The 72,089-nt window shown below is 36.5% G+C and overlaps 1 pseudogene; it reads right to left on the bottom strand.

The window, feature by feature from the left end:
• Window positions 1–16,518: 16,518 nt before the first annotated feature.
• LOC101547686 (NADH dehydrogenase [ubiquinone] 1 alpha subcomplex assembly factor 4-like) lies at window positions 16,519–65,034 on the bottom strand (annotated as a pseudogene).
• Between the last annotated feature and the right edge of the window lie 7,055 nt (window positions 65,035–72,089).

The raw sequence follows: 72,089 nt of genomic DNA, 5'->3' as shown, positions 1-72,089 counted from the left end.
CATTAGTTTACCAAGTTTCCTATCAGTCTACAACCTAAGAAGACTGTCTCCTCTCTAGATATTTCACTTCAGTATATAAAATTGTCTTAACATGTAATTGTTATAACATAACAATTTTTTTACATTTAATGATGCCATAAATTTAGATTTTATGATGATAAAGGGCTCCAAATTTCTATCATTTGTCATGAACCAATGATAAGAATATTGTAGCTCAAAGAGAGGTCAGAGGCAAACTTCCTATATGATATTCATGTTTATTTATAAGGGTGAACACAAACAGGAAATATATAATGCAATGTTGTGTCAGTAAAAGAGAGACATAATGCTTCTAATTTTTTGTTTTATATCAAATGTTAGATAAATTAGATTGACAAGTATTAAATCTCAGTACACAAAAAATATAATTATAATCAACTAGACTGGTATTTGTCAATTTGGGTGATACTGGTAAAATTAGTTACCTTATATTACTGAAACTTTAAGATGCTTGGATATACTAGCATTTAAGTGTTATAGAATTTTTTTATGTTAAAAACTACATCTGAGGTATGCCTATACATACTACTATAATATATAAGAACACTATCATATCCTAGATTTCTTGTCCTTATTCTTTATCAACATGCTGAGAAGCTGACTGTAAAATAACACACAACCCGGAGATTCTTCTTGCAGCGATTTATTCAGAGACATTCTCACGCAAACGGAAAAGAGGAACGAAGAGCAAACGAGGAGGAACCAGGGGAGACCCACTAGCTAGGCAGCTTCCCTCCTTATATACCTCTCGCTGCTTGTTTACACCCAAGTGTCTGCAGCTGATAGGCTAGTTGCACCTTGTGGGCGTGACAGGACATCCTGTTTTCTTATTAGGAGTTATTTTCGAAGCTTGGTGAAATTAACAAGAACAGGTGTTGTTTACAAAGCACGGTCCTGCGGAGGCTCTCCACAGCTGACCTTCTAAATGATGGTTGTTTTTAATGGATGTTGAGAAGAACCATCCTGGAAACCTGCAACTTTAGATATCACACCCAACAGATCTGTCTAATGTTCCAAGATGGAAGAAGCAAAAGGAGCACTGTAGCACTGTTGCACTGTCGTCCCATTGTTCATCGATTTGCTCGAGTGGGCACCAGTAACATCTCCATTGTGATACTTGTTGTTACTGTTGTTGCATATCAAATATGCCACGGGGAGCTTGCCAGGCTCTGCTGTGGGGCGGGATACTCTTGGTTGCTTGCTGGGCTCTAACAGGACTAGACAACATAAAATAGGAGTTTTCAATCATTTTAGGCCTGAGTATCAGGACCACCTCTGGATCATAATCGCTGAAAAATCGCTGATCAAACAGTTTGTTCTTTTTTGTTTGCTTTCAAGTATTGCAACTGGTATCCCTTAAGGGGGGTGTCGATTCCTCTGTTCGTCTCAGAGAGCCCAGCAAGCTACCAAGAGTGTCCCACCCACACAGCAGAGCCTGGGCAAGCTACTGGTGGTGTATTCCATATGACAAAAACAGTAACAAGTCTCACAATGAAGTCATTACTGGTGCCCACTTGAGCAAATAGATGAACAATGGGATGACAGTACTACAGTGCAGTGTATTACTTAAGGGTCCCTGAATTGAAGCTAGGCCTCTGCTTCAAACAAGTGAATTATAGCCTTTATTTTTTCTACACTGCAGAGAATTCTATTCCTAATTAGGTCTTCCCTCAGGTGAAACAAACTAACCAGCTGTAAATCGGCTGAGGTAGCTTCAGAGCCTGACAGATTTGGAAAAAGAAGCAAACCCTGAATCTACTCCAGTCATCCTGGTCCACCAGAGGCGAGAAAATAGCTGACAAACATTTGTGAAAGTTCATAGTCCTGGGCCAAAGGCTCACTAAAAATCTAAGATGAAATCATACAACTAAAGAGCTTTTCCTTTCTTCCACGCAATCCTTCAATTACTGAGAATCTTTCACTCTGTATATCATATCCAGACATCATGAAAAAATAAAACAAAACTATAAGATACACCAAAAGACAAAAATTCTATGTTAAACAAATAGAAGTGGACAGCCGAGATGTTCAAACAATCAGACCAGAATTTAAAACAGCTGTGATTAACATTAATGCCTAATGTAGACAGCAAACAAGAGCCACTGGGCAAGTTAAGTGGAGAGATTAAGATCCTAGAATGGATCCAATTCCCTAAAAGACGCAATCTGCCAAAACTTAACAATGAAAAAAAAAAAATGATCTGATTAAGCCAATAACTATTAAAGAGATAGATTAAGATTCAATAAGCTTCCCAAACAAAAATCATAAGGTCCACTTGGGTTTAAGTGCTTCATCTTTCAGAAACATTTAAGAAGAAAAGTAAACCAATTCCTAAACGTTTTTCATATGATTAAAACAGAGGGAATGCATCCTAACAAATTCTATGTAATCAGTATTACCCTAAAATCAAACCCATACTGACACATTACCAAACAATACTTCTGATAACTAATTTTTATGACCATTGAGACAAAGGTCTTCAAAAAATGTACTAGTTTGATATGTAAAAAATTACATATAAAATATAAAAAATTACAGATCACAATGGAGTAGAGTGGGATCATAGGATCCCAAATAACAGGATCATATCAATAGACGCAGAAAATGTTGAAAAATCCAATGCCTATTCACAAGGGGAAAAAAAAAAAACTCTCTTATACCTACCTCCTAAACTAAAAATTGGAGAACTTTTAAAATGAATAAAAACTTCAACAAAAACCTAGAGTTGACTTTTATTTTCAGTGATGAAAAACAGGACTTGCCACCATAAAATTTTTTGTGACTTCGCCCTTTATCGTCACTCTGAAAATTGAGGATTTTCTGGATTTAGGAGAATCTAGGAAGAGTGGACTGAGGCTTATAGTTTTGAGGATGTGACGACCTATTTTGGGTAGAAGATGCCTATTATACTGGCTCTAGTTGGGGAAAGCAGAACCTTAAGAATACTTCTGCCCTGATAAGAACCCCAGACCCCTAATCAGACTATACTGGCAAGCAGGGACTGAGCTCTGAAATCCGTATCAATCTCTAGCCTCCCGAAACAACAACCCCAGTGAAATTTCTCTGCCCCTTTCAGTACATGTGATGTACATTCATTGTATGTTCTTCAGTTGTGTCTTTTCTGACTGTATATGACCTTTCTTAAAAATTAGTAGAATAAGTTTCACCTGTTACTTTACATCTATCACTTATATGGTGTGCTCTGGATCAAACTTAGGTAAACCGGGTAGTACATCACCATCACCGACATAACTATCACTATCATCTGATCAAAATCAACTGAAAGAAATGGTGCTGTAAAAGTATGCACTGTATCACTGTTGTCCTGTTCTTCATCGATTTGCTTGAGCGGGCATGAGTAACATTTCCATTGTAAGACTTGTTGTTACTATTTTTGGCATATCGAATACGCCATGGGTATCTTGCCAGGCTCTGCATGTGCATATGGGATACTCTCGGTAGCTTGTCGAGTTCTCCAAGGATGGAGGAATTGAACCCCAGTCAGCCGCATGCAAGGTAAATGCCCTACTCGCTGTGCTATCGCAGCTCTAAAGCTATACTTTTTAAAAATTACAGTAACGATAATAATGATATAACATTAATAGTTTAAAAGATCTCTACACTGCAACAAGTTGGCTTTTTCACATCTATCTGTTTTGGAGCACACATACACAGTGCACCAGCATTCTAGCTCTCTGCTCCTATCTGTGATCAGGGCATTATAGACTGTGCTGGGCATCGAGCTAGGTCCAGTCAAAGTGGCCTCATTGCCTTACCTCCCACACTGTCTGGCTTCTCTCTCTCTCTACATATATATATATATATAATGATCACGAAATCCCATTGATTGTCGAGTTGCTCGAGTGGTCTCAGTAACCTCTACATTCATCCTATCCCTGAGATTTTAGAGGCCTCTCTCTTCTCGGCCTTCCCAATGATGCTGCATTGAAGGCTCTTTCAGGGTCAGGGGAATGAGATTCAGCTGGTTACTGGCTTTAGCATATGAATACATCATGGGAAGCTTGTGAGGCTGTCTCATGTGGGCAGGAAGCTCTCAGTAGCTTGCTAGTTTCTTCCAGAGGGAAAAGTAGGTTATAAGATATTGCTTCTGGGAGCTTGCTTTTAAGTCTCTGGATGTTGGCCGTTGATGGGATTACACACACCTGAGTTCCTCTGCTGGTACCTTCACTCGTGAGGCTTGTCGAACGTGTGAAGAGGGGCCTTGAGCATGGCTGTGGTAGGTTCTGGTGGTATTCAGCAGCTGGGATCTCTGCTTGGGGTGGGGAGGGAATCTGGAGCCCATCCCCTCCAAGGGGACCCGAGGAAGACAGCCAGGCCTGCAGGCAAGAGACTCGCTGTATTGCTCTCTTCTCAGAGCTTGCTTTCAAGTCTCTGGATTTTGGCCGTTGATGGGATTACATACACCTGGGTTCCTCCGGTAACTTCAGAGTGAAAGCATTTGCCAAGAATGTTTTCATTAATTAAGAACAAAAGTCGGAGGTTCGAAGATGATCCTGTATATATATGAATATATACATATACATATATATGTACATGTATATATTTGGCTTTTTGGATCCCACCCAATGACGATTATCAGGGGTTAATCCTGGCTCTACACTCAGTAATTACTCCTTGTGGTGCTTCTAGGACGATATGGGATGCCGGGGATCCAACCCAGGTGAGCTGAGTGCAGAGCAAACACCCTCCAGGCTGTGCCCTCACTCTGTCCCTCCTCTATGACTTCTTGATTTCAAATTAAACTTAATATTTCATATATAAATACATAAGCTTACATTTATTTTATATGTATCATTTCTATAGTGTTATTATATAAAACCTGACTGAGTAACACAAAGTCAACCCAAATGTCATTCAGTTTTTAGAATTATTTTATGCATGTATCTATGAGTAGAACTATGTGTGTATATGAAAGCATATGTATGAGTTTTACATACATATACAATTATACATGACAGAAGAATGCAAAGATTATGTAAAATATGATTCTTAGAGTCATATTTGTCTAAAGGTATAAAGATTTTTATTTTATTTCTTGACAGTTGTACTGGAAGTCTTGCAATAAATTCATGAAATGATGGCCTAAATTTAGCCTGCCAGAATAACATAAGTCTAGGGTATATACATTTTGCTTTTGTTTTTTATATATTACCATATATGTTCATATTAAATTGATTTGTTTTAAATGACATTGCTCTGTCAATTAAAGCAATTGCATTACCCTAGTGTTATTAAAAATAATTTCTTCATGCCAGATGAAGAAGTTTCCCAAATCCTTGTTAACTTTCTTTACGAGTTTGCATAATTTTGTTGGGTTCACGAAGGTCATGACAGGATGGCTAATTGGATCCTACCAAACAGCTAAACACAATGACAATTCTTAAATTGCAGAAATTAGAATTGGAATGATTCAGTGAGGTCATCTGGCTTAACCTTCCAAACACAATGAGAAATCCTTACTTCACATTCCTAACATTTAAGCAAAGGTTTTTGTTTAACTTGAGCTATTCTTCAATTTAGAAAGTGTATTTAATTCATCAGTCTTTTCACTGCATATGTAAAAGTTAAAAAAAAATAATGGGAGACATTTACTAAAGAAGTAAATGATAGCTTCTTTAGCATAGAATGGCAGTGTAGTAGGAATAATTTTTTCATAAATGCATTTACCCTTCAAATAGTAAAGCATGTTGAAATGTCTGCTCCCTTTGGAATTGTGATTTTGTGGAGTTTTCTTAATTAGGTAAAAAATAAATAATTTTATTTAAAAATTAAAAATTCAGTGGTGGATTAACTTTATTTCCCCTACTGATGGTTGATTTTGTTCTTGCTTTATAGCAGAACAAAGACATAGAGAAAATATATCTCCAGAGGATCATTGTCTACTTATTTTGCAACACGATGTTCAAGTTTATAAAAATAAAGATATACATATTACATATATAAAAGGTATATAGTAAAAAAATACTCAAAGGATAGCAGTGACATGGTACAACTATCAAACCAACTGATCTTGTACATCTGACTCTATTAAACTATTTATTGCTTCTATTATTAAGGGTTCTTTCAATAAATCAGAATTCAGAATTTTTTATTATTTTATATCTATCCCAAAACAAAGATTTTCTATTTGTGTGTGGGTGATATGCATTGTTTCTAAAATTCATTCTTTATCTGAACCTGATGTATAAATACAGTTTTCTAATAAATGCCAACTGGAAAAGATACTTTACGTACTATCAAATTAGATCTCAGATGTAGTCAGATGCAGATTGTCTATTTGATATTCTGGATTTTTTGTTTCCTTCCTTAATAAGTGAAGACAAATCTCAATAAAATTCTTAATCTGAAACTATGACTAAAACTTCATCTTAAGCATTTTAGGCATCATAAAGTCTTTTTGAGTTAGCTATATTTGATGTCTGAAAGGGGTAAATTGCAGTTTTTGTTTTGCTCTTCCTATACTCTCAGAATTAAGAAATCTATAATTTTGATGTATTGTTATAGTGATGGGAAAGTTAGAAATATGAGGAGGTAGCTAAGCAGGCAACCGGGGAAGCAGCCAGAGGCAAGAGCTCTGATTGGCCCATTTTGGGAACTGAGCAGAAATAAATATGTCAGAAACCATAAAGCTGACCAGAATAGAAGGATCCAAACCCACCTGTTACTTAGGAGGGAAGGAAAATGGAGCCACACAATTAGTAAATTAATGTCTCTAGGGAACCTAAAACAGAATATATATCTACCACTGATATTCCCAGCAGCAAGTGCCTCCATATAAGTCTTTTGTTGTGCTCCTCTTGCTTCAATGTAACTCAGTGTATTGTCACTAGGCAACCAGTTGAAAAACTCCGTTTAGGCCCTTATTCTTTGTATCATCATCACCATGATTGCTAGAACAAACTCCTATAAAAAGTGCTTTATACCGCTGCTCTGTACAGTAACTTCGGCTGATTGCCTAGTTGCAGACCAACTTAACATTAAATAATTAAATTTCCTTTCTTTCTTGACTAAGATGTTTCTAGGTGTGGTTGATTAAGCAAATTCCATTATAATGTACTTTTTTGTATTGTTTTATCTGTCAAGTTTCAGGGGACTAAATGTGGTGCAGGGGACCAAACCCAGTTTGGCCAGGTGCCAGGAAAGAGCCTTGCTACTGGTCCTATTTGAAGTCACTTTTTAAAATTGTTATATCCACAAAACTAATGTCATATACAATGTTAAAATGCCATAATTTCAGGAATAAGACAAGGATGTGGTATTGAGATTATATCCAGTATTATTTGTTTACCTATGTTCAGTATAATTTTGAAGTTCTGGGCAGAGAAATTAGAAATGGAAAAGTGCACCAAAAATCAGGTTTGAAAGAAAAAAGTAAAACCATTTCTATTTTTACATGACATGGTCTTCTATTTAGAAAATTTCACAAAATATTGTTACAGTTAATAATCGGCAGTGTTACAGCACATAAAATTAATACAAAATAGATTCTTTTATAACATACATTATAATGCATCACTCAAAAATAAAGCTAAGGAAACAACTCTACTTATAATAGCTCCCAAGAGAATATGATGCTAGAATAAATTTAACAAAGAATCCAAGAACTTGTATATTGAAAAGTGCTATAGCACTGTAGCACTGTGACCTGTTGTTCATTGATTTGCTCGAGTGGGCACTGGTAACATCTCCACTACAAGACTTGAAAAGTACAAATACTTTTATTTATTAAAACACTATAAATTAAGGAAGCCATAAATAAGGGGACATGAATCCTTATTCATGCATTGGAATACTTAATATTATTAAGGTGACCATATAGTTCAGAGACACTTAGAAATTCTGTGGAAGACCTATAAATATCCCAAAGGAAGTTTTGGCAAAAGTAAGAAAAGATCCACTCTAAGTTTTCTATGGAATCACAAATGAAGCACAAATAGACAGAACAAAAAAAAAAGAGGAACATTCATAGTTCTTAATTTCAAAACTTATTACAAAGTTATAAAAGTTTGTAAAGATAATTAAAATATTTTGGCATTAACCTACAGAAAACAAGATGAACAAGATTAAATTCATTGACTTTTAACAAGGGAATCAATGTCATTCAACAGGAAATTAAAGTCTTTCAAGAATAGTTCTTTCTTTAATGCTGAATAAAAATGCATTTAATAATTTACTAATGTATTTTATATATCATGCATTATACTTAAATGTCTATAAATATGTATAACTACTAAAATCTATTATATGTAACCTAATATTGTTTCATGTGGTCAATTTCATTGTGGAACTGTCCACTGGGAGACTCCCATGTCCAGTGTTTAGATTTGGCCTTCTGGAACTGTGAGTTACCATGGATGATCGTGGTCAACATGATGAATTAAGACAGTCTCTCACCCTGATGGTTCCCATGTGTCCTAATGTGGAGTTCTTTGGGCAACCTTCTCGGACCTATCTTGGCATTAAAATCACCAACAATGATCTTGTAAAAGGTGTGGTCTTCTTTATAGAACTTCTCCAGTTCCATGTAGAACCTCTCAATTTCTTCTTCATTGTTGTTGGAAGTTGGTGCGTAGACAATGAAGATAGAAACTGCAGGTAGTGAGCCACATCTATTCAAGTGTAATTGTCCGATTCGGGTTGTTAGGCATTTGAATGAATTGATGCTCATGGACAAGTTCGTGTTGACAAGGACACCAATGCCACCAACGCCTCTGTTGTCATATGTTCTGAGGAACAATTCTTCTCCAGTGTCAAAAATGGTGTGATGTGATTGATGTCTTCTCGTTTTGGTCAGACCAATGATGTACTTGATCTTCTGCACTTGCACCATCAGGTCCTAGATGAATGCTTCTAATGCCAGCATACATGCATTGAAAGTACAGACAATCATTTTAGTCTTTCTTTGTTTTGGCAGTCTAATTTGTCCCCGAGATTTTTTCAGCCTCTTCTTGCTCATCTTTCTTAATGCTGCCATATTGGGGGCTCTTTCGGTGACAGGTGAAAGAGGCCAATTGTTGTTACTGTTGTTGGTATATTGAATATGCCACAGGTAGCTTGCTAGGCTCTGCCGTGCGGGCGGGATACTCTCAGTAGCTTGCCGGGCTCTCGAGAGGGATGGAGACTTTTAGGGCGGCCTCCAATTGCTATTAGAGTTGTTACCATGGTTCACACAAAATTTAAACCTATCAAATATAGTGAGGGAATAATGGGTATAAAGTGTCTTATTGTGTGTCTGTGGCCGTGCGGTCAGGAGAGCAGCCTGGAGTGTGGTGGTGGCTGGGTAGTGGATATAGTGGGAGTCAGCCAGAGAGGTATTTATCTGGCTTGGGTAGAGTGGGGCATCTAGGTTTGACCCCTCCCTCAGATGCCAGAGATTGACCACATCATATTCAATCAATGGTTTTGCCTGATCAATGTCCCTGTTGTCCCAAAATTCCAAACGGGATCAGACCACCATCTTCTTCATGCAAAATTTTACTTCACAGAGCGGGGAAAAAAGTCTGCAAAATTTAAGTCTAAGAAGGCAACTGCCAGAATGACCACCAACTGGAAACTCTTCGGCACTATTGCAGCAATGTGGGAAGATGCCGTCCTTGACAACATCAACGAGGAATACGATCGACTGGTTCAGGACCTCCATGACTGTGTAAGGAATGCCTAAAGTGAGAAAGACACAAATAGACGCTTGTCTTCGGAAACTCTCAAGCTCATTCGTCAATGTGGTTTGGCGCGAGCCTCAGGCAACCACAAGCTAACGTCTGAGCTCACAAAGCTGTGCAGAGATGAGATAAAGGAAGACGTCAAAGAGAGAAGAGCAGCAGTGTTGGCCAATGTGGCAGAAGCCAGGAAAAGTATTTGCAATGCTCACCTGTCCTTCACCAACTACAAGACCAAGATGACTGCCCTCCGACGTCCGGATGGATCTATCACATCTCCCAGAAAGGCAATGGAGAGGATTATTCACAACTTCTACTCAGATCTCTTTGACAGCCATGTCCACCTGCCCACATACCAAATTCCACAGGATGGATATGTCGTTCCCAAAGTTCTCCCTTCTGAAATCCAACACACTATTTTGTTGGTAAAGACATGAATAGCACCTGGTCTGGACAAGGTCAGACCCAAACACCTGAAGAATCTGCCACCAGTACTCATCAATACACTGTCTCGACTCTTCACACGCTACCTGTCTGAATGCAAGGTTCCGTCTCAGTGGAAAACCAGTAGGACCGTTCTGTTGTACGAGAAGGGAGACATCCACGACATTGGCAACGTTCGCCCAATCTGCCTGCTGTCTATCGTCTACAAGTTGTTCACTCCTGTTATCCTGAATAGAATAGGCAGAACACTAGACGAAGGACAACCATGCGAGCAAGCCAGGTTCCAAAGGGGATTCAGCATGATAGACCATATCCACACAGTGACCAAACTCATTGAAGTTTCAAGAGATTTCAAGATGCCTCTCTGTCTAACGTTCATTGACTTAAAGAAGGCCTTCAATTCTGTTGAGACTGAGGTGGTCATCGAAGCCCTGGCCAAACAGGGCGTTCAAACTCAGTATATCAAAACCCTCCTTGAGCTGTATTATGGATTCACCATCAGGATCACACCATTCTACATGGAAGTGATCATTGATGTAAAGAGAGGGGTGCAGCAGGGTGATACCATTTCACCAAAACTCTTCAGTGCCATGCTTGAGAACATCATGGAATGACTGGAATGGGAAGGAATGGGAGTGAAGATAGATGGTCGGCAATTACACCACCTCTGATTCACTGATGACATCATTCTCATAACAACAAACATTAGCCAAGTGGCACAAATGCTGGCCAACTTCGACCATGAGTGTGGAAAGGTCGGATTGCAGCTGAATCTCAACAAGATGATGTTCATGAAAAACGAACTGGTCCCTGAGGCTCCATTTGCTCTCAATGGAATGAACATCTCCGAATGCCGCAGCTATGTGTACCTGGGTCGAGAAATCAACATGAGGAACAACTTGGTGCCAGAATTGCGCAGAAGGAAGAGAGCAGTGTGGAACACCTTCAAGAGCGTCGAAGAAGTGGTTAAGACAATGAAGAACCCCTGACTCTGGGCATGTCTCTTAGATTCTACCGTTTTTCCTGCACTAACATACCTCAGAGACCTGGGCCCTATGCAAACAGGATAGAATGCTATTCGGGTATCCCAAAAAAGAATAGAAAAAGCTATGCTAGGAGTATCACGTCTCACTCAAGTGAGAGAAGGAATCTGGAGTTCTGACCTCCATTGACAGTCAAGATTCAGGGACGCTGTCTCGTTTGTTAAGGCATCAAAAATCAGATGGGTCGGTCATGTAATGCGATTCAAAGATGACCACTGGACTAGAGCTGTTACTGACTAGATTCCAGGGGATGTCAGAAGACCTCTTGGCCGCCACCAACTGGAGGGTCAGATTTCTTCGTCAAATCCCTGAATGTACGATTGGAGACTCTTCCTGTTCCTGAAGCAAGCACATATCATTGGGCTGCACTAGCTCGCGACAGCGAAAAATGGAAACGTTACTGGTGTCTGCTCAAGCAAATCAAAGATCAACGGGATGACAAGTGATCCAAGTGATACAATATTTTTTCTGCATATAAAATATTAATTGAGTTGCAATGTTATATACAAAATATATACATTTACTAAACATTCCATTATCTATTTTCTTATTTGTTTAATATGTCTTCTTCTATTTTGTTTAGTTTGATTTTTTTCAACCATACCCAGTAGTTTCCAGATCTAGTTCTGAGTTGGGAGATCTCCCAAATGTGCTAAGAAAGTTCAGAAAATTTCAGAAATGTTTCAGAAAGTTCATGAATATTACAGGAAGTTCAAATGATCTGCAGGGGACTAAGTTAGGTGACAGAGATTGAAATCAGCCTCCTTCAAGGCTTATTTCAAAACAGAGGCTTAACCTATTATATAACACATTTTCTTTTACATTCATCTATAGACAAGTTATTTCCACATCTTATCCATTGGGAATACAGCTGCAATGAATACACAGTACAAATATCACTGAGATCCTGATTTTATTTTCTTTGAACACATTTAAAGGAGTGACACTGCTAAATCACATGTAGTTGTTTTTTTTTTTCATTAAGTCATCATGATATACATAACTACAAAGCTGTTCATATTCAGGTCTCTCTTGCTCTCTCTGTCTGTCTCTCTCTCTCTCCTTCTTAGCATCATGGTTTGCAAAACAAATACTTAGAGTTCATTTTGTTTGTTCCTTTACCAACTTTCATCATGCAGTTCTTATCCAGAGTGATCATTTCCAACTATGTTTGTCATAGTGGTTCCTTCTCTCTCCAAACTGCTTTCTCTCCCAGCACTTGAGGCAGGCTTCCAACTGTGGACCAAACCTCCTTGCCTTTGTGTATACTGTTCTTGGGTATTGGTCTCGTTTTATGTTTTGTTTTAATTCCAATTTTTTTTCAATTTTTGAAGGAATCTCATACTGGCTTTCATAATAGTTCTGCAAATTTACAGCCCTATCAAAGGTGTCCCATGCTTCCCTAGTCTTCTTTTATTTTTTTTCCTTTTTTCTTTGGGTGGAGGGGAGTGAAAGGAAGCACTTTATTTTATCCAATAGAACATGTCATAAGTACAGCTGCCTAACCACAGTATAAACATTTTTAAGAAAAATCACTCAGAAACAGCAGTTTTAATCACCTTTATATAATAAAGGCCAATACTTTTGATAATTTATTGTTTTAAAGTTTAGCTTTACAGTAAGGTTTTTTTTTTCCATTTTGGGTCATGGCCAGCAATGCACAGAGGTTACTCCTGGCTTATACACTCAGGAATTACTCCTGGGAGTGCTCGGAGGACCATATGGAATGCTGGGAATCAAACCTGGGTCAGCTACATGCAAGGTAAAACACCCTACTGGCTGTGCTATTGTTCCAGCCCCACAGTAAGTTTTCTTAAAAAAATATTGTTTTGGGGCTGGAGTGATAGCACAGCGGGTAGGGCGTTTGCCTTGCACGCAACCGACCCAGGTTTGATTCCCAGCATCCCATATGGTCCCCTGAGCACAGCCAGGAGTAATTCCTGAGTGCAAAGCCAGGAGTAACCCCTGAGCATTGCCAGGTGTGACCCAAAAAGCAAAACAAACAAACAAACAAACAAAAAAAACCTATTGTTTTGAACTCAATATAAACTTGCCCTATTTGTACAGATATAAGATTCTATTTGGCAAGCTAAAATTTTTTCCACCTAAATTTTTCTTTTCTCAACTTTACAAACTTTCCATCTTGATAACTTCCTTAGCATCTCCTTATGGAAGACTTTGATGCTGTCTTTCCTCAGAAAGACACTAATAACCTATTATTTTCTTTCTATGTCACACAAAATTTCTACAACACATACCTTCTTGCACTTTTGCAACACACTTCTTTTAGGTATTGCAGAAAAACACCTAACAGCTTTTGAAAATCTGTATTTTTAGACCTTGCTATTGTAAATACAAAATAATCTTAAAGTAGGTCAAGAATCCTCCTCTGACCTATTGTCTCAGCTGCAAATATATATATATATATATACATATATATGTGTGTGTGTATACACACATACATACTTACTTCTCTGTAGGCTTTGAACATCTTCAGTTATCCTTGGATCTAAGGCATCACTACACTCATTTTATAGTGGAAATTTCTATAAAGTTATGCAATGTACCTATGATTCCACAAATGGTAATATGACAGAACTAGATTTACAGTCTCACTTAAATCCTAGTACTGGTATATACTGTACTCAGTTTTGGGGGTGAGGAGATGCATTTTGTTTGTTTGGGGTTTCATTTGCTCAGCTCAGGATATTTTCCTATATCTTAGCTGATGGACTTCTCCTTTTTGTGCTCAGGGATCAAACTCACACCTCCATGAACTCGAGCTCTTTGAGCTGAGGCCCATCTTTCCAGTCCTATTAACTTTGTTAATGGATGAGCCATCAATTACCTAGGTTCTTTCTACATAGAATATAAACATTTCTGTATTTGTTTGCTATTTTTTTTCTCTCAACCAGCATTTAAAGTATATACTTAATCATATTATTTCACATGGGTCTTTCATTTAAATTCTTTAAACTTTCCTTTATTTTTGCACTGTCAAGAAAGGTTTATTTTTCCCCACAGAAAGATCTCACTACTTGCTTCTGAAAGCTTATTTTACTACTTTTCTAGAACTGCCTTAAGTTCATAAACTCTACTATCATTTTTTAAATAATTTTTAAGGTTGACAACCATACATAAGGCTAATTCAGAACAAATATCCTAATTGCTATATACTGGAATAACAAAAAAATATTTCCATTAATTTGGCAGAGAGTCTCTTGCCTGAGCGCCTGGTTGGCTGAAATAGAGCTGGTAAAAATATTTCTTGACTATGATTATGAACAGAATATCCATTGAAAGAAAGAAAAAATTTTTTTTGTTTTTGTTTGTGGGCTATACCCAGCGGTAGTCAGGGCTTACTCCTGGCTTTATGCTCAGGGATCACTCCAGGTGGGGCTCAGGGGACATTATTCAATCCAGAGATTGAACCTGGGTTGGCCATGTGAAAGGCAAGTGCCCTACACACTGTGCTATCTCTCTGACCACAAGAAAGACATTTCATTTATTTTTTTAGTAAAAAAATAGGTTTTACATAAGAAATTTACTTATAGAAGTGTGAGAGGAGAGAAAGAGAGGAATACATGTTCAAGAAAGGAAACAGGCTTCTTGTGAGTAGAAAAAGCACAAGAAGGATATTTTAACCTGATTTGAAAGTCATCCTTTCAACCTGCTTCTTATTCATTATATGGATTATTTCATACACAATCAACTGAAAAGTATTTTAAATTTGAAATTAACATTTTTTTAAAAATTGTCTATTACTGCACAGGAAATGCTAAATAAATTTCAAAAATTGGCTGCCTGAAAAAAGTACAATCGAAACAACATCTGCACATGTATGTTCATCGCAGCACTGTTTACAATAGCCAGAATCTGGAAAAAACCCAAATGCCCCAGAACGGATGACTGGTTGAGGAAACTTTGGTACATCTATACAATGGAATACTATGCAGCTGTTAGAAAAAAGGAGGTCAAGAATTTTGTAGTTAAGTGGATGGGCATGAAAAGTTTCATGCTGAGTGAAATGAGTCAGAAAGAGAGAGACAGACATAGAAAGATTGCACTCATCTATGGTATATAGAATAACAGAGTGGGAGACTAACACCCAAGAACTGTAGAAATAAGTACCAGGAGGTTGACTCCATGGCTTCGAGGCTGGCCTCACGTTCCGGGGAAAGGTCAACTCAGAGAAGCGATCACCAACTACATTGTAGTCGAAGGCCATGTGGGGGAAGGGAGTTGCGGGCTGAATGAGGGCTAGAGACTGAGCACAGCGGCCACTCAACACCTTTATTGCAAACCACAACAGCTAATTAGAGAGAGAAAACAGAAGGGAATGCCTTGCCACAGTGGCAGGGTGGGGTGGGGGGGAGATGGGATTGGGGAGGGTGGGAGGGACACTGGGTTTACGGGTGGTGGAGAATGGGCACTGGTGAAGGGATGGGTTCCCAAACTTTGTATGAGGGAAGTATAAGCACAAAAGTGTATAAATCTGTAACTGTACCCTCACGGTGATTCTCTAATTAAAAATAAATAAATTTAAAAAAAATATATAATATATCACTGTATGACTATAAAAAAAATAATAAAAAATAAAAGCATGCTCCTGGAAGCGCACAGCCACAAAGCGGCCTCTTGATATCTTATCGCCTACTTCTCCCTCTGGAAGAACCTGGCAAACTACTGGGAGTTTCCTGCCCACATTGGAGAGCCTCACAAGGTCTCCATGTTGTATTAATATGCCAAAACCAGTAAACAAGCTGGGTCTCATTCCCCTGACCCTGAAAGAGCTTCCATTGCGGCATCGTTGGGAAGGACGAGTAGAGAGGCTTCTAAAATCTCAGGGCTAGGACTAATGGAGATGTTACTGAGACCACTGGAGAATTTCAACGATTAATGGAATGATGATGATAATGATGATGGTGATGATTAATTTGATATCCACTCTTAATTTGAAAAACAAAACAAAACACCTAGCTTTCCTCACTGTCTAAACTCCCCTTGCCTTAACCAATAAATAAATAAGTAAATAAATAAATCAGACTTTAATAAGAAAAGTTCTTACTTTCATAGTTCTAAAAAATAAGAAACTAATGAGCTAAGTTGGAAGACAAAACTTTGACATATGTTCCCTAAAATAATACATTAACTCCTTTATTTATAATAAATCTATAATTAAACATGCTGATATCTTTTGGATAAATTTCTAATTGGGCACTTAAAACAAAAATTTTTAGGAGCTCTGAAAACTCCAACAAGCTCAATAAATAATATGCTTTTATAAGAAGGGAGCATTAAACATTCTGTCATTATTATAATATTCCAAAACCAAGAAAATAGGGTAAAGCATGAAAATTACACAGGAAAATTTTAAAAATTTCTTCACTTTGTAATGCCTTCTTGTCTTTAGCAGAGAAAACCTTGACTTCATAAGTAATAAAGTATTTGAGCAGTGAATTTACCTCCTTCTGTTCTAGATGGTATTCTGCTACTTTCTTAGCTGTCCAAGTTTCTGGATAAAGTTTATAATTATTAAGAAGTGTCAGTGTTTCTACAGCGGAAATTTTGCCTTGGGGAATGCTCTTAATATTCGTCATTTCAAAGTGATGGCATTTTGGCAATTTGAACTCCTTTGACTCGAATTCCTCCAGCATCTTTCACTTGCAAAGACACTGGATCTTTGGAATCCACATTAACTTCTCTTAGCAGTGACAACAGCTTGAAACCTTCCCAGGGATTTATCCCTCCATCTCTGGATGGCAGTTTATCTGCTCCTGTGGGAGGAGCTGTGGAGGGGAGCTTTTCGATAATCAATAAGGGCTTCATTTTTCAGATTTCGAGTTCGGTCAGGTTGTCCAGGTTGAAATTCCTCAGGCCGTGCATGACTAGGCCCCATCTCCTCACAACATGATGTCCCTGAGTTCACGCCATGCATGGTTTAGGGGCGTGGCACTTAGTTTGTCTTCTTAAATTTTTCCACGGAAAGCATTCCTTTGTCTTATCCTCCATTTGCACACTATCCTGGCTTTCCTTGGAAAACTGATTATTCTGATGCTTGTACTTTTCTTTACTCTTTATTGGATCATACCTTCCATGTATGACTTTTTTCTTCGTTTACTATAGAGTTGTTGTAATTGCTTAAATAATTTTGGATGTAATCCTTTATCAGATACAAAGTTTGCAAATATCAACTCCCAAGAAATGATTAGGTTTAAATGATTTGAATGAATTTACCATGATTTATGCCAAACACCTCATTTACTGTGAAAATAGACCTTCATTTGTAGTTTGTCATTCATGTTATTCAAATACCACAAAAAAATATGAAAACACACACATATACATACATATATATATGTCATTGTGCAATTTACAATTTAAACTCTACACACTACTATGAATAAAATAAAGTACTAGGAATATTATTTCAAGAAAATTTCCCCAGGCAAATCAAAATATTAGTTAACCAGTCATACATGACATCTGGAATATGGCCTCTTATTTCAGAAAAGCAACATATCTTCAGATCAGGTAGCCAAGATTTTTAGTTTGACTTGTCGTTCTGGACAAAAAAAATATGAGAACCATAAAAATTTTAACACAGTAATTGTCTTCTTCTATCAGGTACAATATTTACTTAAATGTAAATACTTTACTGCGTGGCATAATAAATGCATATGCTCATGCAGTACTCCACTAAGAAAAAATATTTTATTTTTTTTTATTAATGAATCACCATGAGGGTATAGATACAGATTTACATATTTTCGTGCTTGTGTTTCAGTCATACACTACTTGAGAACCCATAACTCCACCAGTGCCTGTTCTCCTCCACTGATGACCCCAGTATCCCTCCCACCCACCCCATCCCATCCCCCCATCTGCCTCTGTGGCAGGGCATTCCCTTTTGTTCTCTCTCTCCTTTTGGGTGTTGTGGTTTGCAATGGAGGTATTGGGTGCCCATCGTGTTCAATCTATAGTCAGCTTTCAGCACGCCTCTCCCAACCTGAGCAGGTCCTACCACCACACTTGATTTGGTGTTCCCTTCTCTATCTGAACTGTCTTTTCTCCCAGAATGTGAGACAGGCTTCCAAGCCATGAAGCAAACCTGGTACTTATTTCTACTAATCTTGGGTGTTAGTCTCCCATTCTGTTGTTTTATATTCTGCAGATGAGTGCAATTATTCTGTGACTGTCTCTCACTTACTGACTCATTTCAATTAGCATGATACTTTACATGTTGATCCACTTGTATGCAAAGTTCATGACCTTATCTTTTCTCACAAGCTGCATAGTATTCCATTGTGTAGATGTACCAAGCTTTCTTTAGCCAATTATCTGTTCTCAGGCACTCGGCTTTTTTCCAGATTCTCGCTATTGTAAGCAGTGATCAATGAAAAAAAGAGCTGGTTCTTTGAGAAAATAAACAAGATTGTATACCACTAGCAAGACTCACAGAGAAAGAGAGAGAATCCTAATAAACCGAATCAGAAATGAAAAGGGGGACATCACAACAGAAACCAATGAAATTTAAAACATCAGAGACTACTTTGAAAGTCCTTATGTTACAAAACAAGAGAACATGAAAGAAATGGGTACATTTCTTGATTTCTACAATCTCCCAAGACTGAACCACGAAGACTTGGAATAACTGACAGACCCATTAAATATCAAGGAAATTGAATCTGTAATTAAAAGTCTTCCCAAAACCAAAAGCCCAGGCCCAGATGGTTTTACTAGGGAATACTTCCAAACATTTAAAGAGGACTTGTTGCCAGTTGTCCTCAATATTTTCCAGGAAATTGAAGAAACAAGAACTCTCCCAAACAGTTTCTATGAAACACATATCTCCCTAATACCAAATGCAAATAAAGACACTAGTAACAAGGAGACCTACAGGCCAACATTCCTGATGAAGACAAATGAAAAGATTCTCAGCAAAATATTAGCAAATAGAATCCAACAATTCATCAAAAAGATCATACATCATGACCAAGTGGGGTTCATCCCGGGAATGCAAGGATGGTTAGACATTCAGAAATCAATTAATATAATCCATCATACTAACAAAAGTAAAAATAAAACCATATGATCATTTCAATAGATGCAAAGAAAGCATTTGACGAGATAAAACACCAATTTATGATGAAAACTCTTACCAAAATGTGTTTAGAAGGAACTTTCCTCAAGATAGTCAAAGACGTCTACCACAAACCCGTGACAAGCATTATCCTCAGTGGAGAAAAAATAAAGGCCTTCCCTCTAACTTCAGGGAAAAGGCAAGGATGCCCACTCTCACCCTTTCTGTTCAACATAGTACTGGAAGTGTTTGCAATAACAATTAGGCAAGAAAACTACATTATGGGCATCTAGATAGGAAAGGAAGAAATCAAGTTTTCACTATTCACAGATTACATGATTCTATACCTAGAGAGTCCTAAAACTTCTACTATAAAACTCCTAGAAATAATAGACTTGTACAGTAAAGTTGCAGGTTATAAAAATCAATACCAAAAAATCCATGGCCTTCCTATACGCAAATAGCGAAACACAGGAAAGTGATATAGAGAAAAACAATGCCATTCACAATTGTGCCCCAGAAAATAAAGTACCTAGAAATCAGCCTAACTAAAGAGGTTAAGGATATCTACAAAGAAAACTACAAAACCCTACTCCACGAAATAAAAGAAGACACAAGGAAATGGAAACATATTCCCTGCTGATGGATAGGAAGATGTAACATTTTCAAAATGGCAATAATCCCTAAAGCACTATACAGATTCAATGCGATCCCGATAAGGATATCCATGAAATTCTTCAAAGAAATGTAGCAAACATTCCTGAAATTCATATGGACCAATAAATGCCCACTAATAGCCAAAGAAATTCTTGGGGAAAAGAATATGGGAGGCATCACCCTCCCCAACCTCAAACTCTACTACAAAGCGGTAACAAACAGCATGGTACTGAAACAAAGTCAGAGCCACAGACCAATGGAATAGGATGGAATATCCCTACACACCACCCCAAATGTATGATCATCTATTCTTTGATAAGGGAGCAAGACGTGAAGTGGAGCAAGGAAAGCCTCTTTAACAAATGGTGCTGGCACAACTGGACAACCACATGCAAAAGAATGGGCTTATACCTCGACCTAACACCATGCACAAAAATCAGATCAAAATGGATTAAAGACTTCAACATCAGACCACAATCCGTAAGGTACATTGAAGACAAGGTTGGCTAAACCCTTCACGATATCGAAGCTAAAGGTATCCTCAAAGATGCCACAGAACTAAGCAACCAAGTACAAACAGAGATAAACAAATGGAACTATATTAAACTAAGAAGCTTCTGCACTGCAAAAGATTCAGTAACCAGAATAAAAAGGCAATCTACAGAATGGGAAAGTATATTCACCTAATACTCATCTGATAAGGGGTTGATATCAAGGGTATATAAAGCACTGATTGAACTCTACAAGAAAAAGCCATCCAACCCCATCAGAAAATGGGCAAAGAAATAAACAGAAATTTTCTCAAGGAAGAAATATGAATGGCCAAAAGGCACATGAAAAAATGCTCTTCATCACTAATCAACAGGGAGATGCAGATCAAAACAACTATGAGATACCACCTAACACCACAGAGACTGGCACATATCCAGAAGAACAAAAGCAACCGCTGTTGGCGTGGATGTGGGGAGAGAGGGACCCTCCTATACTGCTGGTGGGAATGCCGACTGGTTCAGCTTTTTTGGAAAACAATATGGACGCTTCTCAAAAAATTAGATGTTGAGCTCCCATTTGACCCAGTAAGACCACTTCTGGGAATATATCCCGGAGAAGCAAAAAGGTATAGTCCAAATGACATCTGTACTTATACTAAAAAAATATTTATAGAGGAGTTTTAATGTCACAGTTTGCAATTAAATCACAGAGCAAATACATTATTATTTACTAGAAAACTTTCAAATGAGTGGGAATTTACTGTATGTCATTAAGACTTTAGTGTGTAAGAACAAATCTTGCAAACTAAACAAATACTAAGGCTATCAAAATAGACATGAGGACATTTAAGCAAAACACAATTTTGAGGACAAAGTTGCTTTTTGAAAGTAATTGTTTTCAATGAAGGTAGTTTTAAAATAGTACCCTAGAAGGTCCATTTTCTGGGTAACCTTTCTACGGAAAATAAGAATTTTAAATACATATTTAATCAGTCCATAAGTGTTATGAAATTTAGAGTTTATGGAATGATATAAAGAAAAATAGAGTGAAAAAAATCATAAATACTATGTGTCATATAATACTCTGTCATTATGGAATCAGCATCTTGGAGCAGAACTGAAGTTGGTGCATTTCTCCCTACTCTTGGATACATTATTCCTAGTTAAAGAGAAAGCTGTGAGTCTAGTTCCTGGCTTCTGCCTGTCTCTTCACAGCCTCAGCTCCAAAGATAGTACTCAGCTCAATTTAGCTAGGGGGTTCTTTCCAATATAGAGCACTCTATCAGATGAGTCACACCTAGAATTAGTGGGATAATTATGTAACCCTCAGTTTCAGAGTATGGAAGTGTTAGTTTCAGCAACTGTGGGCGTATTCTATGCTTAGGGATCATTCCTGGAGGGGTAGGAGAACCAAATGTGATGCTGGAGATTGATTCTGGGTGAGCGGAGCACAAGACAAGTGTTCTACCCACTACTGCTCTGGCCCCATATGGGAGCTTCCTAATACCCCTCCTTCCACACTTTGGTTTTATTTCTCATGTAATTCAAAACAAATGTGATAAAGACATTAAATGTACTATTAAATGTCAGATACAATAGACAGATAAGTGTGATTTGCCATCCTGCAGCTAAAATTTATGATTCTTGACAAGCCTTGCAAGAAGGGAGGTATGGATAGAAAGGGGTTCCTCTTCTCCCAAGTGTACATAAGTTCTCCATCTAATTCAATTTCTTCTTTGAACATTTAGTAATTGGGATTTAAATAAAGAGAGGAAAGATAAAGAAAAGGAAAAAAAGGATGAAAAATAGAAAACTGGAAGGGAATAAGCATCTACATCAGTCTACTACTTCATGTATAAAATATTAAAATTTTGTTATAATACTAGAAACTTGTTACAATTATGTCGGGTTCTTATATAAGGAACATTTCCTCCATCTCTTACTGGATAATTGCTACTTAACAACTGTGTTGCTTAAAAGAATAATGATGTATTAGTTCTCATAATTATTTGTGTTCTTTGGGAATGGTTCAGTAATTTTTTGCTCCATTTGGTAATAGCTAAGTTCACTCCAATGACTGCATCTCAGATGGTTTCATTCATTCATTCGATATTTCAAATAATTTAACTGAAAATCATGGAAACAGTATTCACCTCCATCACCCAAGGTAATTGGCCATCTTCAGAGGCAGTTCAAGAACCTGAGACAATAAAGATGAAAAGTGCCTTAAAGTTTCACTGTTGTTGTGTTTATATTGTTTTGTTTTGGAACCATACCCAGTGGTGCTCAGGATTTACTCTGGGATCTACATTCAAGATTCACTCCTGCAAGGCTCAGGAGATGATAGAACATTGGATAGTGCATTGGATAAACCCAGGTTGGGAGCTTGCTATGCAAGCAACCTACTCACTGTGCTATCTCTCCAGCCCTGTGAATATGCTGAAACACTTAAGACCAACTTCCACAGCTGGTGTGGCAGTATAAATTTTAATAGTAGTCTGCTAACAGCAAGTCAAAAATCTGCATAAAATCTAAAAAGAGAAGACTCAGATGTCGTCACCTCTTCACTAGGTGAACAACTTGTATGGAAAGAGATAGTAGATGTTGTTGGCAGTCATTTTTAGAATACTATCTCCTAATAAGTAGTTAAAGGTCAGAATTTGTCCAGTCTCATTGAAGAAAAAATAAACCTGATATTACATGACTATATTTGTTTGGTTATAAATGAAGATTTTCATTATAACATTGATTTTCTGTACTTCATTGTATAATTGCTAAGATTCAATTTGTGTACTTCAGGAGTCCAGCTGGACTCATTTGATCCTTAGCTATAAGATAACCTATTTCTTCTGTAATTATTTGAAGGGGAGTTTTAGAAGTAAAACAAAAATTTAAGATAGCAATCGACATAATGTTTTCTTGTTTCAAGAGATAGTCAGTAATGTTATGATGTCACTTATAGTAACTCTAAAAATTTTTACAGTAATTTAAAAAATATTTTGTCATAATTTAAAAATAACTAGAAGATTAATTAATCCCTTAGTCTTTTGAAATTCTGTTGCTACAAATAAAGGCATAACTACAACTTTTTAAATGTTTTCAATATAAGGTCCTTAACAGTGCTTCAGAAAAAATTAAATTAGTTTTGCCATTGAAAAATATTTATGTAAAATAATTTCCTATAAAACTAAAAAATGCACTAGGAGAACTTCTTTTCTCAACTTACAAGCTTCTGTATAATTTTTATATTTGAGTATTAAAAAAATTAGTCTGTGAAAATTACATGGTCCATAAATATAAGGAAATAATTTAATTAAAAAGCTAGCACAACAATGAGATACCATCTCACACCACAGAGACTGGCACACATTCAAAAGAACAAAAGCAAAAAAAAATAAATAAAAAAAAAAAGGCAAGTAACTTATCTTGTGTGTCTTTCTTATGAACATAAGCATAATAATGTGAGTCTTCATACTTGCCAAGAAAGGAAAGATTCCAATATATTTAGAAATTTAAGCACTCTTTATATACATAATTAAAGTCTTTCACTGAAAAACATGGAAAATAAAGACATGATACTTGACAAAAAAAAAAAAGAACAAAAGCAACCAGTGCTGGCATGGATGGGGGAAAAAGGGATGCTCCTTCACTGTTGGTGGGAATGCTGACTGGTCCAGCCTTTCTGAAAAACAATATGGACAGTCCTTCAAAAACTAGAAATTGACCTTCTATATGACCCCGCAATACCATTTCTGGGAATATATCCCGAGAATGCAAAAAAGCACAATAGAAATGACATTGTGCTTTTTTGCATTCTATATATTCATTGCAGCACTGTTCACAATAGCCAAAATATGGAAACAACCCGGGTGCTCTAAAACAGATGACTGGTTAAAGAAACTTTGGTACCTCTACACAATGGAATATTATTTAGCTGTTAGGAGAGATAAAGTCATGAAATTTGCTTATAAATGGATAAACATGGTGAGTATCATACTAAGTGAAATGAGTTAGAAAGAGAGAAACAGATAGAGAGGGAGTGCACTCATTTGTGGAAATAAAATAACATCACATGAGGCTGACACCCAAGGACTAGATACAAGGGCAATGGGGATTGCCCCATTGCTGGAAGACTGCTTCATGAGTAGAGTGGAGAAGGCAGATGGAATAGAGAAGGGATCACTAAGAAAATGATGGCTGGAAGAACCAGTTGGGATGGGAGATGCATGCCAAAAGTAGATAATGGATCAAACATGATGACCTCTCAGTGTGTGTGTTACAAGCTATAATGCCCCAAAGTAGAGAGAGAGTATGGGGAATATTGTCTGCCATAGAGGCAGAAGGGTGAGAAAGGGGGTATACCCTGGATATTGGTGGTGGGGAATGTGCACTGGTGGAGGGATGAGTGTTTAACCATTGTGAGATTGTAACCCAAACATGAAAACTTGTAACTATCTCATGGTGATTCAATAAAATTGAGGGAAAAAAAAAGCTAGCACAGCGGGTAGAGCATTTGCCTTGCACACAACCGACCCAGGTTCGATTCCCAGTATCCCATATGGTCCCCTGAACACCACCAGGAGTAACTCCTGAGTGCATGAGCCAGGAAAAACTCCTGTGCATTGCCAGGTATGACCCAAAAAGCAAAAAAAAAAAAAAATAGTATGTACATTTGAATCAAGTAATTGTTTAATATATTTCTATTATTTTTGTCTATCCTTGGTCCTGTTTGTGTTCTATTTTCCATATTGTGATGTTCAAGAAGTGAGTATAATGATCTCAACTATATAAGAATGTTTCTAGAGTGATCTGATGCTTCACTAATAACAGGTTAAATTAATATGAGGAACTGGAGAGATATTACAGTGGGTAGGAAACTTCCTTTGTATATAATTGACTTGGATTTTGATACTGACACTCTCTAGTTCCCCAAGCATCATAAAATGACCCCTGTTCACAAAGTCAAAAGTTAGTCCTCAGCACCACTGAGTGTGGCCTCCCCAAAACGATAAAAAAATAATTTGAATAATAATCTTGGATACTAATATCATTTGGTTTTTTGTTCTTTACATAAAAGAATAAAAATAGCCAAAAAGGTCAACAAATAAGGTATTTTACCTTTTATAAAAATTGGGTAGATGGCATTTATACTTGGGAAAGGATTTTATTACAGACAATAGTTGAATATTAGAATGACAAAAATTCCAAAGACATTATAATTGGGGAAGGACTTGTTTTGTTTTGTTTTGTTTTGTTTTGCGGTGGGATACTAATATCCAAAGATTTCTTCTTTAGTTCAACAGAGACATCTAAATTAGAGATACTAAGGCAGAAGTTTTAGTACAGTGGTTAGGATGCTTGCTCTTCAAGTGGCCAATCCAGATTGTATCACTCACAACCCATATGGTCTCTCACAAGTCCCACCAGAGTCACAAAGAATTATTCCATAACCAAAAACTAAATAAATGAGAGATAGTCATGAAACCTAAGTCATCTTCCTTTCACTCATGCATCAGATACTTTTGTTTTTTGGGGGACTGCATCCAGTGGTGCTCAGGCCTTACTCCTGACTTTGAGCTCCGAGATCACTCCTGCTGGGGCTTGGGGAAACATATATGATGCTGTGGGTTTAACAAAGCCAGGCAAGCACCCAATGTATTATTTCTCTGGCCCTACACTGGCTTTTCCTCACGGAAATTCTCTTGTAATTTAATACATTTTAAATTCCATATCAAAGAAGAAAGCTGAAATACAGCATCAGATAATTCAGGTATGTGGGGAGGCATGCTTAACATTAATCAGGTTTTAATAACAGAATTAACATACCTAAGTCTAAGCTTAAATAGGGTACTATGTCATTTAACTTAAATGCTGTCATGTTTTAGAGTTTTTTTCCTGCTCACTGAAAAAATGACAGAACACCATAATTTTATCCTTAAACTTGTCAATTTATCAAAATTCTGATCTGAAGACTTTAAAATAAAAAATGAATTGAATTCTTAGAGTTTTGAAGTAATGTTCTTTTATTTGATACTCTGAGAGCACACCTAGCAATTTATATGTAGGACATTAGAAAAAGTAAATTCTATTCACATTTAATGCCTTAGGTGTATTTTTCATGTATTTTCACATTCATTATTCTCATTAGCTTCAAAAATGTTAGGTATTCCTATTTATTACTGAAGTGTCTCATTTGAGAACTTGGATATAAAATTTTCCCATTGTCATAACGTTTTACTTATAATATTTGTTTTTAATGGGTAGAACTTTAAGGATAATTGAGAAAACTTCTTCACCTATGCTCTAGAACTCTTAAATTACTATTTGAGAATCTGTAGGATGACTTATTGATAGCTTACCTGCCTTGGAGACATAAGGTTATTATTATTTTGATCCTGGTTCCACATATCAAATGTGATCCCAGAGCACTGCTGTTGGAGTCCTAGAGCTATGATCAAATGTACAATGTACAAATCCTGGCAAGCACTGCAAGCAAGTATACAAGAACCATAATCAAATGTGTGATTCCATAACACATTTTGTTATTGCATAGCAAGGAAAATGGAATGGAAAAAATAAAATGCTCTTTCAATATTTTTCACACAGTATAGCATTAGCTTCATTTCTATTTCATTTGCTATGTCAACAACTTTTTATTTTATGCCTAAATGTATATATATAGAAGCATTAAAATAAAAGCTTTGTTCTAGATAAACCTACTATTGATCTAGCTAGACAAAAAAATGTTCTTGTAATAAACTAATTCTTTATATTACTGTGAATATATTACTGTGAACTTGGCATAATTTAATCAACAGGGTTGGGGGCTATATATTTCTTCCTTCTTCTTACATAGACATAGATATGATCAAGAAAATCCTGAAATATTAACACCTTAATGCTGCTAAGGAGTGATGATGTGACTGTTTAACATGTATAGAGAATGGGGTCTGAAGTGACAGAACAGGAGCTAAGTTTCTTGTCGTGCATGAGCTGATTCTGGTTTAATTTGCTGGGTGTGGTCCCAAACCTTGGGAGACCAAAAAAATGAAAGGAAAAAAAAAACCTAGCTAATTTCGGTAATATAATCATGTACGAGGTAGGGGCTAGAGGCAAAACGAACACATGGAGAGGAGTTTCATTTCAAGCCTTCAGTCAAGGTGACTTGATCAACTTTTTATTGAGAAAAATTAGAAATCCAAAACAATATATTTGAACACCTTCGGCAGTAAAGAAGGATGAGTGGAAACCCTAAGAATTTAACTCGGCCTTGGGGGCTGCTTTTCTTCTGTGCATTTCGAGTGAAGAATCTTAAGCAGATGCCGAGACTGAGAAGCTTACTGTTGGTCTCAAAAGACTCATGAAGCTACATGGAGGAAATATTAGACTTTTAAATTTGTACTTTTAAAATAATAGGCTTTTATTTTACAATATGGTCAGTGCAACACACTCATGTCCTGTGAACGTGCCACTCCCCTTCCAGTGTCAGCATCTCTTCACCACTGTCTCTGGGTGACAGAAATCAGCCTGATAATGCTCAAGTCTACCCCGCAATTTACAAACTCCAACCCATTAGAATCATTGTCTGTTGGCATTGGCTTTTGCTTCAAGAAACCAAGAAGGAGAGAGAGGATATATTTAAAGAAAGAATGATATGGAAATTCAATATAAAACTGAAGTCAATTTAAATCACTCAAGTTATTGATACATAATAAACAAATACCTTCTCTTCATGGAAATAAATCTTCCATAACTGGAAGTTTTGTTTTTTAATAGCATACAATATACTTAATAAAAAATATCTTTCAAATAAGGAAATAAGACCATGTTACTTGGGGGTATAGTGCCACCCAGCAGGTCAATCTGTACCTGCGGGGTGAGTGCATCAGCAGGCTGATGGTGCCTTCAAGCTTCCAGGTACAACAAAATCGCTGTGCCTCTGGCCAGACCCCAGTAACTTGGGATCAAGTTTTCTGAAATATTAAATAGCCAAAAGTTATGTATGTGGACGTTATATCCACAAATCACCTCTGGCTCTGCTATACAAGCTCATTTATCTGCCTTATTTCAGAGACCTAAAAAGAAATCTCAAAAGAGATCAAAATAAGGCTATTTAAGCACACTAACAGCCCTGATTTAGAGACTCACGAATGAATCCCGGAAGAGGAGCAGCATGCTGCAGAGATGTCTCTGGACCCCAATATTTTAAAATTTTAGAATTCCAGGAGCACAAGGCTACTTTTGCGGTCACACAACCTCTCATAGTAATCATAATAAGTAATAGAAAATAAATTATTTAGCACTTTCTATTGTGTACACTTGGGTTATGGTGAGAAAATTAGAAATAATGGTGGTAGGAAGGTGTAATGTTGGTAGGATTGGTATTGAAATGTTGAATGTAAACAATTACTATGAACAACTTTATGAAAATAATTTTTAATTAAAAAAAGTAATGTGCAGTTCATGCCTGTTTCAGTCAGCTTAATCAGTGTATAAATAAATAGCAGTAGCCCTACATTAAAACAAAAAAGACCATGTCATTGAAGATAAAAGGAAATAATAGGGGGTGGAGAGATAGCACAGCGGTAGGGTGTTTGCCTTGCACACAGCCAACCAGGGTTCGATTTCCAGCATCCCATATGGTCGCCTGAGCACCACTGGGAGTAATTCCTGAGTGCATGAGCCAGGAGTAACCCCTGTGCATTGCCGGGTGTGACCCAAAAAGCAAAAGAAATAAAAAAGGAAATAATATAACAAGTAAGCACAACCAATGATGTATCAGATAAAGGAGGTAGGATATGGATTTTGAAAGTTTTAGGTAATATTTAATATTTTCATATAAAATTAATGTATATAATATTTAATCGTATTATAGCGGGTAGGGCGTTTGCCTTCTACACAGCTGACCCGGCTTTGATTCCTCCATCCCTCTCAGAATATCCTTCCTATATGGCAGAGCCTGGCAAGCTACCCCTGATGTATTTGATATGCCAAAAACAGTAACAACAAATCTCACAATGGAGATGTTGCTGGTCCCCGCTTGAGCAAATTTATAAACAAAGGGACAACAGTGCTACAGTGCTACATACCAAAACTGTCACTGTTACTGTCATCCAGTTGCTCATAGATTTGCTCGAGAAGGCACCAGTAACATCTCCATTGTGAGACTTGTTACTGGTTTTGGCATATCGAATAAGTCACAGGTAGCTTGCCAGGCTCTGCCATGCGGGCGAGATACTCTCAGTAGCTTGCCGGGGTCTGTGAGAGGAGTGGAGGAATTGAACCAGGGTCAGCCACGTGCAAGGCAAATGCCCTACCTACTGAGCTATCGCTCCAACCCATACCTAAACTATATTAAGAATTTTTGCAGAGCTCCAAAACCTAATTTTAAAACTGTGTAAACTCAAAAGTCAAAAATATAAATATAAAAGACTAAAGTTAAAGACACACTAATGGGTTTAATTGAAATCTAGCCAACTAAAGAGAGAATTGGTTAAACAGAAGATTGATAAGAATAAAGCAGTTAGAGTGGACAGAAATTAAAAAATATACAAAATATCAGAAATGTATTTAAAGTCCTATGTGAACATGGGAAAATATGAACATGTGCCATTATGAAGTCCCAGATGGTGAAAAAAGATAAAGGATTAGAAATAATCTAAGAAGATGAGAATGTCTCAATTCCAGCAAGTTATTAAACTACAGTTTTAAGAATATTATATACCCCAAATAAAATGCACACATACAATACATAATTTTGTTAGAATTATAAGATAAATATACATGTAAATACAGTTAAGTATTGCATTAATTTTCTAGAACTGTAATAAAATAATACCACACATGTAATGACTTAATACAAATTTATTATTTCTGTTTTGGAGCCAGAAATATAAAATCACAGTACCAATAGGGTTGCGCCTCTTTTGAAGACACAAGGGAGTTTTTAACTTCTCATGTCTCCCAGAAATTCATGACATCTCATAGCTACAATCATTTTAACTGTCTGTCTCTGTCTTCACAAGGCATTCTTCTTTCTTCTCTGCATGACCCTCTTTGTCATTTTGGGGTCAGACACATTGCATATTGAAGTCTACCCTAGTCCAATTTGATATTATCTTGATCTTTACATAAATAATATTTTTCAAAGATCATTTTACCAAATATAGTCATAATTAGTGGATATGAATTTATCTCAAGTTGTAACTGTGGAGTTCCCAAAGAATTGTTTAATGTGGCCTCAGAGGCCCCCAAGAACACACGGGTCTCAGTATTCAATTATGCCATCCAGTGAGAATCTGGAAGTGGCCTTCTGTCTATTAAGAATTGTTTTGGCGATCCTTTCCCCTCCTCAAAATAAGAGAAACAGATAGGAATGCTAATTCCTTAAGACAAAAAAAGATAAAATAACATTAATTATACCTTGATAGCACTTAAATAAAATAATCTCCAGTTCAACATTCTTTGCTATCATTTAGAATGAGGTTGAGGAGGCGGAGCCATAGTACAGCAGGTAGGGTGTTTGCCTTGCACGCTACTGACATGGGTTACATCCATAGCAATCCATATGTTTCCCCCAAGCCACCAGGAGTGATCCCATGAGTTCAGAGCCCAAAATTAAGCTCTCAGCACTGCCGGATGTGACCCCAAATCCAAACAAACCGAAAGGATAAAAACTTAATAAGATGAGATTGAAATAAAAACAAAAGACTTGCAGATAAATAAGATCTAACAAAATTCATCCAATATGTTAGTATTAAATGAATCTGAAACAAATATTCTTAGGTGTGAAAACTAAATGGTAAGTTGTCACCATTAATCCTATTTCTGAAATCATCATTATCAAGAGGTAAATTTTAAGTTTAAATATTTTGTTAGGGATTTTGTGTTCTTTGACTTAATGTGAATTTTATTAGATTGATTCTACTCAGACACGTTATCACTGTCACTGTCATCCTGTTGCTCATCGATTTGCTCAAGCGGGCACCAGTAGCATCTCAGTTGTGAGACTTATTGTTACTGTTTTTGGCATATTGAACATGCCACAGGTAGCTTGCCAGGTTCTGCCATGCGGACAAGATACTCTCAGTAGCTTGCCAGGCTCTCCAAGAGGGGAGACACATTTCATATATTTATATACATAATACATGTATATACATTGTATGTGAGAGAGTGTGTATATATGTAAGTATACATTATATGTATATATCCATATATGTATATATATATTGCTGACACCACTTATTCTTTTTAAATGGTTAAACTGAGTTTATATAAACTATGTGTCAATCTATTACAAACTAATTGACAATGTAAAAATATGTATACATAAATTTTTAAATGTTAATTTAATTTTAAATTGCATATCTTTATATCTAGGTTACTGTTTCTTTTGAGTTGCAGAAGCTTCTTAGTATAACACAGAATGGGAAAAATTATTTACCCAATACTTATCCCATTAGGGATTAACATCAAAAATATAGATGGCATTGGGTAGAATGTTACAAGGAAAAAATTCAACGCCATAAAAACATGGGGAGAATAAATGAACGGAAGATTCCTCATAGAAAAAATTCAAATGACCAAAGGAATGTGAACACATGCTCTACATCACTAATAATCAGAAATATACAAATAAAAATAATAAGATTTCACCTCACACCAAAGAGACTGTCACACATCCAAAAGAACAAGAATAACCAGTGCTGGCGAGGATGCAGGGAGAAAGGGAATCTCATTCACTGCTGGTGGGAATACTGATTGGTCCAGCTTTTTTTGTAAGACGATATGGACGTTTCTCCAAAAACTAGAAACTGATATCCCATTTGGTCCAGCAATACCACATCTGAGAATATACTCTGAGGGTTCAAAACACATAGCATAAATGCCACCTGCATGTCTATGTTCATTGTTCTATTCACAATAGCCAAAAACCTGTTAACAACCCAAGTGCCTGAGAACATACAAATGGATAAACCGAAAGTATGGTACCTCTACATGACAGAATAGTATGCAACTGTTAAGGAGAATTAAGTTATGAAGTTTGCCTATAAAAGGAAGGACATGGAGAGTATCATGCTGAGTGAAATGACCAGAAGGAAAGGGACAAACATGACTGAATTCATTGTGGGATATTAAAAATAAAGTTTGACTCTCGCCAAAATGGGTATAGAAGGGCCCTTCCTCAATATAGTCAAAGCTGTTTATCACAAGCCTACGGCAAGCATCATCCTCAATGGGGAAAAACTAAGAGCCTTCCCTCTGAGAACAGGGACGAGACAAGGATGCCCACTCTCTCCACTTCTGTTCAATATAGTACTGGAAGTTCTTGCAATAGCGATTAGGCAATAAAAAGATATTAAGGGCATTCAGGTAGGAAAGGAAGAAATCAAGCTCTCACTATTCTCAGATGACATGATTCTACACTTAGAGAACCCTAAAACCTCTACCAAGAAACTCCTAGAAACAATAGACTTGTATAGTAAAGTTGCAGGCTATAAAATCAATACCCAAAAGTCCATGCCTTTCCTATATGCAAATAATGAGAGAGAAGAAAGCAACATGATAAAAGCAATCCCGTTCACAACTGTGCCTCAAAAAATCAAGTACCTCGGAATCAGCTTAACTAAGAGGGTAAAAGACTTATATAATGAAAACTACAAAACGCTACTTCAGGAAATAAAAGAGGACACGAGGAAATGGAAAGATATCCCCTGCTCATAGATTGGAATAATTAATATTGTCAAAATGGCAATTCTCCCCAAAGCATTGTACAAATTCAATGCGATCCCTATAGGGATACCCTTGACATTCTTCAAAGAAATGGAGCAAGCGCTCCTGAAATTCATATGGAACAATAAGCCCCCACGAATAGCTAAAGCAATCCTTGGGAAAAAGAAAATGGGAGGAATCAACCTCCCCAACTTCCAACTCTACTACAAAGCGGTAGTCATTAAAACAGCATGGTACTGGAACAAAGGCAGAGCGGCAGACCAATGGAACAGGGATGAATACTCTGACACATCCTCCAAAATGTATGATCATCTAATCTTTGATAAGGGAGCAAGAAATGTGAAGTGGAGCAAGGAAAGCATGTTTAACAAATTGTGCTGGCAAAACTGGATGGCTACATGCAAAAAAAAAATGGGCTTAGACCTCCACCTATCACCATGTACAAAAGTCAGATCAAAATGGATTAAAGACCTCAATATCAGACCAGAATCCCTAAGTGCATTGAACACAAGGTCGGCAAAACCCTCCACGACATTGAAGCCAAAGGTATCTTCAAAGCTGACACGCCACTGACCAAGCAAGTGAAAACAGAGATAAATAAATGGGACGATCTCAAACTAAGAAGCTTCTGCACCTCAAGAGAAACAGTGACCAAAGTACAAAGACAATCTACAGAATGGGAAAGGATATTTATGCAGTACCCATCCGATAAAGGGTTGATATCAAGGATATACAATGCACTGGATGAACTCCACAAGAAGAAAACTTCCAACCCGATCAAAAAATGGGGTGATGAAATGAACAGAAACTTTCCCAAAGAAGAATTCCGAATGGCTAAGAGGCACATGAGAAAATGTTCCACATCACTCATAATCAGGGAGATGCAGATTAAAACAACAATGAGATATCATCTCACACCTGAGACTGGCCCACATCCCAAAAAACAAAAGCAACCGCTGTTGGCATGGATGTGGGGAGTAAGGGAATCTCCTTCACTGCTGGTGGGAATGCTGACTGGTTCAGCCCTTTTCGAAAACAATATGGACGATTCTCAAAAAAATTAGAAATTGAGCTTCCATTTGACCGAGCAATACCACTCCTGGGAATATATCCCGGAGAGGCAAAAAGGTATAGTAGAGATGACATTTGCATTTCCATGTTCATTGCAGCACTGTTTACTATAGCCACAATCTGGAACAAAACAGAGTGCCCAAAAACAGATGACTGGTTAAAGAAACTCTGGACATCTACACAATGGAATATTATGTAGCTGTCAGAAAACATGAAGTCATGAAATTTCCATATAAGTGGATCAACATGGAAAGTATCATGTTGAGTGAAATGAGTCAGAAAGAAAGAGACAGACATAGAAAGATTGCACTCATATGTGGAATATAAAATAGCTGAGAAGTACAAGTTTGCAATGATGCAATTTCTGGCAGATATTTCTCTGGACTTAGTTACTAAAATACTAAAATTCAGAAATCCAAAATCATGCGGCCACTAGTGCAGCCACTCAACCTCATATCTCTTCATTCTCAGCAATGGAAAAATAATATCAAATGCTTCCTTTTTAGCAGGTCCGACTTTAGGTAGGATAAACTCCAAACAATAATAGTGAGTTTTGTGTTGAAATATTGAATGTAATCAAATAAAATGAAATGGATCAGTTACACAGGCGGCGTGGGGGGCTGGGGATGTGGGGGGCCGGGTGAAGCTATACTGTGATTCTTGGTGGTGGAATATGTGTACTGGTGAAGGGATGGGTGTTTGAGCGTTGTATAACTGAGACTTAAACTGAAAACTTTGTAACTTTCCACATGGTGATTCAATAAAAGAAAAAAAATTTAAAGAATCTAATAGCTAATTCACCACTTAAATACTGTACATTGGATACCTAAAATAATATTTTTATAATAAAATGGTATGTACTAAATGCTCAATAAATTTTAGATTCTCTTCCACCAGAAAAAAAATTTTGAGGCTAATATTCAGGGTCAGGAAAAATAAGGATCAAGAGGACTGGTCAATGGTTGAAAATTTGCCATAAGTGTGTGTGTCAGTGGGGGTTAGAGAGGTGCAGATGGGGGGCATCAAAGGGCAGTTCGGATAGAGAAGGGACAGTATGACAATAATAGTTGCAATGATTACTCCGGAAAAGAACTGAGTGTTGAATATAGTGAAAGGATATATATGATAACCTTTTGGTATCTGTCAGTATCTGTATTGCAAACCACAATGTCCAATCGACGGGAGACAGAGACAGAGACAAAGACAGAGACAGAGAGAAGAAAAGTGCCTGCCATAGAGGCAGGTGGGGGTGGGAATGGGGGTTTGGGGGAGGAAACTGGGGACATGGTAGTCGAAAATGTACACCAATGACAGAACCGTTATTGGGACATTGCGTGATTAAAACTAGTCATGAACAACTTTGTAACAGTGTACATCACTATGATTCAATTAAAAATAAAAGGGAAAAATTAAGTGTGTTATCATTTATAAAGAAACTGGTAGAATTGAAATAAATGTTTTTCTCAAACATCATACTGTGTTGCAGTACTTGGTTCCCAAATACCAGTTAACTAATGCTATGTTAATAACTTTTCAGTCTGAGGAAAAAATAAAAGCAGTCTAATTATACCCTAGATACTAAGCTAAATTTTAGCATAGAGGTGTGATTTGGAAAATATTTGAAGAATCAAAGATATACTTAATATTTTAAGAACATGTTTATTATTTCTAAGGTAATAAAATGTTTTGAATTTCTTTGTGTAAGAGAAATTAAGTTATGAGTTACTGACATTTTTATTTAGAAGATAACAAGAGACCTAAATTTACTTAATTCAGAGGGAATCTTAATAAAGTTCATTGACAAATTAACTAAAGTAAAATCACAGTGATTAACCATTGTATTTCCCTAAACTAGACATTTGTAAATAATTATGGATTTTAATTATATATAAAATTTTTAAAAATAATTCAGTACAATCAGTATAATTTTGAAGCTGTTCTCGAGATATTATGGAAATACTTAGTGGAAACACTTAGCAATAAAACAGTATTTGTAAACTGTTAAATTTTAAATCATAAAGATTTTTATGAAGAGGATGACTTCCTGGGGAACATTGAGCTATCTAAGTACACTTATACAGAAATAAAAGATTTGCACACAGAGAATATCAGTGGAAAACACAATGTAGCGATAAACACTAAGCTCTCAACATTTTTATTATTTTTAATCATATAGTGTAATATGGCAGCTGTAGAGAGTGTCAGGTGCCATGTGTGGAGATCTTTTTGTGCCATGTGTGGAGACCCCTTGGCGACTTTGACTTGATCCTGCAAGCTCATATCAGAAATTGTAATTTCATGATTTCTATTTTAAAAGAAAGTGCTCTATAGATATATTTGCTGGTTCTTTTTAGAAGACAAGAGATCTCAACTACATAGGAAGCTATTATATTATACCAAATAAAAATATAAATTTTAAGGGCTGAAGAGATGGTACATCTGGTAAGTTCCAAATCTTGCAAGCGAATGACTCAGATTTGAACCCGGGCACTATGTTTGGTCCCCTGAGCCCACCAAGAGTAATTTCCTTCATGCAGGAACAGAAGTAAACCCTGAGAAAAGTCAGGTGTGGGCCCCAAAATAAAAACAAATAACAAAATACAGTTAAAAGAAACAGCTAGAAGAATAAAGGTAATAAGGAAAATAGGGTTTAAAATATATTGAGATACAAATATGTAGAATTTACTGCATGTTGGTAAAAATGGAGAACTTTGGAATGGCTTCAGTTTTCTAGATTGGCAGGAGAGGACTGATTAGCCTCTGGTCTGTAAGATTGATCTGTAAGATTGTATAATAATGTGGACATGTGTAAAGATTTAATGACATGTTATATGCAACTTCCTTGAGAGTTCTTTGGAATCTACTAGGTACAGATGAACACAGCTTTTTCTTTTCATAGAAATGTATTTTTCAAAATTTGGAAAAGGGGTCAAAGAGATAGCACAGCAGAGTACCTTTGCCTTGAAAATAGTCAACACAGGTGGTTCTCTGAGCATCACTGGGTATGGCCCTCAAACAAACTAAGTACAGGAAAATTGGGGTAAAATGTCTTTCTGTAATTTTATGAGTTGTCCTTTCAGTCTCCATCTGAGTAAAGAATGTCAAGCATCTAACTAACCGCTTAGATAAAATTCACCAATTTTATTGTATTTAATGAAAGCTCTTCATTAATAAATTGATACATATAGTCATTGTTACCATCTAACTTGTTGTGTGTAAAAAATGTACTTAACTTGCTGAGTATTCTTATTAAATGCTAAAATATGCAGTTTTATGCTTGTTGAGAGAAAAAAGAATTGAGCCAAATTACTTTCCAATAAGCCTACACAAGAATTCCCAAATGTATAATCCCAAGTATAATGTCTTTTTGTTATATCTTTGCAATTTGTTACCACTATGGTAAATATGTTAAGATTTAATTGCCAATTAGTTCAAAGAATTTTATACGGCTTTGTTCTGAAGCTATTGTTACTTTATAGGAAAATAATTTTTAAGCATGCAACTCAAAGTGCAAATATATCTTTGAGAAATAAAATAATAAGTTTATTGAAAGCTTTGCAAGAAACTGAATCTTCAAAATGAGAACATTATTTTAGCAGTGAAACAGTAATAGCATCTCTAATTGTCACTACTAAAGAAAAATAAACATATAAGTTACAATTTCTATTCAATTATACATTGATGGCATCTTGGATGCTTTTATTCTGAAATCATATGCCATACTGTTAATATGGCTGCAGCAGAGTGTGAAAAAAACTTCTTGTGCTCTAATACATACATGTCCTTTAGATATTTTCATAGCAAATTTATTATTATATAATAAAAACAGTGATGCTGCAAAACAAATCAAAGACTAAATTTCATGTTATAAAAATAATACTATTCCAAAATTTCAATTGATTTACCCCATGTACAGTAGTCTGAATTTTACTTTCATTATTTAATATCTGAGTTCCCAGCAACCTAACTTTGCTCTCCAGTGCTATTATCGCCTTGCATGTTGCTGACCCTCAGTGACCTGAGTAATCCCCAACACCATAGAACATGAGCAGGAATGAGTCTGCAGACCTCACATTGAAGTGTTTTGTGCTGCATGTTGGCTGAGAATAACCTGAGGACATCCCCTCAAAAAAAAGCAGCATTTGTCATATATTCATAAGAATTAAATAAGAATAACTCTAGAGATAAAAGTTGAAGGAGAAAGGAGATCATTGTACAGAGATCCTTCTATTAGTACCTATCCACATTCATCAAAATTCAGACAAAAACTCTATTTGAGGTCTGTCAACAGATCTGAGAAGTAGGAAATCTGGAGAGTAGCATTGCTTCTTTGTCCTGGCTGAGATAAGACCTGGGGAATGAACTGTACTAGGAAAGAGTCCCAGAAAGCTGCACCACCAACTTTGGTGCAGATCAGGCTCTTGGGAGACTAGTCTTCATGAGGCTCTCACCTTCCTGCTGTAAAGGCCTTTAAACAAAACTCCTATTAACTAACAAATAGCCTTATAGAATGCAGTGAGATTTTAAGATATTCTTTGCTGAGATGTTCCAGTGTTCTTTCTCTCCTCCGAGATGCTTGCTTATTTTCCAGGATTATAAATTTAGAAATGCCTCCTTAATATCACCCCCCCACTTTCTTAGAGAAGGATTAATATCTCTCCTAAATCTCAAAGTAGAAATCAATGTTTAAAAACTTACACATGATTACTTAAGCATTACTTACACATAATGTTTAAACATTACTTATACAAAATGAGTCAACTTTTTTTTTAAATAACTTACAAATTTTCTAGGAGTCAGGAATCCAGACCCTGCTTAACTCCGTGGTTCAAGTTCATGATCTCTCATAAGGTTGCAGCAAAACTTGTACAGTAAGTCAGTTTCAGGATCCCTTGTCAATGAATTTCATGAAGTCACAAAACCGATATATAAACAGAAAATTAATTCTTGCTGCCAATCTCCAACCCCAGCTCCAGACTGAAGATGCCAACTAACCACCAAGACCCAAAACAGAGATGTTCTATGCTTCAAAGTTCCTGAAAAGACCAAATAGCCCTTCCTTGACAATGTTTTGTCAAAGTATTCTTTTTTTTCCTTTTGGATCACACCTGGCAATGCACAGGGATAACTCCTGGCTCTGCATTCAGGAATTACTCCTGGCGGTGCTCAGGGGACCATAAGGGATACGGGGAATCGAACCCGGGTCGGCCGCGTGCAAGGCAAACGCCTACCCACTGTGCTATCGCTCCAGCCCCTGTCAAGGTATTCTTATCTGCCCTCAAATCCACACACTCAGATATCTTAGAAAAAAAACTATACAATTAGTTTTGTAAAAGCAACTTTTGCACATCCTCATTGTGGGTTGTGTTGCTTGCATATCATCTTGGATTAATTCCTCTTATTTTGCACATTCCACCTTGAAGTTGCCCATCTTCCCTTTCTCTGTCCATGCATGTAACACATCTTTATTTTATGGGTTGCAGTGATATTCTCAGGAGAATCCTATGTTCTCTATTGAATGCATTCTTTTTTCCTCTCTTTCCATAATTTTACTTTCTTTTTATTGAATCACTGTGAGAACAGTTACAAAGCTTTCAGGTTTAAGTCTCAGTTATACAATAATCAACCACCCATCCCTTCATTAGTGCACATATACCACCACCAAGAACCCCAGTATACCCTCCACCCCCACCCTGCCTGTGTGGCAGATGATTTTCACTTTACTCTCTCTTTACTTTGCTTACATTCAATTTTCAACAGAAAATCCATTATAATTATTTGTAATATTTCCCCAACAACCTCCTGCTGAAAAGGCATCATTTGTTTTCTATTGCTGTTCAATTGCTATTCTATTGCTATTCTAATTCTATTGCTATTATGAAGAACATATGATGTTGCACGGCCACAACAGCGGCCGCGTGGTTTTGGAATTCTGGTATTTTAGTAATTAAGTCCATAGGTATTTCTGACAGCAGCTGCTCCATTCCGAGATTGGTTTATGTGCCTCTGGAATTATGGTCATTCGGGAGCGAAGAAGCCACTCCTGAACTTTTTTTTGTATATCAGGAAAGGTTTGGAGAAATAGACCTGGTCCCCACATACCAGAGCCATGTTAGTAGAAGCTCAGTGTCACTGGGATTCCATCTGGAGAAAGCAGGGAGACTGCACCTTCTCCATCTGGGGCACTCTAGTGTTATTGGCCCAGTCTGGGGTCTGGAGCATTCTCTGGTGTGTGGTGCCCGCCAGCCTGGATTCTTTACTGCTGAGTGCAGCAAGATAGAGCCCGGGGTGGGTTGAGGACATGACTTCCGGGGTCAGAGTCAGGCTGGAAGCTGGGATGGAACTTCCCAGTTGAAGTGCCCTATGCAGTTTGGAGAAATAGTCCTAATCCCCACATATCAGAGCCATGTTAGTAGAAGCTCAGTGTTGCTGGGATTCTATATGGAGAAAGCAGGGAGACTGCACCTTCTCCATCTGGGGTACCCCAGTATTTCCATAAATTTTAAAATAAATATCTTTGGCTTTACACTTTGTCTTCTCTGGAAATTTTTTTCTGGAAGATTAGTCAATGTACCTAGGATCTGCATAGGTGGAGATCAGGATTGACTTTTCCTAATCATGCAAAGAACATAATTTCTCCTCATTCTGAAAACTACAGATCCCCCAAGTCTGTGGCAATCTTGGAGAGAATTAGGGAGAAGTTTCCATATGATACAGATCAAGTGGATTTCAGGAGAGTGTTGCCTTCAGGATTTTAATTTCTATGCAACTCATGCAACTGTCTCACCAGTCCTAATCTTCCCTGGGATTTCACTGGCAAGGCTGTGTTGAGTCAAACAGGAGGAATTAGAGTCTTCAGTCACTGAAATTATCAGACTGCAACCCAGTCTCACAGATTTGTTGATGATGATGACAGTGGAAAGGCACACAGTGGGGATAGTAGGCATAATATAGCTCCCTCTATTATATTAATCCAGGGCTTAATCTGGCTTCGGATATAAAATTTACAATAAAATTATATATAAGAATTCTATTGTTTATATAGAAAACAAATATTTATATAGAAAAATAATATGCATAATATTTTCTATGTATCATATTATATATGTTTCTATTTCACATGTACTCTTCTGCTATCAGAGCTACATTAAATTTAAAGTTTAATCCACTGATTAAATCCAGTAACAAAAGTTGAAATTGATAGTTAATTGCTAGCTTTTGGTAGACAGGAAAAAGATTGTGACACCTATAAGTAGATATGCATCTCCAGAAAATAGAAACAAATTAAAATCCTAGGAATGGCAAGCACTCAAAAGTTTGTGTAGATTAAATGAATATTTAATTTCCCTGCCCCCCATTCTGAGAAAAAGAAAACAGTCCCATTGCTCTAACAATTAAAACATTGACAAATATCTTGAATGAGAGTATCCTCTTATTTTGCCCACCCTGTGTCTCTCCACTCACCTCATCAGCAACAAATTTGTGGGACTGGGTTGCAGTCTGATAACTTGATTTACTGAAGAAGCTGATTCTAGGCTCTTTCATATGATTCTTAGGATGCTTCATTTTATTTCCATTGGACCTCTTAGCATGCTCATCACATTGCTTTCCGAGAGCAAAGAACGAGAAACAAAGAGACAGGGATCAAAATAGAATTCAAACTTTTTGAGATTTAAAAAAAATTAATACAAAATCGGAGGATCAAGAGATAGTACAGTGGGTAGGGACTATCTCTGCATGTGACCAACCCAGGCTTGATTCCTGGCACTCCATATGATCCCGAGCACTGTTAGAAGTGATGCCTTAGCACAGAGCCAGGAGTAATCCTGCAGTACTGGCAGGAGTGGCCCAAGCACGCGCGCGCGCGCACACACACACACACACACACACACACACACACACACTTGGGAGTATATTACATCATTTCTACTATGAGTTAGTGTTATATGGAGTCATACTGCACAATATTATGAATACTTTGAATATTGGGAAGCAATGGTCATTTTCTGTCACATGGCAAAGTATTGGCTCTGGATTGCAAATATTCTAATAATGTCATTGTTTGCTGAAATAATTATTAATATTCATTGATTTTACTCTCTACTTTTATGACACATTTATTCAGTAAACAACTCAATTTCCTTCAACAGAGTTAAATTTAAGTTCAACTTAAATTTGTGTGTTTGTATTGCTTTTAAAAATGTGAGTTTAGGGGCTGGAGCGATAGCACAGCGGGTAGGGCGTTTGCCTTGCATGCACCAGCCCGGGTTCGATTCCCAACATCCCATTTGGTCCCCTAAGCACTGCCAGGAGTAATTCCCGAGCGCAAAGCCAGGAGTAATCCCTGTGCATCGCTGGGTGTGACTCAAAAAGCAAAAAAAAAAAAAAAAATGAGTTCAGATTGACTCCCTTACTTGTGATTACTTTAGTTTTTCCCTTTCTAGGCATGGCAAAGTTAGAAATTGTCCCAAATGATGGACTAAAAGTTCAAAAATTTTACTCTTACCCATTAACCTTAAGTATAAATTTCTTCTTGATTATTAGGATTATATTATAATCTTTTATTCATTTATATAATATGTATTAACTATTGGGCTGGAGCGATAGCACAGCGGGTATGGCATTTGCCTTGCATGCAGCCAACCCAGATTTGATTCCTCCGTCCTTCTTGGAGAGCCTAACAAGCTACCGAGAGTATCCCGCCCGCATGGCAGAGTCTGGCAAGCTACCCATGGCATATTTGATATGCCAAAAGCAGTAAAAACAAGTCTCACAATGGAGACATTACTGATGCCTGCTCAAGCAAATCAATGAACAACAGGATCACAGTGATACAGTGATATTAATTATTAACATAAATAGTGTATATAATTATATATATGTCATTAGAATGGTCTAATTTTATGTATGAACTATTGTTTTATAACCTGATAATGTATTCCTTTCCTGACAGTAAGGGAATAAAAACCAGTAGAGTGCACAGTAACAGGGAGAAAAAATTTAAAGTTAGAATACCTATGGGGAGAATGTCACTCACATTTATATACCTTGTAAGCTAGCATAGTTAACAATGCTATCCTTCCACTTATCATACAATCAATTCGACTGTAGAGTAAACATCAATGTTGAGCCAGACTGGTCAAAACAGTCTATTCTGGTTAAGACAATGACAATTACCCAAATCACGGTTAACTGAATGTTCTGATACCTCCAATATGTGGTAACAAATGGACCCTATCAATCAGAAAAGGAATCAATTTGTTCTGATAAATTTTTCAATCTTTCAACACAAGGCAGAGAGGGAAATGAAATTGTATCTTACTGAAACAGTTATTTTTATGGATCAAAAAGCAAAAAAAAATACTGAATTTTTTTACTTACCTTCTTTTGGTTATTTACAAAAAAGTAATCACCTGTTATCACCTGTCATCTGTTGTTCATAGATTTGCTTGAGCGGGTGCCAGTAACATTTTCATTCGTCCCTGTCATTGCTAGTGTAGCCTAATGGCATCTGCTCGCTCCAGAAACATGAAGAGCATCAAACTGTTCATTCAGGATCTTGACAAAGAAGTCAAAAAAGAACAAAAAAGTAATAACAATATTAAATATCCTTTAAAAAATAATTCAGACTGGAGTGATAGTGGAGCTGGTAGGGCATTTGCCTTGTACATGGCTCATCCAGGTTTGATTCCCAGCATAACGTATGGTCCCCTGAGCACCACTGGGAGTAGTTCCTGAGTGCATGAGCCAGAAGTAACCCCTGTGCATTGTCGGGTGTGACCCCAAAACCAAAATATTCATTATAAAATAGACTAGAAACTGTTTTTATTCCTTTCCTGCCTCTTTCACTTAATATGTGAGAATATTTATTGAACAAGAATGAGATTGTAAAAATGTATTTAAAAACTAGCACACCTCCAGAGTTAGCTTTGAATAGCTGCTGCGTTATCAATATTTAACAGTTTTGGTTTTATTGTGATTTTTTCATATCTCAGTAACTTATGTTTAAAATAATTTTCTGTGTCCTTTTCTTTTTTATTTAATCTATTTTTGTCTCTTACATGACTGCTTCCAAAATGAACAACAAATAATCTGAGTTAAAAACAATAGATACAGATTAATTGGGGAAGTTCTTACAAAATATATGGATAAAATTAAGTCTATTTTTTTCCTATTCTGCTATCAGAGCTACATTAACCCATAAAATTTAATCCATTGGCTAAATCTAGTAAAAATGTTGAAATCACTAGTAAATTGCTCATTTTGATAGACAGAAAAAAGATTGTCACATCTATCAGTAGACATGATTCTCTAAGAAACAGAAGCAAGTTGAATGCCTCGGTATGGCAATTACTGAAAAATGTGTGTAGACGAAATAAATATATAATTTTTCCCCTAGATCCTGACAAAAAAGTCCCATTGCTCTAGAAATATAAAAGTTTACATATATCTTGAGCTATAATATTTATTCTCTTCAATATCTGCTCCCAGGATTCTTCACAGCCTCCAGGAAAGTGGTTAAAGTGAAGGCTCAACACAGACTGTGCAGGAAAACAATAAGTTACTACATATCAGCAGGATACTTGAAAATATGTATCAAGTATCTTTCAACTGGTGTGGGTGTAGATTATATGTTGGTTAAGCAAGGATATATTGAAATAATTCAGTGCTCAACAGTACAGCAAAAATAGTTGCAATACAGCCAAAGACACAGGTAGAATAATTTTTTGAAACTCCATCGCAATGGGCTACAGTAAAATGAGTGAAAATTTAAAAATTACTTCCAAAACATGCTAATAGGTCTGAATTCTCAAAAATGTGGTCTTTTAAAGATGAATTTGCTATGTGAGCGTGTCGGATACTTTCCCTGACTATGTTCCAGGGGCTCAAAGAGTGAATACTTGAGCAAAAGAAGTTTTACTAGGAAGTGAAATCATGGGGGAAAACAGATAATAATGGCAGGCCAATTTTTTTTTTAGCTTAAAATTATATACTTATAGAAAAATTATGAAACTAGCACAGATCTTTTTAGCAAATAGTATTGGGTCAAATAGTATTTTAAAAAATAAACCTCTATTCTATCATGTACAAATATTGAAGCAAAACGAATTATTATTACAGCTAAATGTAATAGCTAAACTTTAAAAGCAAAGAAATCATAAATGTAAAACCACTTGGCCTTGAACTAGGCAGTAGTTGCTTAGCTGTGGCACTAAAATTTCAAGTGAGAAATTGAAGGGAGATAAGAATCAAATTAAAAACTTCTATTCTTGGGGCTATAGCAATAGCACAGTGGGTAGGGGTAGGGCATTTGCTTTGCACATGGCCAGGTTTGATTCCCAGCATCCCATATGGTCCCCTGAGCACCACCAGGAGTAATTCCTGAGTGCAGATCCAGGAGTAACCCCTGTGCATCACCAGGTGTGACCCAAAAAAGCAAAAGCAGAAAAAAAAACTTCTATTCTTCAAAGGTTACTAAAAAGAAACTTAAATAACAGAAAAAAGAAATCACAGGGAGGAAATATCTTCAAATATATTAGATAAAATACCTATACGTTGACTTTTTACAAAATTGTATAAATCAAAGAGTAAAATAGTAATGATACAGTTTTTAAATAAGCAAAGGATCTAAATGTATACCACTTCAGAAAGCATATAAACGAGCAGTAATAGTACGAAAAGATGTTCAACATTATTGGTAAGTAGAGAAATATGCTACAAACCAAACCCACATTGTTTCTTGACTTCATCTACTGGCTGGCCAAAATTAAAACTACAAATAATAATCATGTTTAGAAAGACATGTAGAAATTAAACCCTGATTTGCTGGTAGAAATATAAAAGGCTATTTTGACTTTGTAATAATTTAATAGGTCCTCAAAATATTAACAAAGTGATCGTACTAACTTTCATTTCTACTTCTATATTTATACCCAATAAATAAAACACATATCTCTATATGTAAAATGTTTACATACTAATCTTATTCATTGTTGTCAAAATTGAAATAATCTGATGCTCATCAGCTGATAAATGGGAAAAATGCAATATCTTCAAACAATGACTTACTGATTGTTGTGATTATTCAGTCTATAAACAATGAAGTAGTGATGTACGTTAAAATATTGGGGAACCCTAAAACATTACATTAATTCGAATAAATGAGTCTCATTTTAGAGAAAGGATTTTCATGGTAGATGAATAACAGCTTCTCATACTAATTTATGTAACTTTAGTACAGTTATAAGAATTAGTAAATTGTTATTGAAAAGATATTAAGGAGCTTAATCAGATTTCATCAGTTATGCCACTAATGTTTTTTGTTTTTTTTTCTGTTCTGTGGTCTGATTTTGTAAGAGAAAGTTTGTGTGGAACCAGGGGATATTCTAAAATATCACTTCAGTCCCTTTTAAATATTTTTAACACCAAGATTGAAAATAGATTATAAGATTTGATGAGCTTGATAAAAAGAAGGAGGCAAGGGAAGGCAAAAAAAATGCTCTTAAGATAGAAAAACAGATGCTTAGTGAAATAAATCAGCTCCTAGATACTTAGAGCAGATTAGCTTGCCAGAGGCAGAAGACAGAAGTAGGTAAAAGGGCTAGAAGCAGGTATTCAAATTGTGCTAACTCCTAGTTAAAAGATAAATGTGTCCTGGGGACAGAATGTAAAACAATGATATAGTTAACAATAATGTATTGAACTGCTGAAAGTTGATAGGGGACTAGGAAAGTAAAATTTATAACTATGGGTTATAGTTAGATTTATGTTAACTATGATACATGTTAACTGAACTTATTATGGTAGCCATATAATATATCTGCTTGCCAAGTTGTACATCTAAATCTAACATTATAATGTGAATTATTTATCAATAAAACATTTCAGTGGTTACCAAGGTTATATGAGTGGAGTGGAGGTCGGAATGAGTAGGAAGATTGGAAAAAGGACAGGAGGAAATTTTTTGGAAATTGAAACTACTCTTTTTTTTAATAAGGCACCATGATTTACAAACGATTTCATAACAGAGTTTAAAGCAGCCAATGTTCTGTTCCCACACCAGTTCCACCAGCAGCATCAACTTCCCTCCACCAATGCCCCTAGGGTCCCCTTACACTCCTTTCCTGCCTTCTTAACAGACATATTTTAAGTTTTATTCATGTGGTTTGGGTCCCATACTTCCAGTGCTGTTTGCTCTGCATTTCAGGCATATAAATATACTCCAGCTCTGCGCTAATGTGCTGCACCTTCTGCCTACCCCTTTTCCTTCCATCTGCCTCTTCTTACTTCTCCTTTCATCTATTGCACCTTCCCTATCCTTTCTCTTGTCTATAATCTAGGGTCACAGAAGTGTAACTAATCTATATGATTTTATGAGTGCATACATGTTATTACAAATTTATCAAAACCAGAAAATACTAAACAAAGAATGAATCATGATATGGACTTGGATCTGAGCTGATGTGTCAGCGTTAGCTCATTGCTTATGATGTCACTGAGCTGAGAGATACTCGAGGAAGAGACCATGTGGGAGAGTAATGGACATTTAGAAATTCTAAATTATTCTCAATTTAGCTGCAAACCTAAATCTGCTGTGTTAGATAAGAATAAGAGTTATGCTAAATGTGCTATGTATTTTCAAGTTATGTATTTACATCTATGGAAGTTTTTATTAAAACATTTTACTGATTGGGGCTGGGGTGATAGCACAGCAGGTAGGGCATTTGCCTTGCACGTGGCCTACCCGGGCTTGATTCCCAGCATCCCATATGGCCCCCTGAGCACCCCTAGGGGTAATTCCTGAGTGCAGAACCAGGAATAACCCTTGTGCATTGCTGGGTGTGACCCAAAAAGCAAAAAAAAAAAAAAAAACTGATTAAATGCAGATATTTAAGCAATATCTGCAATATAATATTTTACAGCATGCCATATTCCCTTTTTAGGATAAGATACACTCTTATACTTTCATATGCCTATTCATACTTTTTTCTTAGTGGAGGTTTGGGGGAGGAGAGACAATGAGAAGTAAGGGGATGGAGGCTGGGAGGGGTCAGTGGAGCCAGGTATTAAGTGTTATTGAGTAATGATAGAGTCAAATATCCAAAACAAAGAATCAACAACATTGAAATTAAGAGACACAAACTTTAACAACCAAACTGCTAAAGTGCCTGTCAATAAGGAAGCCTGAGGGGAGGGAGCAGGCTGTATAGGCAGAGGATACGGGAAGGAATATTGGAACATTGGTGAAGGAAAACTGCAACTATGAAAAACTTTGTAAATCACAGTGCTTTAATAAAAAATTATGGAAATAAAAAACCTTTTTTTAATTTTACTCCCTTTACTCTTACTAAATTGTATATTTGTAATATTTATATACTTCATAAAAATTTAAAAAATATTAGTATAGAATTATTAATACTATTAATTTTAATTTATATGCCTAAAATACATATATTTAAATATATATTTACATTCCCCCCAACATCCCAATGAGCTACAATTTTATTGAATTTTAGAAGTTAATCTTTATTAATCTAGACATGTCTAGGTGTTACCACCTCCACAAGAAATAAATTTTAAAATTCCTTTTCAGATATGTAATATAAATAAATAACAAGAAAATTAAAAATAGCAAAAAGTTATTAGGATTGATTTTTTTTTTCAGTAAAACTGAGTCTTGACATTCCATTTGCTCTCAATGGAACGAACATCTCTGAATGCAGCAGCTATGTGTACCTGGGTCGAGAACTCAACATGAGGAACGACTTGGCACCAGAACTGTGCAGGAGGAAGAGAGCAGCGTGGAACACCTTCAAGAGCATTGAAGAAGTGGTTAAGAGGATGAAGAACCTCTGACTCAGGTCACATCTTCTTGATTTCACTGTTCTTCCTGCACTAACATATGCCTCAGACACTTAAGCCCTACAAAAACAGGATGAGAAAGTTATTCGGGTATCCCAAAGAGAAATCGAAAGAGCCATGCTAGGAGTATCACATTCCACTCACGTGAGAGAAGAAATCTGGAGTTCTGACTCCATCAAGTATCAGGGATTGCTGTCTTGTTTGCCAAGGCATCAAAAATCAGATGGGCCAGACACGTAATGCAATTCAAAGACGACTGCTGGACTAGAGCTGTTACTGACTGGATTCCACAGGACATCAAAAGACCACGTGGTCGCCAACCAATGAGATGGTCAGACGTCTTCATCAAAACCCTGAATTAACGATTTAAGGTTCTTCCTGTTCCTGGAATAAGCAGCTATCATTGGGTTACACTAGCAAGCGACAGGGACAAATGGAGATATTACTGGTGCCCGATCGAGCAAATCGAAGGATGACAACTGATACAAGTGAAAACTGAGTGGATGGGTAGGAAAATGTGACTGGAACAGCTTTTGGGACTCTATTGGTGAGGAGTGAGTACTCTGGTGATGAATGTAGTGTTGAAATAATGTATGCATAAAAAGTATAATTAACAGTATTGTAAATTCCAATACCTTCTTAATACAAATGGCTAAAAAAAAAATGCAAGTTGAACATTACAGATGAAACCAGTAGGAAATTTGGACATAGCAATGTCAACTATCCCAATAAAACAGGAAAAAAATTACTGAAAAAAAAATACAACAGCTTTAATGGGGTGATGATCCACATTATAATCCACTTTATATCTACAAATTGGATAATTGCCATAAAATGTATCAATTCCTTAAAAGACGCAAAATCTGCCAAAACCTTATGCAACAGGAAAAAAGCAACCTGTCAATTAACATTAACCTTCAAAGAATAGAAAAAAATAATTACATAAGGATCTGGAAAAATAGGATAGTACGGCAGGTAAGGCATTTGCCTTAAACACTGTCAACCTAATGAATCCAATACCCAGCATCCCATATCAGGAATCAGCCAGGGGTAATTCCTGAATATAGAGCCAGAGATAACCCTAAGCATTGCTGAGTGCGGCCCAGAAACAAAATCACATGACCATACTCGTAGAAAAAACTTTGTCAAAAAAGTTTTTTTCTTTTTTAATGTGAGAGAGAGAAATAAAAGAAATATGCTGGAAGTGTTACAGAAGACACAGTATAAGTTTGAATTTCAGTCCACAAACCAGGTTATGGAAAATTAATAGAATTTCATAGCCAATTTAATAAGCTGAAATGTGTCTAATCATTACCCTACCAGTCTGACAAGTAGCTCAAAATAAATCTTTCCTCTTCTTAGCTGCACAACCTATCTCCAGAGGCACCCTTCTTGTCTTTTTCTGACCATATGCAATAGTCCCCAGTAGTTCACCCAGTGTGGGTTTTCCCTTCAGACCCTCCCATCTGCCACAGCTTTTATCTATGATCAAGAATTTTAGATGAGGTACAGAGGGAGGAGAGGTGGCTAGGAGTAGAAATCTAGCAGTAACTTCCCCAGGTAAAGTATTGTTAGTTTATCCTGCAATTTTCCTACTCTGCTTTTAGAGAAGAAATATATACCACTCCCCCCCAAAGCTACTTAGAAAACCAATAAAGCAAAATCTCCTTAGTTTTCAACCTCATCTATAAGTTATTTCTAAATTGATATTTTTACAAAAGATAGATTCTTTCAGCTCTGCCAAAAAATAACATAGAACGGAGCAAAACAAAAAAGTACCCAAGGCAAAGAATATGCAAATGATCTATTTTCTTACTGATAGAAGGGAAATGAGGCAGGGAAGAAATACAAATCATACTAATAAAAATGGCATTTGTCCTATTCATAATAAATAGGTACTTCAGAGACATAAATGCTACTGGGTAATTAGTAAATGTTATGAAAGAAGTGTCTTTCATAAGTGTCTTTCATACTTGGGCAGTCAGAAGAACTTCACAGAACCAGTGCTAACATCTGAGAGTTGAACAAGAAGGATGTATGGGCTGGGATGATGAAAGGTATTCTTAAAACTGAAATGAATTCAGGGGCTGGAGTGATAGCAAAGCAGGTAGAGTGTTTGCTTTGCACGTGGCTGACCCGGGTTCAATTTCCAGCATTTCATATGGTCTCTAGGGCACGGCCAGAAGTAATTCCTGAGTGAATGAGCCAGGAGTAACCCCTGTGCATCGCCAGGAGTTATCCCAAAACAAAAACAAAAATCTAAATGAATTCAGTGATTTTTTAGATCACAAAGTGGGATCTAAAAAATGAAAAGATGTGGAGCTGGAGAGTTACTTATGGTTAATGTTGAAGCAGAAGCTAGTAAACTGAAAGTAGTCAGATGCTTTAAGCAAAAGAAAATCATCAAAATGTTAAAAACTTAAAAAGCAAAAGAAAATCATCAAAATGTTAAAAACTTAAAAAATCAAAATTAGAATTTCATTTCAAAGGGCCATTTTAGCTTCAAAATAATTGGGACTGGAGGGTAAACTTGGTGTCTGGTGGACAAAACCAGAAGTAGGGGGAACCGTTATAAAACTCTAACATTAATCCTCAGAAAATTATAGAAGTGTGGCCTTGAGAAGTATCAGAGAAAATAGAGAAAATTTGGCATATGTCAAGGATATAATGTATAATCTACTAAAAGTGGCAATATTATATTTCATGAAATCTAAAACTCCATTGAATTAAAGTGTGTCATTTTATTTGGTGCTAAGAAAAAAATTCTGCCAGTTAATAAAATATGATATACCACTGATTGGTAGAATCTCCTCCGTTTCAAAGATGTGAAATGGCTGGGGGTGGGAGATGAGTAAAGAGGGAATGTATATTGCATAATCCACATGACACAGTAGTTTTATTGGAAATAGGAGAGAACAAGTCAGATACATGTGGGCAAACGAATTAAAATAATGAGATAGTGAGTAACTGTAAAAATTGTGGAGATTATGTAGGAGAGTGTGAGAAATAATAGTTCATATTATGAATATGGTGCATTTGAAGAATCTATGCTATATTCAAGTGGGACTATTTAGTAGTCATTTTGTTATGTGTGTCTTGATTTTCAGTAGATGTTTGAACTTGAGACTTAAAGATTTGGAAAATTTTCAAAAGTGAATGAAATATATATATATATATATATATATAAGGGCCAAAGTTAAATAACAATAATGGCCAAAGAGTTAGGAAAGTGTTTCCGTTGGATTTTATAACAATGTCAAGCATAAATTGTAGAGGCTGGGGATAAATTAGGCCTTGAGTAAGAAAATCAAGATGAAGAAATGCAGAATCACAAACCAAGTTTACTGGAGACAGCAATGTTGAAAGGAGGTAACAAGAAGACCTTAGAACAAAGGATTTCCCCCATCCTTAAGCTCACCTTCACCAGTCATCAACATTCTCTCAAGCACTGAACAGTCAAGTACTACAGCAGAGCAAGTGTGGAGAGAGTCGCTTCTGACCCCGGGGCACAGCTAGGGAGACCCCTATTTAAATAAAACTAGCTCAATTTAAGTCTAATGAAATGCAATTTCGGTATTTTTTTTTTCGTTTTAAAATTTCAGTAGGAATTCTATGGGATTCCTATCTTCCATTTTGAAATTCTCAAGATTTTAGCAGTCATCAGGGAATAGAAAATACGTCTAACAAGTCCACTGTACCTTTCAGTTATGAAATGAATTCTGCTCTCTCCTGATTCCCCAACACGTTAAAGTACTAACTCCCAAAGATCTGTTTAAAGGCCTTTGCCTTTAAAGTGGCCATTGAAGGTTAAGTTATGAAGTTGGACGCCTAATTCAGGAAAGGAAGCGACTCAAGAAGCACAGAGATGAGCCACATGGAGACACAGGGCAAAACTACATCAATTAGCCAACCAGAGACTTCAGAGGAGAAGACCGCAGAGATAGGACAGCAGTAGGACTCTGGCCTTGCTCGGTGCTGATCCGAATTCTATCTCCAGCAATACATGTGGTTCCCAACCCAGCAGGAGTGATACAAGAGTGCAGAACTAAGAGTAAGCCAGGTGTACCTCAGTGTGCCTCAAATCCAAAAAGAAATAAAATTAAAAAGAAACAAAAACTGACAATATCTTACTGTTTCCAGAAATGTGAGGATAAACAAACAAACAAACAAAAACCCTCAGTTATTTAGGCCACTAAGCAGGAAAGAGGATTTAAAAAGGAGAGAGTACAGGAAAGAAGAAAGAAGGAAATTTAATGCTGCTAAAATGTTTAAACATAGATCATAGTAATGGTCAAACTTCACTGCTCTTTCTCCTTAAGTTAGAATTTAATATTTAATTAAAATTGGGGCTCCAAATGTTTTGTTATGAGTTTGGTTTAAATGGCTTTTATTAATATTTTAAACTCTGGAGCATAAGCCAGAGAAATTCTATCTTGAATTATTCTAATTAGAGTACTCCCAAATATTCAGCTTATTATCCAGAATTCTTGGCTTGGATATTTGTAGATATTACTTTGGTCAGAATACAAAGATTACTTTCCAAAATATAAAAAAGGAATATGTTTTTATCATTTTTATTTACATAAACATTTCTTACCCTGACATTCTTTGTACTAAAGTGTCAAATATTTCACTAAACAACTAACTAGTCTTGAGTGTCAGAATTTAGATTTTATTGGCTCAGTATTTCTAGTTGGCATAATCTTTTAATTCGAACCAGTTTCTGCTGTCGTTTTTTATGGTTCAAGCAAATAAATTTTTACAAGAATACGGTGCAAGTTGAGAGAAAGTCAGTTTTTAGAGAGATAGTACAGTGGGTAGGGTGCTTGCATTGCAAGAAGTCTACCTGGGTTGGATCCCAAACACCCTATATGGTCCCCAAAGTAGTGCCAGGAGTGGTCCCTGAGCATCACCAAGTGTGGTCCAAAAATAAATAAATAAAGGGTGAGGGAAGAAATTCAGTTTTTTTTTTTTATTATTAATTTGGTGCTATTTTAGAGACATTTGTTTTGTGTACGATGTACTTATACTAATTATGCTGGAAGTATATCAGTTTTGAGTGTAATATTGTTTTTTAATAGCTGTACAGAATTTCCCATGAATGTGTATTCTACGTTGTATCAGACATACAGATTAGGTCTTTATCACTCTAAACTGAAATACATGACAACTTCACTATAAAGTTACATACTATTCATACTATAATGAAATTTTATGTTGTCTACTTGCTATAAGCACTCCTGCTAACCCTTGTCTTGAGAATGACAACAAATTTGCAAATAGAACAAATTTGCAAATAGAACATTAAATGGCATTTCTTTGGCTATCTAGATAGCCACAGACATTTTTCCCCTTCTAAGCTGCACTATTAAAACTTTATACAAAAATTAATTTTACAGATTTCACAGGTTTAATTTTAATATTTGCCTTAATTTGTGAACCAGAATACACTGGAAAATAATAGTACCAAACTTTAAGGCTAACTTCTCTATGTTTTATTTCTGAGAGTTGAAAATATGGGGTGTGTGTCTTGATTACAAATTACTGTGAGATTCACCAACAGGAACTGTGAAAATAGTGGATAACCTGAAATAAGTATAGGAAAAATATATTTGAAAACAATTAAGGAAATTTGTTTAATTCTTTATATAATTATACAAATTTAGATAATATCAGTAGTAGTTTCCTTATGAAATAAAGGAGGAAATAAAGACTTTTCTCACACTACTCATTTGAAACGTGCTATTAGGGAACAGAACTAAAAGTTAATTAATGGAAGAATAGGCCATAGCTCTTGGGAACCCCTACTCAATCTTGAGAAAGCTTCTGAAGAAACTGTAGAAGTAAATCTCAGGAAAGAAATGAAAAGTATTTACCATTAGTGTCTTCTACCGTCACTACCCACAAGGATCAGAAGCTCCTTCAGGGGCATTAGTGCTCCCGTAATTTTGGTGTATGTATATGTCAGTGTCATATGATTGCTGTAGTCATTCAAAGCTGTTTTATCAGAGAAGTCTCGAAGATGTATTATGTTATAATTGCATGAATCTTTATAATACTGGCCACCCTAAAAGTGGTTCTATTACAAAGATTTGATTAGTTACATAAAAATGCATCCCTTTTACATATCCAATCTCCTTGTACCAACTGTTAAATTGGGTCTTTTGAAAGTAACCAGACACAATGTGAATCTGAAATACAAATACAATTATTTGTAATAAATAGTAGTATTTCCTCTTAGGTAGGTTTCCCCAAGGTCATACGTGATTCGTTATTCCTCTCTTCCACCGTCTACTTTATATTTCCCTTTATGTAATTCTATTGAGCTAGGTTTCTATTCTGTAGAATTGATTCAGACCTCCCTTCAGTGGCTCATAGTCAACTATATGCATCAGTTTTTCTGGGCCCTACAGTGTCTAGATGCAAGACCAAATGCTATTTGCTGTATTTCTGTAAGGTAAATGTTTAACATTATTGTATTAACATTATTTCTGTAAGGCAAATGATTAGCATTAATTATAAATGAATTAAGTAAGCAGATTTTCCTTCCTAAAGGTAGTGGGTCTTAGCAACACCGGGGATCCAGACGGAGAAGGTGCAGCCACCACACTTCTCCAGATGGAGCCCTGGGGACACTGAGCAGCAACTAACACGGCTCCGGGATGCGGTACTGGGACACATCCGAGCCGACCTTTTCTAAAAACTAAAAACATACAATCTTTTAATGGAAAACTAATTATCAAATGCTTTATTAGTAGGGCTGTCTTTCTTGGGGGGAAACTCCAACAACAATAGTGAGTTTTGTGTTGAAATATGGAACGTAATCAAGGTAAAGAGAAAATGAAGTGAGATTCATCAGTTATACGGTTGGGGGTGGGGGCAGGGGCGGGAGGTATACTGGGGATTTTGGTGGTGGAATATGGGCACTGGTGAAGGGATGGTGTTTGAATATTGTATAACTGAGACATAAACCTGAGAACTTTGTAACTTTCCACATGGTGATAAAATAAAAGTTTAAAAAAAAAAGGTAGTGGGTCTTATGACTAGAATAGAATAAAATTCTCATCCTCCCTTGAATAAGAGAAAGTTTATTCATGCCTGAATCCCTTTCAGTCTGGGACTTTTTTTTTTCTTTTTCTGCCACTGGATTCAAACTGAAATATCAGCTCTTCCTGTCTCTTGAGACTACTGGCTTTCAGGTTTAATTGCATGCTTGATTTTCCTGGACCTCCAGATCTTTGGACATATTCTATGGAGAACCCTAACTAAAATAGTATCCTCAGTTTGGAGGGATGAGGAAGATAACAGTGATTATTTTATTTTAATGACTATTGTTTCATTTATTATTTTAAATATAATTTGGTGTCTTATTTTATTTATTTTAAGTGGTGGGCCACAAAAGCTATACCCAAGAATTACCTTTAGCTTTGCACTCAGGGATTACTTTTAGCTTTGGGCTGAGCTTTGGTGTTCAGGGGATCTTATGCAGAGGCGCCAGGGATCAGTCAAGATCTGCCTAGTGTAAGGCAAATACCTTAATCCCTGTGCGATGTCTCTGATTCCTTTAATAAATTGTTATTTTAGAAATTTTTTAAGTCTTCAGGAAAACTAAAGATAATACAGAGGCTTTTGTAAACTTGCACCCTGATCCATATATATATATGTATATATATATATCATATAGTGCATTTGTCATAACCAATAAAACAATTTAGTGCATTATCCTTATCTAGACTATACTCAGATTTAATTGTTTTTTTCTCTAATGTTTTCATTCCAAGATCTCCTTCAGATATCACTTTCTACTTAATTATTTTCTTTACCTTCATGTTCTTGGTTATGATAGTTTCTCAGAGTCGTTACAGTTTTTATGCTTTTGACAGATTTATGGAACAGATTAATTATTTTGTAGAAGATTCCTGATTTGGAATTTACCTATAATTCTTTTTACATAATTAAAACTGGGTTTGTGCATTTGGTAGAAAGACTGGGGAAAATGCATTCTAGTCATGTCATGCAAGAGTGTATATTAAACAAATGCCCTATTCCTTTTGATGTAGCTATTGATCATCTAAATCCAGTCATTACTAGCTTAAAAGATCAGAAATGAGAGCTAACTTTGATTGAAACAATGTCTTAAACATTTGTCTGCAGTACTGAAGAAGTTTGCAGTTAAGAGTATCTGCATACATTATGCTATTCTTAATCATTCTTATTAATATTGCTTCATTCTCAGAAATGAAACACAAATTATCAAATGCTTCCTTTTCAGCAGGTCCGACTTTAGGGAGGAGAAACTCCAAACAATAATAGTGAGTTTAGTGTTGAAATATTGAATGTAATCAAAGTAAAGTGAAATTTATCAGTTACACAGGCGGGGTGGGGGGCTGGGGATGTGGGGGGTGGGGTGGAGCTATACTGTGATTCTTGGTGGTAGAATATGTGCACTGGTGAAGGGATGGGTGTTTGAGCATTGTATAACTGAGACTTAAACCTGAAAACTTTGTAACTTTCCACATGGTGATTCAATAAAAGAAAAAAAAAGAGTATCTGCATACATTATGCTATTCTATGTGGGAATATTTATTTATCAATTATACTATTTATATTTTCAAATATCATCATAGATAATGGAAAATAATTTCAAATTATGAAATTGTTATTTTACATATAAAATGGTTAATTTTAGATATACATGGAGCAAAAATGTATAATTTAATAAATATATGTGTGACCCATGGGGCTGGAGCGATAGACATTGGCTAGGCATTCGCCATTCACGCAACCGACCCGAGTTCGATTCCTCCGCCCCTCTTGGAGAGCCTGGTAAGCTACCAAGAGTATCGAGCCCACGCAGCAGAGCCTGGCAAGCTACCCGTTCATATTGGATATACCAAAAAGAGTAACAATAAGTCTCTCAATGAGAGATGTTACTGGTGCCCGCCCAAACAAATCGATGAGCAACGGGATGACAGCGACCCATACGTCATTAAAAAGAGTGTTAATAGGTCAAAGAGACAGTGCAGTAGTAAGGCACTAGCCTTGTATGCAGCCAACCCTGTTTTGATCCCCAACATTTCATATGGTCCCCTGAGAACCACCAGGAGTGATTCCTGAGCACTGAGACAGAAGTAAGTCCTGAGCATCTCTAGGTGTGGCTCACCAGCCCCCTTCCTTAAAAGAAATAAAGTACTTTGAACATGCATATCCAACTATGGATCTCTAAAATAATGTACTATTCTTCTAATGTTTTTAATGATTAATTTTACTTTCTATAATGTTTTTATTTATAAATCAAACTTTAATATAACTAAGCATTTATAAATAATCAACCTTCTTCTTTTCTTTTACATAAAAAGACTCCTAATATCTGCAAAAGTTTTTGTCTTGTGTAATAGGTGACTTTAGTTTATCCAATCTACTACGTATAATAATTTGTGGCATCAATGTGCAATAATTTGTACATTTTATTATAAATTTTTGGTAATGCTGTTTTTTTATTGAATCATTGTGAGAACAGTTACAAAGCTTTCAGGTTTAAGACTCAGTCCTACAATGAACAATCACCCACCCTTTCACCTGTGCATATGTTCCACCACCAAGAAGCCCACCACCCCATCCCAACCCCCACAATGCCTCTGTGGCAGATGATTTTCACTTTACTTTCTTTTTACTTTGATCACATTCAATGTTTCGACAGAAAAACCCATTATTGTTATTTGGAATTTTCCTCCAATAATCAGACCTGCCTAAAAGGCATCATTTGATAATTTGTTTTCTATTGCTAATAAAGAAGAGCATATGATGTCACGGCCATGCAGTTTTGGATTTCTGGTATTTTAGTAATTAAGTCCAGGGAGATTTCTGCCAGAAGCCGCTGGGTTCCAAAATGGTTTGTGTGCCTTTGGGATCATGGCCGTTCAGGAGTGGAGGAGCCATTCGTGGTCAACCACTCGGGGTCTCATCTGGGCAGGGAGCAGCACTGGTTCTGCCCCCACATCCCGAGATTCCTCATGTGGCCCGTCACTGCAAACTCTACCTCTGTCTAATAGGCTCTGAAAGATGGCAGTCACCATGCTGCTGCTGGGGGAAAAAGCAGAAGGGACGACACCCTTCCCCCCACTCCCCAGGACTGCACGGGGCTGTGACTTAGTTCACAGTCTAGATGCATTTCTGCCAGAAATTGCTGCATTCTGAAGTTGGTTTGTGTGCCTCTGGGATTGGCCGTTCAGGAGCAGAGGAACCGTTCGTGGACGGCCTCTAGGGGTCTCGTCTGGGCAGGGGTAATGCTGTTTTTATTAGAGAATGAAGTACTATCCTAATTTTAACTGATCCTTAGGTTTCTAGGTATCATAAAATTTCTAACTCATTGTTATTTTTAAATAACCAATATTAGAATTACCTTTGATTTAGATAATATCATAAAATACATAATTACCAGAAGCATTATTATGATTATAATTTCGCCTCTCAAGTAATTCTGTCTGCAGAGAAAAATTATATGATCCATTACAAGTATTTCAGTTTCTGTGATAACTGGACTTCTCATTGAGAATGAGACAAATTGGCAGTATGTTTTCATACATCAGTCTCAGGGGTTTTGTTAATGAATACATCTCAGACAGAGAGATATTCTTTTGGTATGTTAATAAAATCAGGTAAAAAATTTTGATTCATGGGAACTCTTAGAGGCAAGAAGCTTCCAGACAGGCATCTATTGCTTTATACCAATGAACATGGTACTGTAAGTGCCTTGTTTTCCCACTTGAGCTTGTGCAAATGTAACCTCTCTACTTCTAATAGTGAGAAAATTGAATAAGATAATTAAAGAAAATCCTTCCAGAAGCCTATTCATATTTCTTATTTATAAAGTTTTATAATATCCTATGTTTCAGGTCTTCTATACTTTGCATATTTTACTCATTCTCTTTTACCCATCCTAATTATGTACTATTGTCTGTGATAGAGTATTTTTAAGAGAAAAAAATCAAAATACAGCATTTTAAGGAACTGCATTAAAGACAGTAAAGGGAGAAAAAAGATAGCAGCATTTGTAAAGTGCTGTATGTGTTTAAAATACCTTCGGGGGTTTCATTTAATTCAGAGAAAAGTAGGTCAAGCCTTCCAAGATCAATTTCTAATCAAATAGCTACTCTGTATTCTTACAATATTTATTTTATAGCTCCTTTATTAATGTCATTCTTATTTCTCTCCCAAATAAAATCACATGGCTTTTATGTTGACCACAATAACATTTTGTATTTCTTTTATGGATTTGTGTTATTAGAACCAAAGCAAAAACAATTCACCTCAAGATGAAACTGTGTGAAAGCCTTTAATTCCAATCTTTCCTAAATGCCCTTTGATTGTTTTTATAACAATGTCTGGGAAATGAACAATAGAATATTATTTATTAATTTTTCTTTATGTTCTTTAAATGTATGGCCCTGACAGATATAAGCAAAGATTTATGACCCCTATTAAATAATTTTAATATACTTCAAGTCTTTATTCAGTTTCTGGCATGATTTTCAGTCTTGTTAGAAAGCATCTAAGTTGGAATGAAGACTGAAAAATGATATGGCTTGGTTAGGGTGCAGCTTTCATTTCGTATATATTACCTCCTGTAGGGATGTTTAGGTGCTGCGGGGCCAGAGAGGTGGTTCAAATGGGCTAGGCTCAATGCCTCTCTGCATGTGGGAATTCTTGGTTCAAGCCCTGGGAACACCTCCAGACATGATATAGGTATGGATTATTGAGTGTGGCCCTCTAAAAAATCTAACAAAAAAGCCAAACAAAGAAGTTAGATACTTCAACTGTGCACAGGATCACAAGCAGATGCATTCATGTACATTAAAAAAAAAAAGAGAGTAAAATTAATTTAAATGCTAGATTTATTAAAACACTAAATGTTTTAATATTTATGTCAAACAATTAAATTTTATCTTTCACTAGTATAGCCAATGGTCATGTATAATCAAATAAAAAGAGCCTATTGTGTCACTAGACCAAAAAGAAATCAATATTAGGTGAAAATAATCATCCAGGTCCCAAAGCCTAAAGGTCATGACAGTTTTTCTTCATTTTATCTTTCCTGCCGAAGAATAATTTTTACTTGCTTCGTTTGTAGATAAGACTGAGTTTGCTTCAAGAAAACAACCCAAGAAGGGATTTTATTGTTAATTCCAGAATCCAATCATCTCCAGCCCACTCTTTCTTTCCTGTTCTTTCTCAATAAAACTCCTTTCTTGTGACAAGATAGTTGCTTTGAGGACATGAGTCTGCCATCTACCATCCTATCTTTCTCTATCCATCATGACCAAACTATATCTCTTGTTTGATAGAGAACAACAGAACTAAATCTTTCATGATTATACTTAACATGAATACAAACAACATTCTTTGCCTATTTTTCAGCTACTGTTACAAAGCACAGTTTTTAGTAACTAAATGCATTGTAAAAGGTTTTTTCTAGATTTAGTGACTAAAAATAGCCTCTTTATTAACACAGTCAGTTGGTTACACTTCCTATGGTAGAAAATAATTTTTATGTAGTAATTTGAATGGAAATTATTTATTAATTGAAAGCACTTTAATTTCTACCATACTTCTCCAAAAACTAATTTTGAAATATTTCCACATAAAATAACTAGTCACTGAAATGCAATGAGATTTAATAAGTATCTTAACACTTTGAAATCCCCTGAAATAATGAAGAGATTTTTATGAAATAAAAATAATGCAAATTTGTGAAATTATATGATTGATTGAAATGTCAGTTTGAATTATGCACTTGCCCAATCTCATTTTACACTCAACATTTGTAGGTTGCTAGAGAAAGAGTCTGTGCATTTCAAGGGGATCATTCATTCACCTTCACACTTCAGCATTCCTTTAGCAACATCTAACAATGTAATTTTGCAATATAATCTTTAAAACACCTTCAAGAATCCATTGATCCACTAATCAATTAAAACAACTAGTGTTATTCACTAAACAATGTACCCCCTTACATATACACACACAAAAACTTATGCTGTAATCCTAATGAACTCTTAGTAATAACATAGCTGACCCATAGAATAATTTAGATATGCATACACTTAAATAGATATACTTAGTTTAAAAGATTAGTTAGACTGAGAGAAGTTGATGGATAAGTGGTTTATTGGTCCTTTATCTCCAGGAAAACCAACACCCTGGAGGAAAGACTTCTTGATAGGGGTCCTGTAACCACAATTATTTTTGCAACCTCTCTCAGTGAAGATTCCCTTGTGATAATTCCATTTAAGAGACTTGATAAATCTACAGCTACTAGTCCCCTTTGAGATGTAAAAGCCTGTCCTGGTTAGATTATCATGGGTAATCTAATGTCTGTCTGTAAATGTCTGTCTTCTTCTTAAAATGATTGTTGGTCTAAGAGAGGAAATATATAATATTTGCACTCTGAACACTATGCTTTTCTCTCTTATGTGTGTCTCATTTTCTTAGTCCCTTATATATATCTTGTTTTCATAATCCTCCTGGCACCAAACTTCAGAAAGTTAACCCAGGGCTGTTCACGAGGCAAGAGATAGGTCTTTTAAAGAGATTTTAAAAGGGCTGGAGAGATAGTACAACAAGTAAGTCTCTTGCCTTGCATCAGACTCACCCAGTTCAATCCAAAGCACCACATATGGTCAGGAGCAACAGTAGCAGTATTTGAGCATAGAGCCAGGAGTAATGCATAAATAAAGTATTAAAGGTTCAATGTATCATAAGACATGGGTCCTAATCCCATCAGACTGGTTTCCTTATAAGAAGAAACACCAGAGATTTGCTCTCTTCTAGGAAAGGTTATATGAGGAGACAGAGAAACCAACTCTTGATTTTGGAGTTCCAATCTTCAAAACATATGTGTGTGTGTGTGTGTGTGGTGTGTGTGTGTGTGGTGTGTGTGTGTGTGTGTGTGTGTGTGTGTAGAGATGAGATGATATTGTTTTAGTTCCCTTGACTCCATAAAGTAACTGATAAGATTAACATTCATTCCATGGCCTTTATTAATTAAATATCTGAGAATAACTCATATTAACTTTATTATTGCTTGCTATAAATGAAACACTTAAAGACTTAGGAATGTTTTACAGAGCTGTCATCAACTGTGAAGTCTGTAATAGTCTTAGAAAATGTGCCTGCTAGTGATTTGTTGGTAGGTTTCTTGGCAACTGAATGATTTCTGGAGTGTCAAATGGTTAGGAGGAAAAAAAATAAAGCTTTGTTAAAAATTCAATGAAGTTGTATAGGAAACATGCATTTATAATTTCTTAGATATTTGGGCGATCCAGCCCAAAATTCTGTCAAGTTAGGTCATGCTAACGAAATTAACTCCTCCTGTAGATATTTTGCATGTTATGATCAAAGCTGTATGTTCAGTTATTAAGGTTCCTTGCCTCCTCTTTTATGTCAGTCAGCTTTTAGTGAGCTCTGGGTCTCTGAAAAAACAAAAAGATTGTCTTCTCTCAACCACAAGTTACCTTAGGATCCTTTGTTCCATCATCCCTTTCATAATAAGAAAAATGCAATTCTGCATACACTGCAGTCTCTTAATAAATATTAGAACGATTAACATGATATAAAGGTTTTAAAATTAAGTTTCCATTACCTCAACATGCCCTATAATATAAAGTGAACTGAGAAAATTAAATTCTGAAATATTTTGAAAAAAACAGTTAACATGTGGCAGGAAGCAACAGGTATTAAATAATGAAGTTTTTTTCAAAAATGAAAGTCTCAGAACTTCAATTACGTAAACTGAAATAAGGGTATTGCCTTTAATTCCAGTGCATATACAAAATTTAAAACTAAAAAATTTTATAGTTTAATGGTTTTCTTTTGTACATTGACAGAAAAAATATTTTTATCTCCATATCGCTATTGGTGTGCTGTGTTCCTACTACTATTGTTGGTGGGGGAGGGGAGGGTGGCAGGGGGAGAGAAAAATGATTAATATGAACTTCAGAAAATGTGATCATTATCCAAGACAGGTAGAGGAAGATTGTTTTTATCTTAAAGGACTAGGGGAAGAAAAAAAAAACGGATTCTCTTCTCCAGAAGGAGTTAAATAAAACCTCCTCTTTTTTAGTTTTTTAAAGAAAAAAAACAAAACAAGCTGGAATGAATAGTGAACTATCAGAGTGTAGCTGACAAGGGATAGAAACAGGATTGAGTACTCAGATTAGAAAAAGTGCTGCAAAGCCAAACAAAAATAAAGTGGTTCTTAAGGGGAACCAATAGAGCAGGCAGTAAGGAGTTTGGTGAATTACTGGAGGAAAACTTGTTGGTTAGAACTCAAAACCTATTTTTCACTGCATGTAGCAATGATAGTTATATTTTCAGAATAGGCCACACCAAAAAAGTGCCATCATAACATGAACCAGCATCTAAATAGCAAAATAGCACAGCTACAGTGGCGACAGATTTTTGTATCTGTGTCTTTTTAAGTGGGATATACTCATGCAAAAGCTTGCCTGCACTGGCTTCTGGGACTTGTCTTAAAACAGCATCCCTCATACACAGGTTAACAGCTGGCTTTTAATAATATCCCATGGAGAGTTCTGTGCTACTGTGGCCTTTTATACCAACCACCCTGCTAAGAAATAGTTACAAGTTCAGAAATGCCCTTGGTCAAGTTCTACATTGGCATTTCATCATAGCCAGGATTTCTTTTTTTCCTGGGATGGCCTGAAGTTGTCCTGCTTCTGAAGCAAACCTCAATGATGTGTTCGGTCCTTTTGAAGTAGCGATCTCTCTGATACAGGTCTCTGAAGTCAGAGTCTGCTTCACTTTTGATCTGTTAACCCTGGTGAGAGCTGTAGCAAGTCTTTCTCCAGGCTGCCTTTGTTACAGCAGAGATCTACGTTGATTTCATGCAGCTTGGCTGGTGTTAAATCAACCATTCGTTCAAGCTATATGTGAGAGTTTACTATCTACTAAACATCACACTGAGAGCCGTGCCAGGATGAAGGACTCAGAATTTAAAATTCAGTATGTAGAGACATACAAACCAGTAGAAAGAGAAGGGGTTAATTCTGCCCGAAGGTGCCAGATAGAGCTTTATGAAGTACTTGGCTCTTAATCTGGGTTTTAAAGGATAAAAGAGATTTTTAAAAAGCTAATTCTGACATTTAAGCTAATGAGAAGGATAAAGGTAAAGGAGGGGGGAATGGTGTGAGGGAGAGGAATCTGCTCGCAGTATATCAATTAGAATTAGACTCAGCTGGAATTACCACAGCAACAAATACTGACATGCATGTGCAGATGTAGGAAAGGGAGCATGTAAGTATAAACAACCCCCAGCCTTGAAATGATCAGGACTGTGCTTCCCCTGTTTGATCAGTGCCTTGGATGTGTTTCCAGATCACTTTGAATCCAACCAAGATGGATCTTTCAGACTCAGCAAAATGTTTTCATTCCCACTAATAGAAGAGTAAGTCCCAGATATGCCTCTTACTTTCTTGAATTATTTTGATAATTACATCTTCCATTCTTCCCCACACACCCACACCCCTTCTGATGAGTCACACTCAACACCTTCTTACTCTAAATACCTACAAAAATCCATAATCTTTACATCCCACTCATTGACCTCTACTGCCTACCTGCCCCATGTGCTTCTTTCAACGCATCACCAGTATTTCCAGATCTGCAATCTTACCAATTGCCCAAGTTCCCAAATCCAAAATAACCGATTTACTCAGGTTGAAATTCACTGACAAATGTTACATGCATACACTGCATACTTTTCTGTCTGTCAAAACCGCAAGGCTGGTTTAGTTCAAGTGTTTGCCCCCTCCAAGCCTGAACCTATGCAAATGAATGTGGTTTGGGAAAATCAAGGTCCACAGTTTTTAATTTCCGTTTTCAACTGTAACAAGGCTAATGCAAAGCCAGGGAGTTGCACTGCTTGCCCTAACCCATTTATTCTCCCAGTCTTCCAGTCGACATTTCAGACCTTTCCTTTTTCTCCAAGCCTCCAACACCTCCACCTCCTTACTCTCCCCAGTGGGGAGCTATTAACTCCCACCACATTATCTCTTCTGACTGCATTAACTCTCATGTACTCTGCATATTTTACCCTTTTTTCTCTTGTCAGAGGCTGGTCCTTCCCCTTATTGACTGTGCCTCATCAGTTTTTTCTTCCTAGTAACTCTGCATCTCCTACTTTTTATTCTGCTCAATTTTTTCCTGAGAGTGTCATATTTTAAGCCATGTTAGAATTTAATAATTCACTGTAATTATGTTTTGTCAGATATCTCCTCCAAACAAAACATAGACATAAAATAAGTTTAAAAAAAATCCATGGACCTAGTATATCTGGAGACTAAAAATCCTATAAATAGTTGTTTAACACATTGAACTTACTTTCAATTTTCCAAGGTATAGAGTTCAAGTATATCAAATATCAGGCAGGGCATCTAGTTCTAAGTGATAGAACTTAACAAAATCAGAGGAGAATGATTTATTCATTTAATTTCATTGTTTTGGTTTGGATGAGTTTGGCTCAGTTCTGTTCAGTGTGGTTCATGTAACCAGAAGTTTCAGGATTTACACCAGTTTCAGTCTCCGCTAAAAACAGATCCTCAGAGTTTACAATGTCTGATCTCCTATCTCTTAATTCTCCTCTCCCTTTTTCCTTCATTCTCTGGGGAGACCTAATCCTTAAAAGAGAGTTGAGCAGGCACACAGCTTTATATTTAGGGATTTGTTTGTTTATATTTTGGGGGCCACACCTTGCGATGCTCAGAGGTTACTCCTGGCTCTAAACTCAAGAATTCCTCTTGGGGGGCCGGAGCAATAGCACAGTGGGTAAAGTGTTCGCCTTGCACTCGGCCGACCCGGGTTCGATCCCCGGCATCCCATATGATCCCCCAAGCACCGCCAGGAGAAATTCCTGAGTGCAAAGCCAGGAGTAACCCCTGAGCATCGCTGGGTGTGACCCAAAAAGAAAAAAAAAGAATTCCTCTTGGTGGTACTCAGGGGACTATGTTGTGTAGAGGATGAGGATCAAACCCCATTAGCGGGGCTGGAGTGATAGCACAGCGGGTAGGGCGTTTGCCTTGCACGCGGCCAACCCGGGTTCGAATCCCAGCATCCCATATGGTCCCCTGAGCACTGCCAGGGGTAATTCCTGAGTGCAGAGCCAGGAGTAACCCCTGTGCATCGCCAGGTGTGACCCAAAAAGCAAAAAAAAAAAAAAAAAAAAAACCATTAGCTACATGGAGGGCAATTACCTCACCTGCAGTACTATCTATTGGGACCCAATAGCTTTATATTTTTGGATTGCAGAGAACTGAAATGTCAGCAGTAGGATAGTGATAGACTAAACTAACGAGGCAGCCCTACCCATTGTAAGAATCTGACAGGTCAGACCTTAATGACCGGGCCCTCCTTAGGAATCTAAACCATCCTTAGAAGAAGAAAGAGGTGATTTCACTGATGAAAAGCTAGATAGACACATTTTTATCCACAATAGAACTGAAATAGGCCCAAGAAAGACTTTTATTTCTTTGTTATTTTTTAATGTAAAACTTATTTCCTGGAAAATTTGATATTAAAAATATATATATATATTTTTAGCTGTAGAGTTTTCTCTGAGGGCTGGATTGAATGTTTTGCATATGGGAACCCTTGGAATTGCATGATACTTCCCCCCCTACACCCCTAATTAGGAAGCAGTGTATACACGAAGAAACCCCTGAGCACCACTGGGCATGGTCCCCCAAGAAAAACATCAAACTTTGTCCATCCATATATATATATATATATATATATATATATATATATCTTTGAATAGTATTTCCACCTTGCCACATGCTTCCTCAAATATTTTTCCAAAAGTCTGTAAACCAAAAATATGTCTGTTTAACACATTTTTCAATTTAAAATAATAGGAATATGAAAGTTTAGATTCTTTTCTATGGATAAAGAAACATAATTTTTGTAAAATTGTCCTCCAAATTTAGTATAATTCTATTATAAATCTCAGGTTACACAGGACTTAGCAAGATATTAAGTCCTTTGTTCCCTGGGTGTAATTTTAATTTAGATGTTGCTTTTTCCCAATGTGCAAGCAGATGAAACATAGCTATTCACACTAAATATATGTATATATTTAAAATAATAGAAAACTTAGACTTAAAATTAAGTAAATATGTATGAATTTCAACAACTTTTAAAAATAATTGTTAGTATTTAACCATAATTTAATGTAGAGTATATGTTAAAGTTTAAAGTTTTTCAAAATAAGGATGAAAATCAATAATTGAATTAAGGGATGAGTTGTAGGCAATCTTGTAGATTTTTATCTCACACTGGACTCCAATTCCCTGTTTCCTTTTTTTCCTCTTTATAAATAAGTCAGAATTACCATGATGAACTTTAGTGAGGTGCCAAATGGGAAAGAGCCTACCCTGAAAATAAGGGGAATTGGGCCTATAAGCTTATTGTGGATTACTAATTTTATTTTAATGAGCAGAAGACAGAGCACTAAGCATTGTTTTTTAAATTGTTCTTCTCTATGTTGTTATTTTGCTGGAGAAAGGAGAGAGTTTGGATCTCTCCATGCCAACATGTGTGCTGCTTTAGTTTAGAAGGAAGGCTTCTCTGCCCAGAGAGACATTTTTGGTGCCTTAGTAAAATTAGTATAATAAAGGTGACTTAGTAAAATTAATAAAATAAAATACTTTTAAACTTCTGAACTTTCTCAAATAATAAGGCGTGTGAAGTGGTGTCTTCCTTTAATCTTCTAAAATATTGAATTATTCTGAATCCAATATGATAAGATAGAAAAGGATTATATTTATCTAAGATATGGGGTTGACACGTCTAAATTAGGCATAAGGACAACTAGCATTGACAGTACTAACTTCAAAAAACTATCGAGCCACCATTTTGTGAGCCATTCCTGTTTTTCCTAGATATGCCTAACATGTAATGGCTTAGAAAACTACCATTAGCTTGCAGGTATTTTTACAAAGCAGCTCTAAATGTGCAGCACAAGATGCCAGGTGATAATATATCTGATTAATACCATGTTTAACTTTGAACAATGTACCAAATAGCGATAATGTCATCTTACATGCATTGCTAAAATACGAAAATGATTTTGTTAAAAATTTGGGGACTATTATTCATATTGAGGAGATTGCTACAATGACATTTACTGTCTAGATGCATGTTTTCATTTATCAAACTCAAATTTTTCTTCATGAAATCTCTCTTAATATTGCTTCCCTTTAATTTTGTTTATTTTAGGCACCACAGTTTACAAAACTGTTAATAGTAAATCTTGATGCATAACACATTTCAGCACCACACATGCCACCAGAGCGCCTGCTTCCCTCCACCATTGTCTCAGTGAACCCGTCATCCTATTCCCCTCCAACCCCCCACCCCATGGTGAACTTTCTATTAAAGACCAGTTCTCAGCTTTAGTTGCCATTTGTTATTCCCCTACAAAGTTTCTTTATATCCCACATATGAGGGAGATCGGTCTGTGTTTATCCCCCTCCATCTGACTAACTACATTCAGCATGATATTGTCCAGATCTATACTGGCCCATCATAAAGAACAAAAACAACCTGTGTTGACCTGGATGGAAAGAAAAAGGGGATTATCATTCACTGCTGATAGAAATGTTGACTGGTCCTGCCATTTTGTAAATCAAATATGAACACATCTCAAAAAAGTTGACCTGTTAATTCTATTTTTCAGCATCTAACCCAAAATCTTAAATACTCTATTCAGAAAAGGCATTTGTTGTTTCCTTTTCAGCAGGTCTGACTTTAGGGGGGAGAAACTCCAAACAATAATGGTGAGTTTTTTGTTGAAATATTGAATGTAATCAAAGTAAAGTGAAATTTATCAGCTACACAGGCGGGGTGGGGGGCTGGAGAGGCTGGGGGGAGGGGGGAGGTATACTGTGATTCTTGGTGGTGGAATATGTGCACTGGTGAAAGGATGGGTGTTCGAGCATTGTATGTCTGACACTTAAACCTGAAAGCTTTGTAACTTTCCACATGGTGATTCAATAAAAGAATAAATTAATTTAAAAAAAAAGAAAGAAAAAGAAAAGGCATTTGTACTATTGTGTTCATTGTTTCACTGTCATGGTAGCCAATATCTGGAAACCATCCAAGTGTCCATGTACAGGTGACTGGATAAAGAAACTATGGTACATATAAATAATGGAATACTGCTCATCTATAAGGAAAGCATGCTATGTGGGTGGATTTGGAGAGTATTTAAGCAGAAACTCTTCTCTTTGTGTGTGTGTGTGTGTGTGTGTGTGTGTGTGTGTGTGTCTTGAATATTTGGTCACATTCAGGGCTACTCCAAGCTCTGTGCTCAGTGGTTGCTCTTAGTGATTCTTGGGGGAATCACACAGTGTTGGTGGGTAAACATTAACTTTTCTTTAGAAATTCACAATTTCAGTTGAATTTGTTTACTGTTTGCTTGTTTACTTGCTTACTCTTTGTAAGATTTTTAAATAGTCATCAAAGTAGTAATAAGTTTCCATTTTTTTTTAAATTTTGGTTCAGATAATTAACTGTGAGATGCAGTACTGACCATTAAATCTTTACATCTTTATTAAAATATAAATGACGAAAACCACTATGTAAGTTTAAGGACTGCAATGGTGTTGATTTGATATACAAGAGTATAAATGTGATGACATTCACTAGCACTTTTATCACTTTCTCCACGAATTATTTTTTTTTATTTTTGCTTTAGTGAATCACCAGTTAGTATTATAAAATATAAGGAGCTACTACATAAAGTAAATACCTTTTGATTAAATTGTTAGAAAACACAGGGATAGACAAATATAAAGATATTTATTCAATCTAGAAATTTTGATGTGCTAATACATAATGTGAAAACACCATCAAGTAGTGAAAAAAACCTTCTGATTTTTCTGAGTTACTCCGTTTAGTCTTCCTCTTCCCTTCCTTCCATCATTCCTCCATTCCCTCCCTCCATTCTTCCTTTTTTAAAAAGCATTTGTAAATCAATATTTTTCAGAACAAACCTTGGGGACAGTTAATAAAAATATACTGTAATACCAGGAAGGACATGATAGTAATTATGAGAATACCGACTCTGCCTCTGGCAACATCTAAAATGTTTTCACAGGGGTGGAGAAAGATAGTCTGGCAGTAAAGGCACATGCCTAGCATGGATCTGAACCAGGTTTTATTTCTGGCACCGAATGATAACTGAAGAACACAAGGTACAACTCTGTAGACACCCCCAAACACTGGTGGGATGGCCTGAGGAATCCCTGGCATCACAGTATGGCAAGCCCAGATGCTTAACAATCAACCCAGTTGACCAAAAATTACAGGTACGTCCTGGGTTCCTGAGCACCACTTGGGAGTCCCCCAACCCCCACATTGTTTACATGCAGTGCTTGAATTTGATACTGTAATGACTCGTAATTTTGAGCCCTTTGTCCTACTCAACTTTGGGAATTATATTTTTACATGTACACCTTTGTATATAATGGTGTCTGGTCCATTAAAAGAAAGTATGTGTAGTGTAGTCAGAGAGGTAATACCGGGGTTAAAGACACCAGCCTCACATATGGGCCCCTGTATGAAACTCTCCCAGAGGGCAGCTGGGTAAGAGACCCGGAGGCTCTCCCCATCAGCCACCTGGGTTCAGGGGGGTGATCCCAGGCTGCTCACCTAGCCGGGGTGGCCCAGTCCATGGGACAGATGAAGAGGAACCAAGGGCCAAGCCAGTTGATTGATCAGTTGCCGTTTTTTCCATTCTCTTCATGCATCTGTTTCAGTCTCTCTGAGCTCCCCATTCTAGTCTCACACTGCCCCTCATTCCCGTCTCCTTCTATCTCTCGTGCTCATCTCACAGCCTGGGCTCTCTCTCTCCTCTCTGGATTCTCCCTCTGACTGCTTCTCTTGCAACCTAGTCCAGTCATTCCTCAACAAT

The sequence above is a fragment of the Sorex araneus genome, chromosome 1 (assembly GCF_027595985.1).
Source record: "Sorex araneus isolate mSorAra2 chromosome 1, mSorAra2.pri, whole genome shotgun sequence".
NCBI lineage: Eukaryota > Metazoa > Chordata > Mammalia > Eulipotyphla > Soricidae > Sorex > Sorex araneus.
Note: the sequence above shows the minus strand (reverse complement) of the source record. Positions and strands in the feature narration are given on the sequence as shown.